At 41.0% G+C, this 72,089-nt stretch overlaps 1 long non-coding RNA gene across 2 annotated transcripts; it reads left to right on the top strand.

Moving 5' to 3' along the window:
• The first annotated feature begins 28,964 nt into the window (after positions 1–28,964).
• LOC118656991 lies at positions 28,965–55,506 on the top strand. 2 transcript variants are annotated; one of them, XR_004967790.1, is made up of 3 exons: positions 28,965–29,123; positions 39,659–39,833; positions 55,375–55,506. It is a non-coding gene; the product is annotated as an uncharacterized LOC118656991 (long non-coding RNA). The 2 variants fall into 2 exon arrangements; XR_004967791.1 differs by lacking the exon at positions 28,965–29,123 and adding an exon at positions 39,201–39,237.
• The last annotated feature ends 16,583 nt before the right edge of the window (positions 55,507–72,089 follow it).

The raw sequence follows: 72,089 nt of genomic DNA, 5'->3' as shown, positions 1-72,089 counted from the left end.
AACAAAGAAAAATCAACCAAAAAAATGAGTTCGCCTGTCACCTCTGACATGCGCGTCATAGGTTCGCCGTCACTGTACTAGGCTAAGCTTTCTGTATATGATGATTAATAGCAACAGAAACTGCCATGGAGCCCATCAATGTCTTCACCAAATCCTTTGGCAAAGAAAGAAAGGGTAAGTGAATGCTTTACCCAGAATTCTGTAATTATCCAGTGGAGAGCTGACATTGAGGTCAGAATTACAATCAATCTATCAGACTACGGGAAGGATGAGGATGGGATCCCTACCAAGATCCACATTGCACTCCTCCTGCACTATTTCTGACTGTCACATTCAAGGGTACATGTCAGTGCTTTTAAGCACATATTTCAGCTAGAGACTGGACTGTAAGTAAAAGTCTTATCTTAAACTGGAACTTCAGGGAAAATGAGTATGCAGTCAGCTGACAGCAGAGATATGGGTGATTCCAATTCAAAGGTAAATGTGAACATGGGAATGCAGAGAATTGGCATTCAACATCGATAACAGAACAGTCCATTTTCAAGAAGAGGTAGATATATGTACACTAACAAAGATGAAGAACTTCCAGGAATGCATTTTGGTAGCGTGCCATGAGAGTTAGCAATGGTAAGTTGGTCATTTTTCCCTGGGACCTACAGTAACCCCCATATACATGTGCCCTTGCAAAAGCCCCCTTCATTTAAAATGTTAGCTCCTACTACATAGCAAATATTGAGTTGAAAATTTAATTACCTACATCTTCTTTTAAGTGAACGAATATCATAATAAATTATTCCAATAGCAGGTGCAGCATGACTGAATAGCTGATTTTCCCAGAATGTCGTCCTGACTAAAAGTTCAATGTTCCTTCTTTAATCAGAAACCTAACCCTCCAGATAACTGTGAGCTTTCAATATGACCCTTCATTGATGAAATTTACCCAAACTCAGGGGATTAAATGGAAAGAAAAGGGAGAAAAAGATTGGTTTTACTTTGTTCTCAGCTGAAATGTCTTATTTGTTAGATTGTTTTGAATAAAAATTTATGTGTCATAGTTTAGAGTTTACCTGAAATACAGAAAGTTTATTTATAGTAAAAATGGATTTTAGTTCTTGGATTGCCATTGACTTACATTAATTAGATTGGTAATTGTTCTTTGCTGTGCACTTTATCAGGTAATGATTGCTAAACAAGATAATGTAGATGAAATAGAATTGACTATTCAATCATTGAAACTTTAAATCATTAAATGTAGGAATTAAATTCATTTGTACATTGTATTCTAAGAAAGCTGTACCAGAAGTAGCTAGTGGGAGAAAAGGGTACATATTTCTAACAATAGAAATAGCCCTCAATGTTAAATATGTATAAGTTGAGCCATATACAGATGTAGTGGGTCTTTTAGTCATAGCACTATTAATAACCCAGGCAGCATTAGAACCTAGCCTTCTAGGTACTAGACTAGCTCAAGGGGTTTATCCAAGCATTGTACATTCAATAAATACTATTCTAATGAATGAATGACCCAAATGTGTTTCAAATAAACCCTTGTCCTGCCATTTAAGATTTAAATCTTAATCTCCTAAAAAAAAGACAGGAAGAAATTATCAACCATGCTAAAGATTAGATAGGTAAGTAGGTGTAGATAGACATACAGATAGATGAATGATAAGAAGAGAGGTGCGGGGGAGACAGCAAAAGAGATTCTTCAATCCCTAAATTTGGTAATTACGTTGTTTTCCTCATTAGGGAATACTTTTTCTATCTCTGAATATTTCTAAGTGTTCAGAAGCAAATGTCTCATAGGAGTCAATATGAGTGGTTACTGGCTGCACGTCTGTGTCAAATGATTCCCACTATCCAGTCCTGCTTTCCCACTGACAGTGATTTTCAAAGAAAAAATCCTGTGTGGATCTCCTTGCATCCTTGTGGAAACTCCAGAGACCTAGCCTCTCATGGTGCCTTTAGATACCAAGGAAGGAGAGTAATGGGCATAGACAGTACACCCGAGCTTTTCAGTGTTCACTCTATGATGAAAGGATTAGAAGAGAGGCCATCTAGCCCAGGGCTTTTTGATCTTTCCTTCCTTCTTTACCCCCTTTTTCCTCCTTTCCTTCCTAATTTTCCTTTTTTAAGCAGCAGATCACATTTTGAAAGCATGTTGAAACTGTAACTATTAATCCTGAAACCCATTATTCATTGAATCACTGGCATTATGTCATTAGGGAGGCCAGACACTGCTGGATTACAAAGAAGTCAATTCTTATATTTAGGGTTTTGGAATTAATGGCTCAGTTATTAGCTTTAAAAAAAACCACAACAAAGTTTTTCTATTTTAAGAGCAAGGATTTTGAAAGAAGAAAGCATTTCTTGAAATGGCAGTTTTGATAAAAATAAGAGCATTAATTTTATACTACATACAATAAGGTTAGGAAAAAAATGCCAGATTATAGAGAAGTCATTTCCCACTCTAAATTTCAGCCAGGTTGGAGGAGGAAAGGATCGTGAAGAGAATAATACTAGAATAAGCTGCTGGTGAGAGTCTCTGCAAAGGAAACCTAGATAAGACTGGGAGCCTGAGAGTTGAGAGAAATATGCCCCACTTTTCTGAGCCTCTTCAGTGATGCCAGGGAGCCTCACTGAGAAGACCCCCTCTCCAGCATGAAGCCACAGCTGCGAACAGAAATGGGAGCAGGTCAGGTAAAGGGAGAGAGGGAGTCTGAGAGAGCTCTACTCTGATGGTTCTCAACCTTAGGGCTTACAGGGCAAATTTTAAAAATTGTAGTGACCCCCAAATGGGAACACAAGTAACAGAGGGAGTGAACCAGAGGGTCATTACAGGTATGATTAGAGCGTGCTACTGCAGATGCTACGAGGCCCAGGAGCTGGTGCTTATGGCAGGTCAGGGACAAGAGCAGCAGACAAAAACTGATGACTGGAGTTGAAAACTTGTATCCACACAGACACCTGCACATAAGTGTTTGTATCAGTTTTATTCATAATTCTAGAACTTGGAAGAAACCATCATGTCCTTAAGTAGGTGAAGGGTAAATTGGGTACATCCAGACAATGAAATATCATTCAGCACTAAAAGAAATGAATTGTCAACCTGTGAAAAGACAAGGAAGGAACTAAGTGCATATTACTAAGTGGAAAAGGCCAATGTGGAAATAGGATTCTGTTGCCGGAGGGAAACATGCCTCATCTCCCCCGGTGAAGTTCTGGGGGTGAAGTTCTTGCGATATTCTGAGAAGAGGAATTTTCTGAAACTCACACAGGAGAATGCAATATAGTAGAACGTTTTATTTCCTTGGAATTACACCCCTGGGTTTCTAGAGTCCCATTTCCCTTAGTCCACTCATAAAAAAAGTGTACCTGGGATTTCAGGAGAGCTGAAATCAGAGCCAATGTCCAGAGTTTGCTTTCCATGGTGAAGCTGGGACCAGTTCAGCATTAAGGCTAACTGCAACCCATTAGTCCATTGCATGTGGGGTCCACATGGCCATGGGTCATCCTAGCGAATGCAGAGAGCCAAAAGCCGAGAGTCACACAAATAACAAGAGTCCCAAGAGTCCACAAGGAACCGAGAGTGAATTCCTTTGTGTAGGGGATTATGTATTCCCAAATTTTTGTGTGCTTGCGGTGGTTGCACCCATTCTGACCAATGACGTGTTCTCAGGTATGACTGATAGCAAGCACCTTCCCTAGTCCCTGAAACTTTTCTGGGTATGTATCTATCTCCCTTAGTGGGATCCCTGGGGAGTGTGAAACTGAAGCTTCCTGGCAAAGCTGCCCAAATGACATGCCTATAATGTTTGACTTCCCCCTTTGCTCCTTTTCTGTTATCAATAACTAGCTAATTACCACAGCATCAATTCCAGCTATATGACATTCTTAAAAAGGCAAAACTATGGAGGCAGCAAAAAAAAAAAAAAAAAAGCAGTGGTTGCCAGAGATTGGGTGGAGGCATTGTTTAGAAAGAATGAACAAGCAGAGGAAGAGGATTTTAGGACAGTGAAAATACCCTTGTGATAAATATGTCCTTATCTATTTGTCCAAACCCATAGAATACACAACACCAAGCGTGAGCCTGAAGGTAAGGCTATGATGTGTCAATGTAGGTTCATCAACTGTAACAAATTACCACTCTGGAGGGGGATGTTGGTAAGGGGGAAGGCTATACATGTGTGGAACCGTAGGGCAAAAGGGAAATCTCTGTACCTCCCCTTCAATGTTGCTGTGAACCTGACACTATTCTAAACAAATTAAATCTTAAAACAAAACAAAACAAAAACTATGCTGACCAAAGACTAGACTGCCACTTTCCCCAACAGCAAGACGGTTTTTAAGCCCCAGAGGTAGAATCAGAGCTGGAGAGAAGAAAAGAGCAGAATCTTGAAATACCCTAGTGTAAATTGTAAATCAATTAAGAGCCAAAGTTAGGAATTAAGATATCATTAAGCTCAATTAGAGAAAATCAACTTAAAGTTTGCACATTTGTTTACTGCCTGTCAAATTCATGCCTGCTACACCCACCAAATAAAAGCGGATGTACTTCGGTGATAGTGGCTTAGGGGCCTGGAGTCCCACCAGCTTGGCTCACACACATTTCCACAGTGGGGATTCTCAACCTGGATGCTGTTGGCATGTGGGCCACATGATTCTTAGTTGTAGGGGCTGTCTTGTCTATTGTAGGCAACATCTGTGGCCTCTATCCTAAAAACCAATAGCAAACACATTCCCAGGCATTATCAAAGTGTCCTCTCATAGTCAGAAGGTAAAAATTGGTGCTGGTTGAGAACCACTGTTCTAGAATGTCCCCAGGTAACCCTGCAAAGCAAACCACAGAACTCCATGGAGTGCAATTTATAAACAGACATAGCCAATTTCTCATTCACAAATGTGGAGTCAAAGCCAAGTTAGATAAATTGGCTATCATCCTACATGACTATAAATTAAGGAGAGAGCAGGAATATAACCCAAGTCTCCTGACACTAAATTCTGTGCTTCATCTTCCTAGAATTTGAAATATCTCAGAAAGCTAGCAGAGAACCTGGAACATGCTAACTTCTGATTAGACACTGAATGAATGAAGGGCTTACCCTTTGGGCTATGCCATTTTCTCGGACATTCCAGGACAGATGAAGAACAATGACTGAAGCCTTCTAGCAAGTTGCAAAGACACTTCTAGAGGTCACATTATACCATGCAGTGCTGATTCTAACACTTACCTACATATCTATGAATCCCAAGTCAATGTGGAAAAATATTACTGCCCGATAGTTGACTCAATGCTGATAATTGTGAAGTATTTCAAGGCTTAGAAGATGGTAAACATGGAATTATATTTTATATTTCCCAGGGCTTGAGGATGATGGTGTTGTTGAAGCAGCCACATGGACCACCTGTGTTAGGTACAGTCTCCATTATGCAACACAAAGCTCCTCTAACGCTCATGATCTGAACTGCACTTCTTGAGCCTTACTCAAATGTGCCCATATGCTATTCATTACTTATTCACAGTGTGTTGTCATGCTTCCCTACAAAACTGCAGGTGGCTCTAAAACTAATGACTATTATTCTGCTTCTTGTATGGTTTTTATTATATCTACCTATCACAGTGCTGGGCACAAAAGAGCAGACTATCAGATTTGAACACTGCTAGCATAATTCTATAGAAATTTCTTTAATTTGTTCAGAAACAGGTATCCTAAGATAGTCTGTCTGCCACAGGTAGGCCAAAAGCTGTGATTCTATTTCCTGTCCTTATTTATTAATGTGTAGTTGGATGCCACATTATCTGACATTGGAAGCCAGTGGCAACTTTCCAATCTGTGTTTCTAATAGAGATAAATGTCAAGCAGAGGTGGCAATCTGGCTGACAGCCCACCAAAGGCAGCTCTAGGCAAGATCCCTTTGGCCATTTATTAAAGGCCACATAGTGAGACACAGGTTGTACTCGGCCAGTACAAGCAAATTGGCACCAAGCCCACTTCACCAGTTTCATGACTTCTCTGTGCCTCTATATCCTTACATGAAAAATGGGAATAATAGAAGTTTCTACCAAATGAGGATGTTATGAAGATTAAATGAATTAATACATGTAATGTTCTTGGACACACCTTGCACAAATTAAGCTCTCCACAAATAGCAGGTATTTATATGATGTTCATCATCATTACCATCTTCATTATCACCACAAAAGCTATTGGAAGGGGTCAAACCACACATCCTATGCCTATCAGTCTTTTCAAGGACTCTTCAGTCCTTGAAACCATTTAGTTACCAAATAACCAAATATCCAGGCTTAAAGTATAAATTAGTTTGAATGTTAAACTCTTACATATAAAGAAAGTCATAAAGCTGTTCATCAATCAAAACATAAAAATTATATTTTAGTATTAAATGACAGTATTAGATGATATAAAGATGCTATATTCTTCCCAAGTCTCTTACTAACTCCAATTCAAGTGTTTTTTTTTTTTTTTTGCACAAATTCAAGTCTTAAGGGTCTCAGTAGATACATTTCATCATTATAAAATACATGAAACTAACCCCAGGCCTCATCCACCCCTGCTGTCCCTTAGCTCCTCTGAAAGGCAGAGAACAGTATGATTTTCTTATGTATTTTTAGAAGAAGATCATGTGTGCCCAGGGTCAAGACTGTAGCCTTTAAAAATTATTAGAATATGAATATTCTCAGCCTTCCTTCTCTCCTGCTAGAGAAAATTCTGGCTTTGCCCATATGGCTCCTCCCACCCCTCTGCCCTCTAAGCAGAGGAGCAAGGATGGCTCCTGGGATTCAGTGTTGCAGAGCTCTGGCAATAGAAAGAGGCAGAACTGGAGAAAATCAAGGGAAAGAGGGTTTGCATTAAAAAAAAAGAGATATATTCCTGATTTTTTAAAAAAAAAAAAAAAACAAGAATGGTAGAACAAAAAAGGAGAAGAAAAGAAAATTTGGTGGCTCATGTCTGCTGGTTGTGATGGGAGATGAGACTTGATGATGAAGAGGTTTGGGGGACAACAGCCATGAGTGCAGAGGTTATTAGAATAGCAAAGATTGGGAGAGATTTTTGGTATCTTTATATGTGCAGTAACTTACATCTCCCTCTCCTTCCACTTCACATCTGATGTTTTCTTAGAAGGGTAACTAAATTTTGAACTTCTTTCAAGTGCACTTTTCTTTCAGACCTTTTGTCTTTAAATAAAAACCTAGCAAAAACCTAGCCCACCTAAGACTTTTATATACAGTTACACAGAACAGCAAACATAAAAGAGGGATGGGGAGAAGTTACATTTGAATTGTTCAGGAGTTCATATTTCATCAAATGTCAAAGAAGATGTCATTGTGCCTAATTTTTTTTAAGTTACCTATTGTTGAAAGTATTACAGATGTTCCCTTTGTTTTGTTGTTGCTTTTTTCCACTGATGCCCACCTCTCCGCACCCACCCCTCCCAAGCCTTCACCACACTACTGTCTGTGTCCACGGGCTATGCATATATGCATGTAAGTTCCCAGGCTAATCTCTCCCCTCACCTTCCCTCTAAAATTCATCAGCCTGTTTCACAGTTCTATGTCTCTGGATCTAATTTGTTCATCAGTTTATTGTGTTCATTAGATTCCACAGAAGAGTGATTAAATTGTAGAGGATAATTTTTGGCAATGGTTGCATTGAAGTGACTGACCTAGTACAGCAGGAGCTCTTAAAACACTAGAAAAAGACTGACATGGTTTCCACCAAAACCCTGGAGGGAAAAAAGCAAAGAATTTCTTGTGTCTTGTGGTTCTATGTGTGTTTTCATGGGAGGCAGCAGCAGCAGCAGCAGCAGCAGCAACTTTATTAGCAGATACAGCTAGTGCAGCTCCATGGGCTAGCGCCCAGCTGCTCTCTCCCTTCTCTGAAGTGCAATACAAATTAATTTGTCATAGCATCCAAGAATCATCTTTGTTTTAAATGATGCATGATTAAAAAGCACACACACTGGCTATGTCTGCCCTGGCTACATTCATTACCAGCATTTGCTAAACATTGATGAGACCACCACTATTTTTGGGTGGCAACAGCCAAGAGGACCCTGGAAATGCACCGTGCTGCTGCTTCTGGAAGGCAGAGCTTCAGATTTATTTGTTGCTATTTTCAAGCAAAATATTTCAAAGCCATCCTAAGGCTGGAAAGAGCAGGCTTCCCTAATAACCCTATCAATCCTAAACCCCACAGTATTCCATGATCTCAAGTGATTTAAACAATAATAATCGTATAGAAAGTAGCAGCTAAATATCAGCAAATACAAAATATTCTGAACAGTACGAAAAAGAGTAGAGGAGAGAGGGAGAGAGGAGGGAGAGAGGGAGGGGGGGAGGGAGGGAGGGGGAGAGAGAGGGAGAGGAGAGAGAGAGAGAGAGAGAGAGAGAGAGAGAGAGAGAGAGAGAGAGAGAGAGACTATGTTGGTGATTAGTCACAGTTTATAAAACATTGATGGCTTTTGGCTACTGTGCTTTTTACTTGTGCAAATGAGAGAAATTCATGCATAACCTATAAAGTAGAATGTCTTTAAAGTGAATGAAAGCAGCTGAATAATACAGTTTCACTAGAATTTGAAACTCCTTTCATTTTACATAGGTACCAGGCAAGCATTGCTGCTCATATCCCTTGGATTGATTAAGTTGTGAAACGAGGCTTGTCCAGGCTCTGCGTTTCCCTCAGAAATTCTCAAATCTCTGCCCATCCCCCAAAGGCTAACGTCTGGGGTAGGGACGTTAGGGACTGACTTTGCTCACCCAGTTCCTCCATGTAAGCATCTCAGGCTCCTATTTTCAGAGCTGTCCTTGGTTCCTGTCTACATCTTGCCTGCTTTCTGGCAGGACAGACAGCAGCTGGCTTATACTCAGGAGGCCATGGAAGTCTCTGCTGTAATTAAAAAGTACACTATCCAAGTTAGCTCTGCCTCTAGCAGTCAGAGGCCGTGTCAGTCAGAGGTCTTTGTTCCTTCTTTAGAGATCATCAAATTCCATTTTTTTTAATGCAAAGAAGAAAAACCCCTACAAGGCAGAACAAGAACTATGTTGAAGAAAAGTCAATAAAACAATTTGCTCTTCAAGGGACCAGCAGAGGTAATTTCCACTTTGATCTCCCATATCTGCATTCTGGTTTGTACCTGATTTATTCAACTACTGAGGGGGAATATCCACACTGCACTTTTTTTTTTTATCAAAGCCTGTTTTGTTGGGTGAGGGCAAAGGCTTTTAATTATCCTCATGAAGAAGCCCATATGGATTCCAAAACAGAAGACGTCCCTAAGCCCAGAAACAGAACAGTGTGAAGGTGTATTAATACCAGGGACAGCAACAACAAGGAACTCCAGGTAAATCACTTGAATCTGTGAGTCAGGGAGTCATTAGAAGGGAAAATGAAAACAGCACAGAAGCCCAAATGCATGCTTGACGCAAAGTTATTCACAGATTCCTGAGGATTTTCCTTGCCAATTAGACAGCTTCATATTTACACACTTTTATAACCAATTCAACTTGCATTTCACAAAAGAGGGAACTGAGGTCCACACAAAGTAATTTACTCAAGATTATCCAATTTACCCCAAATTTACCTGCATAGGGGTAGAGCCATCATCTCCTAATCCATGGCCATTCACCAATTCACCATGAGGCGGCAGTAAAGAGCTCTCTTAATAAGTGCTGCATGCTGAGGGTGCCAGCGAAATGCCAAAACATCAGGGTGATGTAGTCAAGTGATTTAAAAATGAAATCAATCATCTGTATGTTTAAGGGGCACAACGCCAAATAATGAGCTGGTTAAATGTTTACCGCTCAGCAGCTGTGTAAGTCTTTCTAAACTACTAGGGTAGTTTTAAGTAAATTGCAGTTTCCTTATATTAAATGGTGCCCTTCTTATCCATTTGGACATTCTTTCTTCTCAATAGTTCAAGAGTTTACATCTCCAAAGAGTGAAAATCACTTCCATTTTCATGACTGCTAATAAGAGAAAATTAATTACAGACATCTTACTGGTTAAATCTAGAAAAATGTAATTATATGTTTGAGGGTTTCCTGAGGAAGGGGGAAACTGCTGACCTATAGTACATGTTCTACATCAGTGATTACCTCTAGGTGACTCTATTATTCTAACTGCATATACATAGTAAAAGCATGCCTGTGTGTATGGCTGTAACAGGGACGTATCTTGAAGAGAAAGTTGGTGATCAGAGAACTGGTGAGAGAAAGAAATCCCCAGAGGCTTCCTGAGGGTGGGGTTGTGGTCACAAAGCAAGTCAGAATGAGCCCTAATCAGCAAAGGAAAAGCACCTTGGGAAAATTAGAAAGATGATGGTGATCACAAGCAAAAGGAAGTTAGCTAGCCACTACTTATGACCCCATGTGTAGTGGTGTAAACCCATCTACTGTCAGCAAAAGATATGGACTCGAGAACTTTGAATAACCCAGCCCAGGTATTAGAAAGGCATGCCTTTGGTTGGGGAGGTAGAAGAGAAAGCACCTTTTCTTATTCAGCCATTGAAAACTAGAAGTAGCCAGCAGAAGTTCTAGGATTTTGCAGAATACAGAAAGTTTAGCTAGCTTAAGTTTAATGTTCATAGCAGGTTCTCAGTAAATCTTGGCTGATTTGATGAATAGCTGCATTGTCTAAAGACGGAACAGGCTGTCCATAAAGGAAGGGATGAGTGTCATTCCACGATGAGCAATTCCTCTACAGATTCCCCCAGATTATTGTAGAGGAATTGCTCATCGTGGTATGACACTCATCCCTTCCTTTATGGACAGCCTGTTCCGTCTTTAGACAATGCAGCTATTCATCAAATCAGCCAAGATTTACTGAGAACCTACTATGTCCTGATTTACAAGGTGCTGAGGTAAAAAAGTAATATTATCAAGTTACAGTGTGATTATGATCACCATCCATTGTTTCATAGTCCTCAAGACCAAAGTTCAAGAACACTTTCCAATTTCTATTCCTGGTTTGTCTACATAACTAATTTTTAGATTTTAATCATTTCAGTCAAATGAATTGTCACTGCATCTTCCCCCCAGCTTCTTGAAGATAGGGAGTGCTGGTATTTCTGTGTAATGAAATGTACCATGAAATTAGAGGACAAAAAGAGACTAAGAAAATACATGTGCAGGGTATGAAACATAAACATTACCCTTAATGTGAGTAAGCACTCCCAAATCAATAAAAAATAAATCAACTGCAGTACAGTCTTCCTAAGTTGAAATATTTTTGACCTTTGGAATTCTTAAATTAGTTTATCTGTGTATGAACAAATAAAAATTCAAAATAAAAGTCTTTAATTCTCCTTGTTGAAAGTAAGAAAAGAGATTAACTTCTCCTTTTTCTTAGACCAGTCACTTCAAAAAATTTGTAACTACTTTCTCTTCCCTTTGAAATATAATTAAAAAAACAACTTTTGAAAACTAGATAGAACTTTTGTCATCTTGATAACCCAAGAATATCTTTCACAAGAACTTAGGCATCACCAATGAAACATAATCATCTAGGGCAGTGGTCAGCAAACTGTGGCTCGCGAGCCACATGTGGCTCTTTGGCGCCTTGAGTGTGGCTCTTCCACAAAATACAGACTTCTGCGCATGGGCCACAAAGTTTCAATCGCACTGTATGTGCGCGCCCGCATGTGGTATTCTGTGGAAGAGCCACACTCAAGGGGCCAAAGAGCCACGTGTGGCTCGCGAGCCACAGTTTGCCGACCACTGATGTAGGGTGAGAGAACCCCTATTTCCCAGTTTCTATGAGAGAACAGGAGCCTAACTTGGGTGGGCTCTTTGCTCCAAGTTACAAAACTGCTTCTTGTCATGAAGATATGAGAAATGTGTTTTTCTTCTGGATAAAACCAATTAGCTAACACATATGGTCACTCCAATTACTAAGTAAAGTTAGGGTGAACTATATGTAACAAGTCATACTGCCAAATCCTCTTATTTGAAGACTAGTTACTGCTTTTCTTGAAAACATGTGTGCAACGGGTTGTATCTACATTGCTATATAAAAGGGTGAGTGAGATTTCTTTTGGTCTTTACAATTTCTTAGGAGGTTGCCTGTGGTGAGTATCCCATTCTGGTTTAATGTTTATTTGATAATAAAACTGATTTCTTCCTTTCCTACCTTTATGGAGAGGTTTTCTAGGTTGGGAGATTTTGTTTTTAATTATATTTCCCCAACATCTATAATTGTTTGCTATTCATTTTCTCCACTAAAATATAAACTGTGAAAACCCAAAGACCTTGTCTGTGTTAGTCACCATTGTATTTTTCTTCTGTCTGGCACATTGAAGATACTCAATAAATATTTGTTAATATACAGACCGTCAAAACTTTTCTGAGAGGAAATCTTGAGATGATGGGTGACTGAGGAAAACTGCGACTTTCCAACAGGTTTGGGCTTGTCCACAAAATGAAACCAAGTGAAATCAAGCTATGAGAAGGCTTCTGGTTTCTGCATTCCTCTCACCTCCCTTCCCTTCTCTTCCCTGACTTCTCAACAAGGAACAAAACCCCGCAACAAGAGTTACTCACACTAGGTGCAGCACAAATAATTATTCTCTGGGGAGTTGAGATGGTGGGAAGAGATTAAGCAAATAATTTATATGTATCTTTGCATAATCCATGGATGCAGACAATAGTGTGGTGAAAGCCTGGGGCAGGAGGCGGGTGCAGGCCAGAAGGGGTCAATGGGTGGGGGGCGGGCGGAAAGGGGTAGTGCTGGGACTGACCAGCAGCCCCTGAACAAAGAATAAACAGGCCGAAACCGGTTTGGCTTAGTGGATAGAGCGTCGGCCTGCGGACTGAAGGGTCCCGGGTTCGATTCTGGTCAAGGGCATGTACCTTGGTTGCAGGCACATCCCCAGTGGGGGGTGTGCAGGAGGCAGCTGATTGATGTTTCTCTCTCATGGATGTTTCTAACTTTCTATCTCTCTCTCCCTTCCTCTCTGTAAGAAATCAATAAAATATATTTTAAAAAAAAGAATAAACACATTACTATAGGGGAGAGAGCTAAGGGATGGCCTGGCTGAAGGAGCCAGGCCACCTCGATTGCCTGCCCCCTTAGCCTTTATTGGAATTTTTTTAAAAATATATTTTATTGATTTTTTTACAGAGAGGAAGGGAGAGGGATAGAGAGTCAGAAACATCGATGAGAGAGAAACATTGATCAGCTGCCTCCAGCACACTCCCTACTGGGGATGTGCCCGCAATCAAGGTACATGCCCTTCATTGGAATCGAACCAGGGACCCTTGAGTCAGCAGGCTGATGCTCTATCCACTGAGCAAAACCAGTTAGAACCTCTACTGGATTTTTTATCTTTAGATACAATCAGTAGGGTGAGTAATCTTGGGAGGATACATATGTTTACATTGTCTTCTAGGCAAAAGCATCCAAGGATTAAGCATAAGGATTCCAGTAAACACCTGGGGGTCTGAACATGCACAGACTTGTTTGGAAAGGTCAAGGAATAATTAGGGGCGCCACCTTCGGCACTCCCCTATGTCTCCCCTAAGTTGGAATTCCGATAAACAAGGCAGGCGGCCTTCCACACACTTCCCCTTTCTCAGAATGCCCTCCTTACAACTTTCCAACTAAGTCACCTGTGCTCCCCAGCAGGGCAGGTGGAAGAGACAACTGTAATACTTTCAACAATAAAGATAATTTTTTAAAAAAATACTGTTTTCCAAAGAGAAAAGTTAACTGGTAGTACCAATCTCTCATAATAGGATACAGTTATGTAAAAATTAAAGTTTAAGTTTTTAAAAAGTAGGCAGTCTACATGTTACCTCTATAAATCCAGAAACTAGTAAGGATATCATCATCTTCATAAAAAATAATAACCTCTCACATTTGTAAACTTATTGCGGTGGATTTTACCTCATTTGAGGCTAGAAACAGTTCTATGGGATAAGGAGGATAAATATGATTATCCCATATCAGAAATACAGAAACCAAGGCTCACCGAACTTATGACTTGATAAACATCTGACAAGTAAGCAGAAAAAAATATTACCCTGCCGAAACTGGTTTGGCTCAGTGGATAGAGCGTCGGCCTGCGGACTGAGAGGTCCCGGGTTCGATTCCGGTCAAGGGCATGTGCCTGGGTTGCGGGCACATCCCCAGTAGGAGGTGTGCAGGAGGCGGCTGGTCGATGTTTCTCTCTCATCGATGTTTCTTACTCTCTATCTCTCTCCCTTCCTCTCTGTAAAAGATCAATAAAATATATTAAAAAAAAAAATATTACCCTAAGACCTTTTGATTCTTATTCAGCTCCCCTTCATTTGCTGACCTCTAACAATGGAAGAAGTACTCGCTAGCCACAAAGGCTTTTCCAAAAATGACCCTCCTGCCCACAGTGTCAAGCTAAGAACTGACTTAACCCTATCCTGGCGTTCAGAGGTTCTTATGCTGTGTCCTCAAACCCGCCTAGTCTTCCCTTGTATCTGACTGACATGAAGAAGACATGAAATTGCCACCTGGAATTCCTGATGCCTCCTCTCATTCAGCTGCCCCTGCCCTCCAGTTACAATCCATAGGTGGTGGATGCATTGTAAGTAAATAGCATATGCTTATCCTGGTGTCTACTTTTCCTAGTGAAAGAAGAGGGGATAATTGTAAAAGCAGGGTTCTTAGAAGATACACAAAGGTAGTGAATCTCTTCCCACCCCTCTTCCCTGAGAATCCTCAGTCTGTTGCATGCTTCCATGTCTCTGGATCTATTTTGTTTGTCACTTTATTTTGTTCATTAGATTCCACATGTAAGTGAGATTAAATAACATTTGTCTTTCTCTTATTTCATTTAGCATAATATTCTCCAGGTCCATCCATGGAGGGGGTGGGAGTGGGGAAGAGGGAGTTAATCGGGTTAAAGAAGGGACATTTGTAATACTTTCAACAATAAAGATAAATTTTTTAAAAAGATACACAAAGGTGGGATCCAACAGTGTAGAAAAAGGAGAGCCGATTTATCACCAGTGAGAGGTTAGTTGGAAAAAGAAGGTATGTATTTGTATTCATTCAATTAACATTCACTGAGCACTGTTTATGTGCCAAGCATTGGAGGTACTATATATATATATATATATATAATTATATATATAATTGTTATGCCCAGATTTCAAGATCCCCAATAGACCAACAGGGAGCCAGCCGAGTCCGATGCAAAAGCAGAGAGTCTTTATTATTATTACAGACCCAGGTCTGGCTCCCAGCCTCTACTGACGCAACGGCGAGACGAGAGTGCCAGCCCCATGGGATAAAAGGGGTTTTAATAGGGGGGTGGAGTGAGGGGAGGAGAGATGACTGTGGGCCCTGCCGATTGGCCAGGTGCAAGTTGGGTCTTGTTACACAGGATGTGGTCATATCTATGGCATGCACGTCCCTTGATTGTCATTGGTTAGTTTAAAGAAGTCCTGGGTGTGGCTAGCAGAGGCTTGGGCTTCTGGGAAGAAGCCTTGCCGAGCACATGGCCAAGGTAAGATGGAGGGCATAGCCCTTACCCTGGGGCAAGATGGAGGATACGGGGCAAGATGGAGGGCGTAGCCCTCGCCCTTTCATATATATATATAGCTAATATGCAAAGTGTCCCCTCAGGAGTTGGACTGGGAGACCCGGAGTTTGATCACTTGCTATGATGTGCGCTGACCACCACGGGGCAGCGCAGAATGAAGGAAGGCCCTGGCTGGCAGCTGGAAGGCCCTGATTGGCCCTGATCGTTGGCCAGGCCTAGGGACCCTACCCATGCATGAATTTTGTGCACTGGGCCTCTAGTAATAAATAATAAGATGTGGATCCTACCTCAGGGGCTTCACAATAGAATGAAGTAGATAGAAAAGCAAATAATTAATGTAACTCAATTTTATAAGTGCTTTGATAGCAGCATCGACATTAATAATCATCCAACTAGAAATAAAATATATATCTAAATAAAAAGTTTAACAAAATTCTAGAATCAAATAAAAATTTATCCAATATAAACACTTCTGAAAGTGAAGAAGGTAAATAAGTAAAGCAATTATTTATTTTGAATTTCATGGAGGGACCTGAAAAGTATTGGGATGTAATCCTTTAAAGCTACCATGTTCCTACTGTAAACCAGACCCTAGGCTGTGGTGTGGCTTCAAGAATTGAATAAAACAAAAGAGCACCCAGTAAATGGAAGCAGACATGTAAACTCACCATTACGGATGGACGGTGTGATGAGTGCTATGACAGAGCACTCACATAATGCTAGAACAGAGAGGAGATACTTAAACAAAATAGGGAAGTCAAAAGAGATTCTCAGGATTCATGATCCTTAAACTGAGTTTAAAAGGTAAAAAGGAATTTGCTAGTTGTTATGGACTGAATGCCTGTGTCCCCTTGAAATTGATATGTTGAAGCCCTAATCCCCAGTGTGATGGTTTTAGGAGGTAATTAGGTTTAGATGAGGTCATGAGGGAGGAGACCCTATAATTGGGGATTAGAGTTGCTATAAGGAGAGCAACAGATCTCTCTCTAGTTCCCTAAATGCACACCAAGAACAGGTCAAGTGAGTATACAGTTAGGTGGCAACTACCTGCAAGCCCAGAAGAGAGTTCTCACCAAGAACTAAATTTGTTGGCACCTTGATCTTGCATTCCGGAATGGTGAGAAATAAATAGCTGTTGCTTAAGCCTCCCAGTCGATGATATTTGTTATAGGAGCCCAAGCTAAGATACTAGTTTATAATAAAGAAACCATTTTAAAAAAAAAAAAAAAAGGAAGTGAAGAAATCACAGATGCTTAAGACATCATGCCAGGTTTGAGAACTAAAAGAAGGTTGGCATGATTAAAGAGTGGGCATGCATGTGGCTTAGTGCAAGAAGATGATACTTCAGAAACAGGAAGCTCAGAAAAGTCTTGTATACTAAAGTGGGCACTTGAACTTCATGCTGAAAGCTATTAAAGAATTTTAAACAAAATAGGACTTCTTCAGAATTGCAATTTAGCCTACTCTAGAGAACTACAGAAGGGATTAAGAGGGACAGATTTGGGGGCAAGAAATAAGTTAACATGTTTTTTGGTTTAGAGACTACCCTTGTCCTATTTTATAATCCTAGTCAGGCCATATGGTTCAGGTGGGCTGTTGGGTCTCCCCCTTGCCACATGGATGAACAAGTGGCTTCATTCTGGGCCACTTAGAATATTCCTTGCCCACCAGTTATGACAGGGTCAATACACAAGATATGCTAAAAATAATATTAAATATTATTAAAAATAGTATTGTGGAAGTGATCCATGGAGTCCCTGGAATTCTTGAGATTTTGGAGTTGTAGTTTATGGCACAATGACAAGTAGCACTATAATGGGAAATGATAAGGAAGCAGGTTTCATCATTCTGTTTTCAAATTAACATTTATTGAGTGCATTCTGCATGCCAGACGCAAAATAAGGTGCTGAAATAGGGTTGGCAAAAATATAAATGTGACTAAAACACATTTCTTGTCCTTAAATACCATACTTTTAATAAGGGGAAACGTTTAAGAATTATTCAAGATCAAAATTTTTTAAATGCATAAAAGAGTATAAATAAAGGAATATGGTAATCCAGAAAAAAATAGGTAATTTGTACTTGCTTCTGAAGGATCAGGAAAAGCGGTGAAGAAGGGATAGGTGTTGAGCTGAGCCTGGGATGGGTAAAATGTAGAAAGATGGAGGTGGGGACAAAATTAGTATTCAATGTAGTCAAGGAGGATGAGATGAAAAGGTCATTAACTTGAATCCCAAGATGGCAGAAGAGAAAGAATTGCAAGAGGCATTAAATTTACTTAAGAAAAGGAAACATGCAGAGGCAGTGGGAGACAATAGTGTAATCTTTTGAAGTATTCAAATGATAAGAATCAGAATGAGCCAATGTTTCAGAAGTGACTCTGAAAAGAAAGTAGACTCATACCTACTGAGGTAGGGCAGAGCTTTCACTAAGAGAGGGAAGGGAGGAGGGAGATACCAGATGAAAGACTGCCTCTCTTGCCCTAACCGGTTTGGCTCAGTGGACGGAGCATCAGCCTGCGGACTGAGGGGTCCCGGGTTCGATTCCAGTCAAGGGCATGTACCTTGGTTGAGGGCACATCCCCAGTGGGGAGTGTGCAGGAGGCAGCTGATCAATGTTTCTCTCTCATCGATGTTTCTAATTCTCTATACCTCTCCCTTCCTCTCTGTAAAAAATCAATAAAATATATTTAAAAAAAATCAGAAAGACTGCCTCTCCACATATATCTATATATATATAAGGCTAATATGCAAAATGTCTCCTGGAGAGTTTGATCAGGAGACCAGGAGTTCAATAGCTCGCTATGACATGCTCTGACCACAAGGGGGCAGTGTGAAACGAAGGGAGGCCCCAGTGGCAGCCAGTAGCTGGGGAAGGAAGGCCCCGACTGGCCCTGATCACCGGCCAGGCCTAGGGACCCTACCCATGCACGTATTTCGTGCACCAGGCCTCTAGTTATGATGAAGGTCCCATAGGCCATGGCATAAGAGGGGGTGCAGGAAAGAGTAAGGGGAGGAGCCTGAGTGCTGGCCACATACAGGATCCATGTGATCCTCAGATTGGCAATAACAGGAGTGAGCAAATTGTTGGCAGACTGGGAAAGACATCAGTAGAGACCTGGAGAGAGACAACAAAGACACCTAACCAATGGGAAGAGTTTGACTTAGAGAAATATAAGCTTCTGTTTTCTCATTAAAGCTCAATCACCCATCAGACTTGTTGCTTACTTTATAATTCCTCTTAAAGCAAAGTTTCACACTGGAAAGCAATCATATGCACAATGGGATAGGATTTAGACTTTTTCCGCTGCTTTTTTTTCAACTCAGATTTTAGCTTTAATGTATTAGATTGAAATGGAAGTTAAGCTTACTGCCAGGTTATAATTCTTGATGAGAAAGGGTCCTTGCCATAACGTGATTCTGCAGGCAGCAGTTGTCTGCTCTTTGCTTCCCTAGCTCCTAACTCACTCTGGAGCTGCCCCACCCTAGCAGACCTCATCATTCTCAGATTGAACCGTTTCCATCTCTCAGGAAGCACAACCCTTGACATGCCATTCTAAAACTCCCAGCTTAACAGCCCACCTGGTTGGTATTTTGCAACACTGACAAACACCTGCTGAATATGAGAAATGAGAAACCAAAGGAAGGATATAGCATTATGGTATTCCTGCTAAGCTCATTGATTCACATTCTACTTCTCACAAAAACTCAGGCAAGCTAGGCTTTGCTATTACTATTTTATCTGGATATTACTAAATGCTGTAACAGGAATTACAGAATGAAACTAATGGAAAAAAACTGAGTATTGAAAGAAATGGAAATTATAAGGTCAAATTTGATCCAGTTTTAGGATAGTAAAATAAAAAGAGGGAAAAGAGAGAAGTGAATCTTAAAACCTACACAGCTTCCCTCCTTCTTGGGAAGTGTTGTGTGTGATGCCTGAAGCATAATTTGAAAATGAAGCCTCATGAAGTTGCATGAGAAAGAATGATCAAGTCAGTCCAAGCCATAGAGCCTCTAAGAGCATCTCTAATGGTGTGTTGTTTTTTTCTCAAAGGGCATAAGGACAGGCAGTTGTCTTAGTAACAAAGAGGTAGCCAAGGAGGTACCAATAGCAGTTGTGTAAAGAGACCTGAAGGAAGTAATGCATAAAAAGCAGAGGGGCAGAGTGGGAGAAAAGGCATCATGCTACTGCTGTTTTCAGGGTCACTCATGGCTGGACACTTTAGATATTCTTACTCTTTTACATGACACCCTGAATGCTGAAAGCAGGGTGGAAAGGAAATGTGCTCCCATATTGCCATGCAGTTATAATTGAATTCAAAATGAGAAGTTAGGTCATCGTAGCTTTATGAAAGGTGGTGTTATTTGTGATCACATTTGTAATTACTAAAAGGGACAGTTGAGTGAATCAGTGTTCTTTGTAAGACATATTTATGAATTCAATAGTACTACATTAACAGTCCCAGCAAAAAATTTCTAAATGTCACGATAATTGATTTGTTAACATTTTTCTTCTGATGTTAGTCATCTGTAGTGGTTTTTTAACATTCTTGGTAAATTTCCTCATAACTGTGCCCCAAAAATATAACTTTGGAATTATTCCCAATAATCTGTACTGGGATATTGGTAAACAGGGCAGGATGAAAAGTTTTTATCTATTTTCTCACATAAATGAAGACAGAAACAAAAAAGAGAAGTTCAAGGCAAGCAATTGCCTAGGGAGCCAATCCAATTTCTTTTATCATTTTTAATTATACAAGTAATTCAAGAATATTTTCCTCATAAAAATTTCAATAATACAAAGCAAAAGTCTCCAGTTACTATAATACACAATCCTAATCCCCTCTTTGGAAATATCTTCTCTTATGAGTTTAGTGTTTACTCTCCAGAACTTTTTCCACGTGTTTATACACATATATAGGTAATCTGAGTGTTAATGTACATGATATTATATACTTTCTTCACTTAATATATCTATGAGATATAATTAAGCCAAAGCATACTAATCTACTTCCTCCCTTTTAACTGCTACATATCATTTGAATTAGGGTAACACTAACTACTATCTTACCTAATAATAGGCAAACATGCAAATTGACCATACCTTCGCTATGCCCACCAGCCAACTGGATGAGTATGCAAATTAACCAAACAAAGATGGCGGTTAATTTGCATACGTAGGTGCCAAGTGGCGATTGGAGCCTGCAATCAGATCTGAGGGGTCCCCTGCCCAGGCCTAACACCTCGTTCAGAAGCGTTAGGCCTGGGCAGGGGCGGAGCCGGCGATGGTGGGGAGCAGGGGGGGAGCCAGCAACCGGGGGGAGCTGGGGGTCCCCTGCCCAGGCCTAACGCCTCAGGCACAGGCATTAGGCCTAACGCCTCGGCCACAGGCATTAGGCCTGGGCAGGGGCAGAGCTGTCGATCACAGGGAGCAGGGGTGGAGCTGGCAATCGCGGGAGGCTGGGGGTCCCCTGCCCAGGCCTAATGACTTGGTCAGAGGCATTAGGCCTGGACAGTGGCAGAGCCAGCGATGGTGGGGAGCAGGGAGGGAGCCAGCGATGGCGGGGAGCAGGGGCAGAGCCAGCGATCATGTGAAGATTGCGGGAACTGGGGGTCCCCTGCCCAGGCCTAATGCCTCTGCCACAGGTGTTAGGCCTGGGCAGGGGTGGAGCCAGCAATTGGTGTAACTACAGAGGAAACACCTTTTCTGACTGCTCATTGGCTAAGCTCCCTGTATGCTACTGGTAATATTCTTAATAACTTGCGTAATGAGAATCCAATAAGGTGATCTAAAGGTTTTTTACCACACTCCTGGAGAAAAAAAGAAAGGTCTGCTGCTGGAGGGCTAAGCAATGTCATATCCTGCCCTAGCTGGTTTTGCTCAGCGGATAATGCCTCGGCCTGCCCACCACAGGGTCTGGGTTCAATTCTGACTAAGGGCATGTACCTAGGTTGCAGACTCCTCCCTGGCCAGGGCCCAGGTCAGGGCTCATACAGGAAGCAACCAATCAAAGTGTTCCTCTCACTTTGATGTTTCTCTCTGTCTTTCCCTTTCTCTTCCACATTCTCTAAAAATCAATGGAAACATATCCTCAGGTGAGGATAAAAAAAGGAAGAAAGAAAGAAATGTCATATCCTGTGAAAGACACATCTTGAAAATGCCTAAAGAAAGTTGTCATTTTTTCATGGTGAAGGGACTGGAGTCTGTGTTGATGAAAACACCTTGGTGACTGCGGTGACTGGCAGTGGCTGCAACAGCGGGGTGATGGGGCTGGTTCCTTCCCCTGATCAGCCTGGTCGCCTCCCACAAAAGGAGGCCAGACTGTGGCTTATCCCACTCCCCAAGGAGCGGGCCTAAGCTGTCAGTAGGACATCCCCTGAGGGCTCCCAGTATGTGATAGGGGGCAGGCTGGGCTGAGGGACACCCCCCTCCAGTGCACAAATTTTTGTGCACTGGGCCTCTAGTAATGAATAAGTCCCAAAATGTCAATGGCTTAAGACAGTTGAAATTTATGTCTTATTCACCTACCAGTCCAATGAGAGTGATGCAAGTCAACAGGTAGCTTTCTTCCATTTAGGAACCCAAGTTCCTTTCATCTAATTGTTGGCTATCCTCTAGGGTCTTGCAATTATCTACATCCAGTTAGTGGAAGAGCATGGAGAAGTTTCATTTACTTTTTAAAATAAATAGCCCAGAAGTGACCCACATTACCTCCACTAATATTACCTAATAACTTTAAGGGAGACTTAAACATTGCTAATGTAACTATTCTGCCATTGATGGATGGCCTGTCTCTTGTTTTCGTTCTTAAAAAATAACACTGCAATGAATATCTTTGTGCCTGCCTTTGTAAGTACATGGACAGGTATATATCCAGGGTAGAAAAGGAGGTATATAAATGATGGTTCAAAGCATGTGCACATTTCTTATCTTAATGAAGACTGACAGATTGTTCTCCAAAAAAAAAAAGACTATACCAATGCATACCCTGCCAACAATGCATCTACATGCCACTGATACTAGCTGTTATCAACCCTTTACATTTCACCAATATGATAAACAAACATGATTTCCATTTGCTCTAATTGTATTTCCAAGATTTCATAATTATGTTGAACATATTTTAAGAAGTATGTTGGCTATTTATATGAGTGCATCTGTGAATTGATGTCATAACTCTGCCAATATTCCGTTTGGTTATAGGTAAAACAAAATGTTCAAATGGAACTATGGCAGCACAGTTTGACTGGGGCCATATGACATGGGATCAACTCCAACTATCTTATAAAATGAATTGTAAGAAAGCAAAGGCAGGACTTTCAAAGTAGGTGGCTGAGAACCAGTTTGGGGGTACTTAGCTGAATACCCATCTCTAATCCATAAACGAATTTGGAAAGGCTGAGAGTGGAACAACTGGAAATGTTTCTTGCTGAAAACCAGAGAAATGGCTTTAGAGATGCCCTCCCCTACTCTAAAACGAAGTGTGTCTCCTGGTGTTTGGAGACAAAGGGGCCTGATGTCTCCATCCCTCCTGAGAAAAAGGTAGCCAGCCTCTCTGCAGGCAGAAAAAAAGGAGGTCTCTCTGCATAGTTTCATGGAACAGAGAATATATGTAATTTCCCTGGACCAAAAGTGGTCCATGAAAAAAGAAGAGCTGGCTTGAGGCTGTCTTAATTCCTGTTCCAAAGGCCACTTGGAGGGGTAAAGTGATCCTAGGAGAGAAAAGCTGGAAGTGCTTTGCTACATGCCAAGTGGCAAAGGGAGGAATAAGAAGTAACTTGCCCGAAGAATCTGTTTACCATTATCAAGGTGGATTTCAGGAGAGCATATCTCAGTGATAGGGTGAGATAGGGCTCCAAAATCTCAACAAATGTGCCACCCTTGTGCTGGTGATGACATGACAACATTGGTCAGAAAGAACATATATCCATACCTCTTACCTCCCATCCTTTCCCTAATTTCAACCCTGGAGGAGCCCCAAGCATCCCAGTGAGTGAAAGAAGAGGAGCAAAGCACAGGTTGAGAATAAGGGATTGAACAGGAAGGACTGTCCACACATTAACTCCTGTGTAGGCTGACTCAGAAGTTGAAGCCTTTTACATCATCTTCCCAGATTAAATACCTCAAGAATAGTAGCAAGGAGACCAACTGGAGAAAGAAGGGGCGTTTTCCGTAATTTGCACCAAACTTTGCAGTGTGCTGAATTTCATGAACATAGAATGGTACTAAGGAGAAGAGACATACATGTCAGTTTGCAGCTGTAATGAAAAGAACAAATGGCAGCTGGCTCCTGGCAAAGAGGAGCCACATGCTGTGGAGGTTCCTCAGGGAGGCCTGGTCTACCCCTAGGTTCTGTGAAAGCCGAGAAAAATATTTACTTTAAACAACCTAAGAGATAAAAGTTTCCCCAAAAGTATAGTGTTGATGATGGTCTGAATTCAATGGGCATACAGTGCCTACCCACATTAGATATTCTATCAGCTTGATTTAGTCTGTCTTAATGAGTTAATACATTTAAACTTCTTAGAAATGTGTCTAACGTAGAGTGAATGCTCAATAAATGAGGTGTGATGCAGCGTCTATTTTGTTAAACAAAAATTGCCGTTGTTGTTGTGTCCTGGGTGGAGGGAGGGACATACTGTGTGTGTGTGTGTGTGTGTGTGTGTGTGTGTGTGTAAAAATTTTCAAGTGATGACCTAAATAAACCAGATGAAACTATATACCTAACAGAACCCATAATTCTGCAAGGTAGATACTGTCACATTACTGTGAGAGCCAGGAGTTGATGTTTTATAACTCAAAGCCACCTATTCTTCCCTAGTAATTGTGTGTTTAAAACAGCCATAAAAGAGTGGATATAAAGTAAAGTACGCTGAAAAGAGCTTTACTCTGGGTAATGAGTAGCCAGGGCATGATAACCTCGGGCAGGGAGAAGTGATCCAGAACAAGAACACTGTGGTGGCTCTGAAATAGACGTGGGGGTGGATGATTGACAGTCTCCAGCTAATCACCAGTTTTCAGCAATTGATGGCATAAAAGTCAACTCTATTTGGAGTCACCCTTCCCCAGGGAGAAGGATCTGGACAGAGAGGCACTGGGGGCTGTCTGCACCTGAGGGAGCTGCTTAGAGCTGATGGGCAGTGCCAGGGACAAAAAGCCTGACAGATGTGCAGCCCTGGACTTGTCCTGTGGATTTGCTTTTCACTGTTTGCCAAAACTCCTAAGAAGAATCCTTGGAATTTTCAAAGCCTTCCTGGTAATTAAGGTCTGTTTATCTAAATTGGGTTTTAAAAAAATGACTGATTTATTTAATACTATCCATTTTAGGAAAAGTAGTAATAATCAGCATAGTCACCTCCCTTGGCAGTTTAAACAAATCCCTAAGATTCCAGAAACTCAAGTTCTTAGAAACAGGACTTCCTAGAAAGCTCATGTACTAGAAACTAAATATTTCCCACGTGTGTCTGGGAGGTGAGTATTGTGGGAGGAGAGAAGGAACTATGACACTAGTGACTAGCCACTACTAGATTTAACTCTAGCAGACCTCACTAGCAGGCACATATGGTGCACCCTTAATATGTATGCCCCTTTTGCACCATTTGACCCAGAAGGGCTCCGTTTTCTCAATAGTTTATATTTCTCAGCATAAACTTGTTATCAGATAATAATTAAGTGGTAGTCACTTCTTACAGTTTGCAGGTGGGGAAACTGAATATTCTTTTTTTAAAATATATTTTATTGATTTTTTACAGAGAGGAAGGGAGAGGGATAGAGAGTTAGAAACATCGATGAGAGAGAAACATCCATCAGCCGCCTCCTGTACACGCCCTACTGGGGATGTGCCTGCAACCAAGGTACATGCCCATGACCAGAATCGAACCTGGGACCCCTCAGTCCGCAGGCCAACGCTCTATCCACTGAGCCAAACCGGTCAGGGCAAAACTGAATATTCTTACTCAGTGAACATGCAGGCAATCATAGAGACCCTGTGCCTCCAATTTACAAACTCAATTTGTACAGAAAGACTTTCCTGTCCTCTTCTTTATGGGCTAGACTAGAATTCTATCCAGAAAGAGGCCTCGCAAAGGAAAACCTGAGAGATAGAAGGTGTGGAAGAAATGGGCCTGGTGACTTTGGCACAAGGACTAGAGGTGATCAGATAAGGTGTGGCACAACTTATGTACCCCTTCTACAAGCTCACCTGTGCTGTTTTGTGTCATCAGGTTATAGACAACAAGTTTTGCATGGTAGTGCTATCACAATACCTAGCACATAATATCTAGTACACTTTTTGTGAGTATTCAACAGATATTTTTTGAGGGAGGGAGGGAGGGAGGGAGGGAGGGAGGGAGGGAGGGAGGGAGGGAAGGAAGGAAGGAAGGAAGGAAGGAAGGAAGGAAGGAAGGAAGGAAGGAAGGAAGGAAGGAGAAGGAAGGGAAGGGAAGAAGGGAAGGGAAGGGAAGGGAAGGGAAGGGAAGGGAAGGGAAGGGAAGGGAAGGGAAGGGAAGGGAAGGGAAGGGAAGAAAAGAGGTAATTAGAGTTAGATGAGGTCATGAGAGAGGGGTCCTGGTCTGATGGGATTAGTGTCCTTATAAGAGAAGACACCCGATCTCTCCCCTTCCCTCTCCCCCCGTTCTCTGCCAAGTGGGGACATAGCAGTGAGAAGGTGGCCATCTACAAGCCAGGAAGAAAGTTCCACCAGACACCACTGAGCTGGCACTCTGATTTATTTATTTTTAATAATTCTTTATTGTATTACACATGTCCACTTTTTTCCTCCATTGACCCCCTCTAGCCCCCCACCCCGCACTCCCCCCTACTTCACCCCAGGCCCTCAGCACCCTATTGTCTGTATCCATGGGTTATGCATATATGCATACAAGGTCTTTGGTTGATTTCCTCCCACCCACTCACCCTCCCCAGCCTTTCCTCTGAGATTCTGCACTCTGTTCCATGCTTCCATGTCTCTGGATCCACTCCATTCATCAGTTTATTCTGTTACTTAGATTACGCATATGAGTGTGATCATGTGATACTTGTCTTTCTCTGACTGACTTATTTCACTCAGCATGATACTCTCCAGGTCCCTCCATGCTGTCTCAAAGGGTAAGAGATTCTTCTTTTTTTACAGCTGCATAGTATTCCATGGCATAAATGTACCACAGCTTTTTTATCCACTCATCTATTAATGGGCACTTGGGCTATTTCCAGATCTTAGGTATTGTAAATTGTGCTGCTATGAACATAGGGGTGCATACATTCTTTCTGATTGGTGCTTCCAGTTTCTTAGGATATAATCCTAGAAGTGGGATTACTGGGTCAAATGGCAATTCCATGTTTAATTTTTTGAGGACACTCCATACTGTTTTCCACAGTGGCTGCACCAGTCTGCATTCCCACCAGCAGTGTACTAGGAATCCCTTTTCTCCACATCCTCATCAGCACTTGTCATTTGTTGATTTGTTGATGATAGCTATTCTGACAGGTGTGAGATGATACCTCATTGTTGTTTTGATTTGCATCTCTCAGATGATTAGTGACTTTGAGCATCCTATATAATAAAGAGCTAATATGCTAATTAGACCAAACAACAGAATGGCTGTCCGGACAACCTTCCGGATGGAGCCAGGACTGAGAGGGCTGAGGCAGCAACTGGGGCTGCGAGGGACAAGGCAGCTGGGGCTGCGAGAGCCTACCCTTGCATCGGGCCTCTAGCTTTTTCACATGTCTCTTGGCCATCTGTATGTCCTCTTTGGAGAAGTGCCTATTTAGGTCCTTTGCCCATTTTTAAATTGGACTGTTTGTCTTTCTCTTGGCACCCTGATCCCGAACTTCTAGCCTCCAGAACTGAAACATAATACATTTCTGTTGTTTAAGCCCCCCTGTGTGTGGCATTTTGTTACAATAACCAGAGCTGACTAAGACATATACACATGTGGGATTCAATCCTAGACAAACCGTCTTGTTTCTTCATTTCCCATTCGGAATATTCCCTACTCCATGCTCATATACACACACTCCCATTTAAATCATACACATTTTTCATTTCACCCCCTTCTAAAACTCGTCAGACCCTGTCGCAGTCAGAATGAATCTGCCATATCCTGGCCTACCCAAAGCCCAAGGTATTAGAGAATCGTTGCCTCTTTTAGATCTTACAGGCTATTCCTGAATGCATCTCACTGTAACCCTCACCAGGCTTTGAGCTCCCGAAAGGCAAGAATCTGAGTCCCATTCATCTTTTGTGCCTTGCCCTGCCTAATGTCACATCTGACTCCAAGCAACGTCTCAATAAATATCTGCTGAACTAAATGGAGTTGACTATTGAGAACTTTTCAGTCCCTCAGTGAGCCTCTTTCCAGCCAGAAAAGGGACTGGCGGGTCCCAGCAGGGTTAGTATGCAGCCTTTTCTCCTCTAAGATTTAAGAAACTGCCTGCAGACTCCACCAGCCTTCTGAGCATCAAGAAATCAATGACAACAAATGGTATTGTCAAAAGGCCAGGCTATAGGGGAGCGCACACACAGGAAGCATCCGCGGAATGCAAACTGAAGCAGTGCCCAAAGAGCTTATCAAAGCCGCCTCCCGCTGGCCCCCCACCCAGAGTCAGGTCAGGCTTGGGCAGAGGGCAGCTTGCTGATTTCTGTCCTCCCTCCTAGAGTGATGTCTGTGTTTGTAAATAAGGGGAAGAAGGGTGAATTATCTCAGTGCTGGGCTGCAAGGCATAGAGAAGAACAAATAGCCACTTGTACTCCTATAAGATAAGGGAGGAAGAGGAACGGCAGAGCAGGAATAAAAGACTGGCAGGCCAGCCAGGGGTGCACAAATGAGCTGTGCTCCCACCATGCAAAGAAGGAAGATGGAGAAATTCGCTGCATGTGGAATGCATCATTCATTTTAATCCCCAGAGGCAGGTAGGGCTATCCAGTATTAAACTGTGAGGTGGGCATAACATCCTTAGCCTTGCAATATAGACTTTAAAAGGCTGGCTAAGAATTGGAAGCCTGAACTGAATTATAACCTCAGAAACACTCTAATTGGTGCTTATGGTGAGGTGCTATGATACATGATCACACTCTTCCCCTCAGGACCCAGCGGCTTTTCCTTCGTACCCCTCCCTCTCCCTCCAGCCCCCACCACCAACCCCTCTTCTCTCCTCTCCTGTGAGGGCCACTATTCCTTCCAGAACAACTGGCTCGGGTAATGTAGCAAAACAGATGAAAGTCTTGAGAAAGATGCTGGGAACCCTGGGATAGAAAGATTGAATGGAAAAGGAGAGAAAGAGAAACAAGCAGCTAATTGAAGGCCTGCAAAGCTACTCTGACAATCTCATCCTGCATTATCTTTCGCCTGGCAGCTGCAGCTGTTCTCCCACTTTCATCCCTGACACACACAGTCCATATCTGCAATTGCAAGAGCCCGGGGAGCATGCATTAGTATGCTGCATACAGCCTGGGAAAAGTGTACTGCTGGGCTTCTTTCCGCCTTAGAAGTCCCTCGCAGACATGCCTAACAACAAAGGGAAAACAGATACAGAAAAGCTGAGTGTGTGTTGGATGCCAGAACGCATGTCTGCAACACCAGGTCAGTTGGTTGTGTCAGAATCAGAGGAGAGGTGGGGAGCAGAGGAGACAAAATGCAGTGAGCGGCTGAGGCTGGTTTTTCAAAATCCTTTTTAGAGAATTAACCACCTACTAAGACCTCTGTACTAATTTAAGGAAAATGATAATAGTGGGAAAGGGCAACTCAGTCCAAAGCTGAGCATATAAAGACAGAAAAAGGAAAATAAGTATTGCATGCACTGTTCCACTTTACTCTCATATTATCTATCAGTTGGTATTTTGTCATCTCGTCCTTGCAAACTACCTGAGGCTGCATAGTTTAAATATGTGGGAAGAGAGATGTCTAAGTTATAGCTGGAAAGCCAAGGAGCAGAAAATGTCCTATTAAAGGAATGCCAAAGAGGGAAAGCAGGTCAGTGAGGGAGAGAGCGATGAGGTATGAAGAATGAGGCTGAATGAGATTTTTCTGCAGGTAGACGATGGAGAAGACATCAGGATCAGACTTGCTTAGACTACTCAGCCCTGCAGAAATTCTGGGTCACAGCCTCCTGAGACACATTAGGCCTTACCCATCCTTTCTGTGTGTGTGTTTGGGGGTGGGAGGACTTCTGTTCTCTTTGACGGATTACGTTATGTTCATCACCTTCATTTGCATGGAGGAATAAACTGAGGCCTGAGGAGTCAGTGGAAGGGCCACAACCAGACCCAAGCTTCCCTGATGTGCAGTGTGGTGACCTCCCACCTTTTCAGTTCGCCTCTTCCTGGTGCCTTTGTTTGAAGAACGGAGGTATGATGACTGGCAGCTGAAGTGGAGTTCTCATGCGGAGGAAAGTCTGGAGATGTCAGGTCTCTTACAGATAATAAAGATTGCTCCCAGAGTAATTAAAGGCTTGAGAATAAAAGTTGGCTCAATGTGAAGAAAATACAGAAAATATAACTCAGTTTAGGCAAAAAGGTTGAGGTAATAAATGCCTTTGCTCTCCTACATTTAACATATTCTTTTGGCAATATAAGCTCACTTAACGAAGACCTAGAAGCGATCGCGTGTAACCTTAAATATTAATGAAGGTCATATGTAGCACCAAAGGCCAAAAACAAAAACAGAATATGGAAGAGAAGCAATTAACATCAACAATTCCAGATGGTCAAACTAAAGGGCTCTTTTTACAAGTCAAACTATAAACTATGTAAATTAATCAGTAAAACACATCACTAAAGATTGAGACTAGAGACTATACCCAGTGTAAACCTTCAAATAATTCAGAAGCAAGTTCTTACCTGGAACCACAGAGAACTATAATGACATACCCTGGCTTTCTCAGGCCTTAGCAACCTATGAATATAAAGGTGTAAAATTTCTTTAATTTTTAAACCCTCTAATCCCACTGTTATATACTCCACGTGCACAAAACAGTGTTCACAGGGCTCTGGATCTTAGTTATTTCCGCCTCGGGCTATATCATAAGAGGACATATGGTTTTTCTTCCCTCTAGTTCCTCTATTGTGAATGGCTCCCCCTCAAAAAGCCACTTGAGAGTGTGCTTGGCTGTTGACACTGTGCCTGATGTCAAAGAGAAAATATTCAAGTTCACGCTAAGGGTTCCCTGGGTTCTACCCTGTCCCATTGAGTCACTCTGCACTCAAAGCGCCGCACTGGATTGTGCAGGGGCAGGGAGATTTCCTCCCCAACCTCAACTGGAGTGGCTTTGTCAACTGGGCCACAAAGTACAGTACATCTCATACATCTGAGTTTCTTTCCCTTGTGGGAAGGACTTGTTTACCCTCTGCCTGTAAACCTTCTCTCTTTTAGTCTCAGAAGTCAGACATAGGCCAAGAAAGGAGAAGAGTACCTGAAACAGCATGATGCTATAGTCCCCCTCCTCATCTATCCTGCAGGTGCCCACAGCAACCTTCCTTGAATAAGCCATGTCTTCCTGGCACATACTCTCAGGTAACAGAGTGGGCTGTGCATCTCCAACCTGTCCATCAGACATGCTCCTTATGTCCTGAATATCAGCAATGCTCACAGTTCATTCATTCAGTCAGTCAGTCCATCAGCCAGCAAATACTTACTGGAAGTCTACTCTATACCTGTGGTCAGCAAACCACGGCTCGCGAGCCACATGTGGCTCTTTGGCCCCTTGAGTGTGGCTCTTCCACAAAATACCACATGCAGGCGTGCACGTACTATTGAAACTTCATGGCCCATGTGCAGAAGTCAGTATTTTGTGGAAGAGCCGATATTTTGTGGAAGAGCCACACTCAAGGGGCCAACGAGCCACATGTGGCTCGCGAGCCACGGTTTGCTGAGCCGTAGTTTGCCAACCACTGCAAGTGCAATAGTGAACAAAAGCAGACCTGGTCTCTACACCCATGAGCAAATTATGCATAAGGGATTAAGGGAGCCCCAGACGAAAGGGTCAGGTAAGACTTCCTAATGGGAGGTCAGTGAGGGAAAGGAGAAAAGGATGGGATTTCCAGGAAGAGCAAATAGCCTGGGAAAAGGCACAAAGGCAGAAACAGCAGGACCTGCTCAGAGATCCACGGAAAGTTGAGTTTGGCTTATGAGAAGGGTTTGAGCAGACAGAGGCCAGGAATATGACAGGAGATGAAGTGGGACAGGCAGAAACTCTGAAGACTGTAAGAGGAGCCTTGTGGGTAAAGCTAAGGCATTGGAACCTGGTCCAAAAAGGAGAGGGGGATAATGGAGCATTAAAAAGAGAGACAGTGAATGATTTGCAATTTTATTTTATTTTACTTTCACCCTCCCACCATCTGCAACAGTGAAATGTACTGAGATTTCAAAAGAAAACAACAAAAAACCTATAGTGATGACTCTATTTTGTCATTTTCACAGGTTTATTTCTTCAAAAAGTTTATTCTCTGTCATTACACTGCTTTGTGTTTTGGTGGGCAATAAGCCATTCCAGAACTAAGCTAAAACTAATATTTTTAGAGATTTTTGTGGCAATACATGTGATACAGATAGAAGACTGATAGAGAGCAGGTTTTTGTGAAATACCATATTTATTGAACATCAAAAATAAAATAGATAATATAAAAAGATAGCTTTACTCTTAAAACAAGCTGATCATCTTAGAATATAGATCATTTTTATTAATATTTTAATGTTATGTCTGATACATGCAAAAGATTTTATCATATATTCATGTTATAAAGCATAATATGTTCAACTCTCATGAACATACTATCCAATGAATACATTATGAATAAGTTTCATCTACCTATGTATTTCAGCTCTATCCCATCTCATCCCCTCACCACGAAACAGAGTAAAGCACTATACAGAATTTTATCTTTACTGTGCTTTTTAAAAATACCCATAATAACTGTATATGTACATCTACACGTATTAATTTTTGTGTTTGAACATTATTTTAATTGTGACATACTGTTTATGGTTTTTAAAATATATTTTTATTGATTTTAGAGAGGAAGGGAGAGGGATAGAAAAATAGAAACATCAATGATAAGAATCATTGATCAGCTGCCTCCTGCATGCCTCCTACTGGGGGTCAAGCCCACAACCCAGGCATGTGCCCTTGGCCGGAATCAAACCTGGGACCCTTCAGTCCGCAGGCTGATGTTCTATCCACTGAGTCAAACCAGCTAGAGCTGTTTACGATCTTTTATGACATTTTTTTTACTCTACATTAGATTCCTAAGATTCATTTGTTACGGAGTAGAGCTATGGATCATTCATTTTCAGAGCTGTATAATATTCTGTTCTAGAAATGTAAATCAACTTATACATCCATTTTCTTGATAATGGATTATAAAAATTCTAATTGTTGGCTCTTTTCTATGAGCTTACTGCCTGGGTATATATACAAGAATTTCTCTGGGGTAGATATTAGGTATGAATTACTTACTTATACAGCATTTCCATGTTCATCTTTCCAAGATAATCCCAGTTATTTTCCAAAGTGATTTTCTAATTTACTTTTCCAAGACCATTGTATAAGAATTCCTATTGATCCCTATTTTCTTTAATATTTTGTGATCTAAAGCAATGACAATGGAAATGAAAAGGAAGATAAAAAAGATTTAGGCTGTATTTAGGAAAGAAGTATACAAAGATGTGCTGGGTAAGGAGACATCAGTATGACTCTTAATATTAACTTATAATATTTACCAATATGACAAGTATATTTCAATTTGATCATGATTTTATTTCTATAACTACTGAAACATTTAAATACTTTTTTATGCTTATTGGCGATACACTTACATATCTTTGTCCATTTTTCTATTTTGTTTGTATGTGTGTTTCCTACTGAATGGCAGCTTTTGTTATATACATATATATATTTTCTGAGTATTAAACTTTTGTTGGTTATATGTATAACAAATATATTCTAGTGTTTTATTGTCTTTTCACTTTCTTTATGATGTTTTTTGGTAAACGGTAGTTATTAATTTTAACATAGTTGAATTAATATTTCTTTTATGGTTAGAATCTTTTATACTTTAACAAAACCTTCCCTACCCCAAAAAATAAAAAGTTCTCCTGTATTTTCTTCCTAAACTTTTTCCTCAAAAGTCCAACCCTAGCTGGTTTGGCTCAGTGGATAGAGTGTCAGCCTGCGGACTGAAGAGTTCCAGGTTCGATTCTGGCCAAGGGCATATGCCTGGGTTGCAGGCTTGATTCCTAGTAGGGGGAGTGCAGGAGGCAGCCAATTAATGATTCTCTCTCATCATTGATGTTTCTCTCTCTCTTTCTCTCTCTCTCTTTTCCTCTCTAAAATCAATGAAAATATTTTTAAGAAGTCCTTATCTATGTAAGTTGACTCTTGAGTATAGCCTGAGACAGAAATCCAATTTCTGTTTTCAACTGATATCTAGTTATCCCAGCACTTTTTATTGAATAGTTCTTTCTTTCTCTATTGATCTTCTGTGTTCCCTGTGCTAGATGCTTTCTGTGGCCCTTGGCACCCACTAATTTCCCTTCTTGCTTTTCCCCTGTATTACAAGGACTAACAACCTAAAAATTGAATTTTCCAAACTTCTTTGCCAGGAAGGTTAAGGCTTAGATGCTGTTAGAGAAATGCACCTACACAAATTAAGGAAAAAAAAGGTAGAGACCATTTATTCCCATCAACAATAGCAGAGGAGCTACAGACTTTGGAAGGTAGGTTTTTCAGGAGCCAGATGGACTCAGAATTCCTATGCCAGTCACCAGTCTCAGGGCTGTGATTGAAGAAGGCTGTGACCTCAGGAGGAGTGTCCTAAACTTTGCTGACTTCTGGATGGTGCTAGCAGTGCATTCATTATAAAGTCAAAGGCATGCCTGGGTCCCAAACCTGTGCCCTTCCAGCCCTTCTGTAGTTTTTATATCTCTCTTTTCCCATTTTAAATCCCTCCTATTTAAATACCGAGTTTTTGTTTTCCCTATTTCAACTGAAGAGATAGACCTCTGTCAAAGGTCACAGTTCCTTTTATGAATGGGTCTATTTCTAGGCTTAGCATTACCTGTCACTGGTTGCTTTGTCTGTCCATAAGGCAATCACATACTGCTTTAATAATAGCATCAGAAAAATCTTGATATCAATAAAGCAAGTCTTTTCACCTTAATCTTCTTCACAGATGTCTTGGTTGTTCTTGCTTTTTGATATTATAAACAGGGTAGGGCAAAAGTAGGTGTACAGTTGTTCATATGGGAAGTAATATAATAATTAATAAATAATACAAGAATAAACTCTGTTTTGCTTCCTCACAACTGTACACCTACTTTTTCCATTCTCTTATATACTCTAGAGAAGGGGTGGGGAATGTCTGGCCCTTATGGTCCAAGAAATCATTTTGTCTGGCCCTGTGAGGGCATTAGGGGTGAGCTAATTAAATGTTTGACCAAATAAAGCAGGCTAATTTTTAAGTTGATAATTTTGTATGGCCCACAAATGATTTGATGAATATCCAAATGGCCCTTGGCAGAAAGAAGGTTCCACACCCCTGCTTTAAAGTCATAATTTTTTTGGACTTGCAACAAATCTATAAAGTTTTGGCAAAATTAATACAGATCCACATTTTATTTTTTATTTTATTTTTTTAATATATTTTATTGATTTTTACAGAGAGGAAGGGAGAGAGATAGAGAGTTAGAAACATCGATGAGAGAGAAACATTGATCAGCTGCCTCCTGCACATCTCCTACTGGGGATATGCCTGCAACCCAGGTACATGCCCTTGACTGGAATCGAACCTGGGACCCTTCAGTCCGCAGGCCGACGCTCTATCCACTGAGCCAAACCCGTTTCGGCTATAGATCCACATTTTAGAAGCATTGTTCTAATAGTGGTAAGTCTATTATTAAGTTTGTTATTATTATTAGGGATCAGACTGAAGGGGGAAAAAAGACCAGTTAGAGAGCTACATAAGCAATTGGGTGAAATAAAGCAATGACAATGAAAATGAAGAGATATGTGCTATGTTTAGGAAATAAAGCATAGAAGGATGTACTGATTGAGAAGGGAAATTAATGAGTGACTCAGGTTTCCTTCTGGGCCTCTGGGTGCTATTCTTTAAGATAAATATAGAAACAGCCTGCTTAGGAACAAGGACAATGAGACTAGTTTGGGAGATGTCAGTTCTGGTGACTAAGGAATACTTAAGTGAATGTGAGTGTGAAATCCTGCAGAGAGGAATGAGCTGTATATTTAGAGTTATGAGTCAGCCATATGTACATGGCTGCGGAAGTCAGTGTGGGGAAATGTACTTACACCTGGAAAGAAACCTTTGAGAACACTGTCACTTTTGAGGGATCACAAGAAAAGGAGTCAATGAGGGAGACTGTGAGGAGTGTGAGAAACACAACAGCAAAATTAGTGGAGAAAAATTTTATGAAACATAAAAAAAGAGAGGTTTAAGAAAGAGGAAATTGATAACATTGTCAAATGAAGGAAAAGAAATATATCCACTGGATTTAATAATGAAGTTAATTGGTGGAAATCATTTCATTGCTGTTCTAGGGACAGAAGATAAATCACCATCAGTTGAGGATGAGAAATATATATATATAGTTCTTCAAGAAGTCTGGCTACAAAGGAAAAGAGATATACAACAGTAGCTAAAGGGTGATGGTCAGCAGATATATTTTTAAAGGCATGTTTATACCTTGAATGGAGTAAACAGAATACAAACTGGATGGCTAATGGCCCTGGGTCTCTGTCAAGTCAGAGACAAACTTCAATGCAGGTGGTTGGTTGGGTAGATGAATTAGACTTTGGCAGCAGGGGACAGTCTTTTGCAGAAGATAGGAAACACTGTGAAAGCATGTGTCCTATTGGAAATACGTTTTTTTGTTTGGGACTGTGAAGGTGGGGGAGTTATTTCTTGTTTTTCCAAAAGGATAAGAAGGCAAAGCCATATGCTGAGAGCAGGAGAGGATGGGGCAGAGGAAGGAATCTGAAGAATATTGAAAGTTTGGAATAGCTGCTGAGACAAAAGGGAGAAGTAGCTGACTAGCTTCATGGAGAATGACTCCAGGCAGCACTGAGAGTCTGGTTAAGGATGAAGGGTTTGTCCAAGCTGCTGGATGCTCTTTTCCAGCACAGCCCAGTACTTTGTGACAGCCAGCTGCAGTTTATCCCAAGCCTCATGTACATGACTGGCCATATGCAAATGAAATTAGATACATGTCATGTGATCTCACTTGACTTTTATTGCAAATTGGTGCTGGCTCAGTGGCAGCTAAAGTTGTCAAAACTGGACCCATAGGACGAAACAGAAGAGAAATTGAACAGTAGTATATGACAGGCTAAAAAGCAAAAGAATGTGTGTGTAAGAAAATATTCTTTACCTTTTTGGCTGCTTTTGGCTGCATCAAAAGGCATTAGGAGCAAAAATTATCCTTTGAGTAAGGTTATCAAGTCAGACAACACTATTATTAATAACAACTGGAAAAAAAAAAACATGCAGGAAAAACCACCATCCAAAGATTAATTTGTACAGGATAGTGATTAACCAACTCCAGCAACAGATCAGATATCCTGCTCTTTAAGAAACTTAATAAAACTGTAGGACTTATTGATTTTGCTCTTCCTCTAGGCAGAAATATGCCAAGAATATACACAGAGAAAATAAATAATCTCAAGCTTTCATAAGAAAGCTAAAGCAAATGTGGAGTTACAGGCTCTCAAAGCAAAACCAGGAATGGGGCTGGTTCAGCATGCAGCTAATAATTTAAAGATTCATTACCAAGTGCTTGTGTTAACAAGGATAAAACACCTATCACATGACCTGGAGATTTTTTTCCCCTCTAAAATGTACCCAGGAGAACGGAGACAAAAGAGCAAGTTATTACCTGATGTACTGATAAACCATCTCTGAAGCAGAGATCCATCAGGTACCCCAGGAGAGGCAATTCTAGAGGATTCCAGGGGAATAATTTGATACTTTGTTAATCACTGAGCCTCCAGCAGCACAGCTGTTACTAGGAGATGTGAGGGGTTGGGGCAGAAAGTTCCAGAGGGAGCTGTGAAGCACCAGAGCTTATCTTACTGCCCTGGATGTGAGGTTAACAGGCGTCCGCTGCAAACAGCCTCTGGGACAGCACTAGCTGAGCTGGTCACCCACACTGTAAATTAAAAGTTGTTTCCCAGTTGTTTAACAGGGACAGCGATGTGGCTGGAAGAATGCCTCTCTGTTCATTTCATCAAGAGCACATGTAAACTGCAATCTACAGTAGAAATTAAGGAGAAAAAAATACAAGAATGTTGAGAGGAGTCAGACCACTTGAGAGGCTGATGGTAGAAGAAATGTGACTCAGAGAGCAGAGAAAGGAAATAAATTATTTTGTCTATCCCTGCTTAGCCCTCTCTCCTCTTCTTCTTCTTTGCTATGGGAAAATTCCCTGATCCCCCATGTGCCACAGTCCAGAAGGGAGCCATACTGGAATAGCATTTCCAGAACTTCTTGCCAACTTTCACCTGCTCCTCTTAATAAAAAATACTAGAAGGGACCATCTTTAACCTGAATATCCTATATAATAAAGAGGTAATATGCAAATTGACCATCACACCCTTGCACAAGATGGCCACCCTCATGCAGTCACAAGATGGCCACATGCCATGTCATCACAAGATGGCCACACCCATGTGGTCACAAGATGGCCACGCCCATGTGGTCATGAGATGGCTGTGCCCAGGTCATCACAAGGTGGCCACCACAAGATGGCCGACAGGGGAGGGCAGTTGTGGGCAATCAGGTCAGCAGGGAAGGGCAGTTAGGGGTGACCAGGCTGGCAGGGGAGGGCAGTTAGGGGTGACCAGGCCGGCAGGGGAGGGCAGTTAGGGGTGACCAGGCCGGCAGGGGAGGGCAGTTAGGGGTGACCAGGCCGGCAGGGGAGGGCAGTTTGGGGTGATCAGGCCAGCAGGGGAGTGGTTAGGGGGTGATCAGGCTGGTAGGCAGAAGCGGTTAGGAGCAATCAGGCAGGCAGGCAGGTGAGCGGTTGGGAGCCAACAGTCCCGGATTGTGAGAGGGATGTCCAACTGCTGGTTTAGGCCCGATCCCACAGGGGTCCCAGATTGGAGAGGGTGCAGGCTGGGCTGAGGGACATGTCCCCGCAGTGAACAAATTTCATGCACTGGGCCTCTAGTATATGTTATGGAAAACTCCTATAAAAAAGTCATATTTAATTAGTGACATATTAAAAACTTTCTTCCTACCTAAGATTAGGAACAAAACAAGAATGTTAGTTCCCAGCCAGTGTGGCCCAGTTGGTTGAGCATCTTCCCATGCACCAAGAGGTCACCAGTTCAATTCCCCTTCAGGGCACATGCCCAAGTTGCTATCTTAATCCCCAGTAGGAGGCATGCAGGAGGCAGCCAATTGATGTTTCTCATCCATGTTTCTATCTCTCCCTCTTGCTTCCTTCCTCTCTAAAATAAAAACATCAATAAAAGCATATTTTAAAAAAGGATGTGAATTATCACTGTCATTTACTGGAGGTGCTAAGCAGTGCAATAGAAAATAAAAATAAAATATATGTCTTGAAAGTGTCTTAGTCCATTCAGACTGCTTTAAGAGAAAGCCAAAGACTGGGTGGCTTATAAACAACAGAAATTTATTTCTTATAGTTCTGGAGACTGAGAAGTCCAAGATCAAGGTGCTGGCAGGTTGGTATCTAGTTCCTGGTTCATACACAGTCATCTTATTATTGTGTCCTCACAAGGCAGAAAGGGCAAGAAATCTGCTTTATGAAAGCACTAATCTCATTAATAAGGGCTCTACTCTCATGACCTAATCATTTGGAACCTAGCCTAATGCCTGACATATCAGTGCTTAATAAATATATGAATGAACGAGTGAATGAATAAAGTCTGCCTTAACTATCTAACCAAGTACTGTAACAATCTTATGAATAGATATGCATGAAAAGTAAACCCTATACAGATGTAAATGATTGTAGTTCAATGCATAGGAAAAGCCACAGAATTGTTTTTCCAGTTTGTCTTATTCACTCATAAAGGAATATAGAACACACCACTTGATTTTTGAAGAGCCATAATAACTAAAGGGTTTAAAAAATATTTTCAGAACCTTTGCTGAAACTCATGAACTCTGTGAAGACAGACAACTGACTGAACAAAATATAAATCCAGTCAGAAGTGACAATAAAACACTTGTCATGGAGACAGAAGCAATGTTTAAGAGAAGCAGCCTTCAGGATTGAAAAGCAGTCTCACTGCCTCCTCCAAAACTCAGCGGGTGGGTAAGTAATGTGAAAGGAAACTGCATGTCCTACTACTATAAATGAGGCAATTAGACTATCTGTTGAACACACATTTATGAATAGTGGTGCTGGCAAGCCTCTTTAAAAAAATGTATCTGTTTCTTTTGTGCAGAAATGTATAATCAAACTGTCCCCTCTTTGTACAGATCATGGCTTTCTGTTTATACTATTAAAGCTAATTTTCACTCTATTTTAATAAAATAGAAGAGCTCTAGTCAATCTACAGTGTGTCAATATGGCCATCAATGCCTACAGAAACATCATGTTTTTCCTCAGGAACATTTAGCATCCATCTCAGACACCAGCACAGAGGAAACTGTATACAGAAGGAGCATGATTGACTCCAAGGATTGGATCTGGGCTGTAGAGCTCCAAGTTAGCAGTTCAAATCCAGCCTGGAGTAAAAAGGATAAAAATACTTCCAGGTGTTATGTACTTAAATCAAGTTTAAGCCTTGATGCATCTCCCTGAGGCCAGGGATAACAATACCTATATTTTAGTATCTTGTTGGCAGCCCTGAAGCAAGAACAAGGTCTATAGAGCCAGGAGACTCAACCAGCTCTTTATCCCACATCCACCAGCATTTCTTAGACCTCACTCAGTGTCCTAAGATGCCAAGAAGATTTTTCCACTTAAGATCTCTTCCAAATGCTTAATCATTACCTCCCACCACCGGGTACTGGAAAACAAAACTGGAAATTTAAAAAGAAAAGCTATTTAATGTTTTACTTTTCAAATAGTGAGATGATTTAAAAAAAAAGGGGGGGGGAGAGAAAAAAAAAGAAATTTAAATTCAGAATGATAAACTTTCATGTACTTGGCCATGAATACATAATTTCTCTGATAAACTTTAAGATTTTGCCCAGGGTAAAAATTCACCCTATTATGAATGTAACGGAGTTCCTATAAATATGATACATGACCTACTAACTTGCATACTGAATTAGATGCTGAGACACTGCTGAATCACAAACACCTGCTCCTGAATTTCTGTAAATACATTAGGTATGAAATCACAGTGAACACCAGCAATGTAAATCATACCAAACTCAAACCGGAAAACACCTTATGGGTGAACAGATACATCACCAAGCAAATTAAAATCTTGATATATTACCACTGTTAAAATTTGCTAAACACAATTACACAGACCCTTACATTTTCAATATCACCTCATATAATTCCTGATGTTTTATTCAGTTCCATTTTCTGAGATGACCTTATGACTTGAACAAAGAGTTATAAAGGAATGGTGGGCCAGGTATGTGGTTTGATCAAAGAGAATGCCTTTGGGCTGCCAATCAGCAGATACTCAGAACCTTGTCCTGACTCTGCTAGTTTATCTCATCTGCATAACAATGGTGAGAAAGCAGGGTAAATGAGGCATTATGAATGGTTCCTTAGGGCTCTGCATTCTAGAAAATGTGAAATAGGCTTTTAAAATAATTTAGTTATTGTAAATTAGCTTTATATGGCCTTCTTAAGAAATATTAAAATGCTATATTTCTATGCATTAAAATTTTATTTTAAAATAGTGGTTAGTAGGTATTAATTGCCAGGTGATTTCTAGGAATATTTATGCTTCCCTTTATAAATCTACCTTTATTCCAGATTTAAGATTGTAAATTACAGTATATTGGAGTCCAAGAATGTCACTTAGTCACACTCTAAACACATTATTATGCCACTCCAAAAATTTCTACCAAGAGAAATAGACAAGCATAGAGTATTGGGATCCTTTTTACAAAGTTGGATTTTCCTAAATGTAATTTTTCAATCTGAGTTGCACCAAGACTATGTTTTTATTTTCTACATGGAGAAAGTACAGGAAAGGTGCTCAAAAAGTCCTAAGGCATAAAAAAAACCACAAACAATAAAAATTAGTTCCACTTGATTCTCTTGACACATTTCTGGGAGTAGTAACTTTTCTGGAACTTCTGAATTAAAACTCATTTCACTCAGGCAAGGATAAGGGAAGCTGGTGGACATTTCAATTCATATTTAAGAGATAATCCTTTATTTTGTCATTTTTTTTACACAATCCAAAAGACTTTTAGTGTGGGGCTTACACAAGTGTTCTTACAGTCTGATGGAGCCAATGTGATAGTTCATTTTACACAACAACTTAATTCATCAAACATTTTTGTGGATGTTTCTGTGAGGGTTTTTTTGTTTGTTTGTTTGCTTGTTTGTTTGTTTATGAGATTACTATTTAATCAGTGGACTTTGAGTAAAGCAGATTGCCCCCCATAATTTGGATGGGCCTCATCCAATGAATTGAAAGTCTGAATGGAACAAAACATTGACTTCAATTGAAGAGAATGAATTCTGCCAGCAGACAGCTTTCAGTCTTGAACTGCAGTTTTGGCTCCTTCCTGGTTCTCCAGACTTTGGCACACCCTCTGCAGATTTTACTATTGCCCGTCTCCATAATCACATGAGCCAATTTTTTAAAATATATTTTTTATTGATTTCAGATAGGAAAGGAGAGGGAGAGAGAGATAGAAACATCAATGATGAGAGAAAGAATCACTGATTGGCTACTTCCAGTATGCCCCACACTGAAAATCAAGCCGGCGACCTGGGCATTTGCCCTTGACCAGAATCAAACCCAGGATCCTTCAGTCAGCAGGCTGACACTCTATCCACTGAGCCAAACCAGCTAGGGCACATGAACCAATTCTTTAAAATCTCTATCTGTTGTAGGTGGCAGGAATGGCACCAGATGTCTGACCCATGGGGTCAGATCAAACCTGGGTTTACCAACCTTGGTACTTGAGTTCCGCCTAAGAAAAGAATTCAGAGCCAAGACTCAAACTCGCTAGAGAAAATTTATTTGGGCAAGCAAAGAGAAATTTCAAGTGGGAGGCTCAAAGAGCTGTCCTTGGGAGTTGGCTAGGGCTCCTTTTGAACCCTTGGAGGGCAGTTAACTGCTTTCTTCTTCAAACTGACCTATCAGGGCCTGTCCTGTCATATTCTGTCCTTGCATGGAAGTTAGATGGGGCTTTCCTCCTTGTTCTCCTCTAAGGGTGGGGATCTAGCACATGACTAACCACATGCCAGGGGAGAAAAGATCAGAAGAATCTGACCTGCATGACTAAAGGCATTCTAGGGTGAAGAGGGGGTTTTAGGGATAAGGTCTCAAATATCTCAAATATCTGCTCTATCAGTTCTTTCTCATTGCTAGGTGCCTAGAATGTTCCACCCTGGTGACCTGGTGAATTCTGTAACTGGCCCATTGTCCTAGTTGTATCTATCTATCTATCTATCTATCTATCTATCTATCTATCTATCTATCTATCTATCTAGCTATCTATACACACACACACACACACACTATTGGTTCCAGGTTCAAACTCCAACTTGGCCATATACTTGTTTTCTAATGTTGACTGAGTTACTTCAATTTGCTGAGCCTACTTCCCCTCCTTTATAAACTGAGGAAAGTTGCCCTGGCCGGCTTGGCTCAGTGGATAGAGCGTCAGCCTGTGGACTGAAGGGTCCCGGGTTCGATTCTGGCCAAGGGCACATGCCTGGGTTGCGGGCTCAATCCCCAGTAGGGGGCCGGCAGGAGGCAGCCGATCAATGATTCTCTCTCCCCATTGATGTTTCTGTCTCTCTCTCCTTCTCCCTTCCTCTCTGAAATCAATAAAGAAATATATTAAAAAAAAAAAAAAAACTGAGGAAAGCAATGTGCCTGCATCCTAGGAGTGCTGCGAAGATTAAATGTGATAATGCACTCAGAGTATTTAATAGAGTTCACAATGGAGGATGGCAATCTTTCTCTGTAGAGACAAATAGTATATATTTTAGATGATGTAGACCAAGTCGCAATGTCCTCAACTCTTGAACAGCTGTTTTCATGAAAAGGCTTATGATCTTTTCAACATTTAAAAATTTAAAAATCATTCTTAATTCCTGAGTCATACAAAAATAGACAACAGGTTAGATTTGGCCCACAGGCCATAGTTTACTAGCCATTGTTTCTAATATATACTAGAAGACTGGTGCATGAAATTCGTGCACCAGGAGGAGGGGGTCCCCCAGCCCTGCCAGTGCCCTCTCACAGTCTGGGAGCCTTGTGATCAATCATCCCAAAGAGGTAGGCCCTACCCACCTGCCACAGTGCTGCTGTGGGAGAGCCTGGGCCTCCCTCTTTGGGGCGATTGTGGAGCCCCCCGATTGATCAATCCCCCTGCCAGCTGGTGGCCTGGGCCTCCCTCTGCTGGGTGATCATGGGGCGATGGCCAGGCCCCTGACCAATTGCATCGCACCCGCCTTGTCTGGCCTGGTGCCAGTGGGTGTCATAGTGTGATTTTTCAGAAGGTCGTCCGGATGGTTGCTCTGCTGTTCGTTCGTTAGGTTGATTTGCATATTATGCTTTTATTATTATAGATCAAACATATAATAAAGATTAACTTTCTTCTATCTTAAACTTCAAAATTATGAAATAATATATGTCTCCTCGTCCCAGAATGTCATTTCTACAGTGTTTCCCTCTCAAAGACATCTTTTCTCTATTTCTTAAAGGGGATCTTGTAACCCTACATTCTCTTTTGCTATGTCCTTCTCAAAATCTGCTATGAGGAAAGAAGCTGACATCTTTTATGATTTGTCCATTATTTTTCCCTTGGGGAGTTCTGTCATATTTTGTCCAGATTCTGTACAGAAGTAACAGTAGAGGCATGTGGCCTGCCTCTGGTCACTCTGAAAGGAGGAGACATTCGTCCCTCCTTTATGTAGAAAAAATTCTTTACCTGACAAAAGGCAGTTACCATGTGCCATGCTACCTGGGACCCCAGGTTATATGGGACCCCAGGTACATGAAGCACTTGAAGTTAAGGAAGCTTTTGATGAAAAAAGCTCACTCCACTCTCCCAGAGAGTTTGCAGTTTCACTAAGTCTCCCTAGTATAGCTTCAAAGCCAATGTTTAATTACGCATAAGTTTTTACAATATCTAGTAGCAGGATATTTGGACACAGATTGATACCTAAATGAAGTTTCCATTCCCCTCATCCCAATGTGTTCTGCTCACTAATAATTTGATTTCTCCTGACTACATAGCTTTTTGCCAACTGTTTATTATGAAAATTTTCAATATACAAAAAAGTTAAGAGAATATTATAATGAATATTAATGCATCCTCCACCTAAGTCATTAACTCTTAACATTTTGCCCTATTTGCTTTATCTATAAGGCATACTTTCTCAATGAAGGGCAGTCTGAAGCATCCTAACATGCACCATCATCAAACTATGCTGGCTGTGTGTCCAAAGGAGAGGGCTGTGGCCCTAACAGGTTTGACTCAGTGGATAGAGTGTCGGCCCAAGGACTGAAGGGTCCCTGCTTCGATTACGCTCAAGGGCATGTACCTTGGTCACAGGCTCGATACCCAGTAGGGGGCGTGCAGGAGCAGCTGACCAATGTTTCTTATCGATGTTTCTATCCCTTCTCCTTCCTCTCTGTAAAATCAAATATATATATATATATATATATAATTTTTTTAAGGAGAGGGCTGCCAATCAGAACACATTGTATGAAAAATCTTAGTGAAAGGAAGGGCAGTTCTGCAAAGACCGAGTCAGCTGTCTTCAGCTCCACAATGAGTGTAGAGGACTATATATGATCACTAATGTTCCCAGGAGCTAAAGAAATTACATAGTTGCCAGAAAAACTATGTAGATTTTTTTCTAGATTTATTTTGATGATTTGTAGATTTTTTATTTTGTAGATTTTTTATTTTGATGAATATAGTAGGATTCTAGATTGTAGATTTTTTATTTTGATGAATATAGTAGGATAAAAGGAAATTCTACACCATCCCTGGAGTCAGAGGGCAATCTGCTTATTAGTAAGAAGAACTATTTGTCAGTTAATGGAGAAATATTTGAATTGAACTCAGAGCAGAGAGGAAGTGAATTTTTCTTAGCATAAGTCAACACAATTAGGTTGCAAAGGGTACATTTATGTCAACAGAAGAGATAGGAATTGCTCAGTAGACCAGTTAGAAGTCTTTGGAAGAAATTCAGTTGTGGAGACAAGAACTAAACAAGTGCTTTTTTTCTTGATACAATGGGGGTAAAAATCAGCTGCAATCCAGAGTGAAAGTCCAGGTCACTTTCACACACAAACACATCACCACCACCACCACCACCACCGGTACCACCATCATAATTCTTGACACCAGGGCTCCTCTTCCTTCCTCCCCAGGAGGTTGGCTTACATAAACACTAGGACAGATGTACCCACTGCTGTGCAGCAGAATTTAAAAGCAGAAAAATAGTCCAGTAACATTTAATGTCTAGGGGATATTTTGTCATATTTTGTCGTGTTGTCATATGTACCTTGCAAGGGAAAATTTAAAAAGAGAGATACTAGAAATTAATACTGGAACATTTCTATATAAAAAAAAAAATGTTTATTCTAAGGATCAGAGGGATAGACCAGGACTCTGGAAGGGGTAAGTCTTCCTATGGGGAGAAAGATCTAGAAAGTGAGAGAATACGGGGGATCAGAAAAAGCTGGAGCCCTGCATGAAACACCCTTCAGAGGCCCCTTGTGTACAACCTCTGCCCTACTGTGGTACAAGGAAATAAAGTGGACAGTGTTAGGATGTGCTACCTCTGGCCTCTCCTGTTTGGACACGTTTTCTGAAATACAAGTGTTTTTTTTTTCTTCCATAACTTGAAGCACACAGCCTGAACCTGCATAAGCAAGATAAGATACACTCCCCAACTTACTAGGGCACTCCCCTCTGCCTGACCAACTTGTACGCCCACCAGATATCCTGCTATCTTCCAAGGGTGTCCTGTTGCTCAGGCAGCTACCCCAGTTGGCTGATGCAACCCTAACCCAGTCCCTATATAAGAGAATATAAACACTCCCTTGATGCTGCCTCTGATATACTGGTCTCAGCCCACTGTGAGACAATGTAATAAAATTTCTTAAACTCTCAAAAGTGTCTCTTGGCTTAGCTCCTATTGGCGCAGATCTAACAGTCAGTTGAAGCACAGAGGTGATTCCCTCCTTCCTAGTCATTTGTCTAAATGCTGAATAGTAACCTTTGAACCTCTCATATCAGTCCAGGAGATGAAAGGTGAGATGATACCCAAGTATCTACCTCATCTTCCGTCATAGGGCTGATCTGAAAATACTAGTATAACTGGTAAGTGAATTCTCAGGCTTTCCTTGGCCCCAGGGTAGCTAAAGACACTAAGGACTTTAATTTTACTACATGGACTACAACATACCTCTGAAAAAAATATATATATATATATTTTCATCTCTTTCATTTCATTTCATGAAAAATATATATATATTTTCATATATATCTCCATCATCAACTCTCTTTCTTGCTAATTCTCTTATAGCAGTTATGCAAAGACTTCTGACACTTCACAGCAGCCTCCCAGGATTCAGGGAGGTTTAACCCCAGCCTAGATTTGGCAGATCCCTTGATTCACACTACTTAATTCCCTCATTTACTCAGTCAGTCAACCAGTGTATATTCAGCACCCACTATGTGCTAGGCACTTTATCTGATGCTACAGTTATAATGAAAAACAAGCTGCTGCCCCGAGAAGCTTGCAATCTCTTAAACAGTTGGACAGAAAACAGAAGATAATCTGTCAATTCAGTTACACCTGAGAAGCATCAACCCACACAATTCAATTCAGTAAGTCAGGAGGATAAAGTAATTACACAGAAGTGGGGGGGGGGGCGTTTTCCCTAAGGCAATTATCATGTAGTCTGTGCTAACCTGGTATCAGGAAGTGTGGGCTACCTATCATAGGTGTGTGGTGGTCTCCATAGTGGGTGTGTCTTTAGGCTTAGTCCAAAATCACTTTGTGTTTTCCCTGTTCTTATTTCTTCTTTTCTCCAACTTTAACCCAAGGGCATTTCATGTAGCATTTTAGCCTGTTTGAAATCACTTCTAGAAAATAGCAGAGTATAAATAAATAAATCCAGACACTGCTAAACTTGCACAAATATTTAATTCCAGAAGACCTTGCACAACTTGAATTTTTCATAAGTCAGAAAAAGGACTTCCTTTCTTTAATATTTTAATTTTCTATTTTTAATCAGCCTTCTTATGCCAAGAAATGGTCCCTGTACTCTGACTGTACTTATTCCTTTCTCTGTCATGATTAAAATGAGAAAATAAGGGTGTGTGGGGAAAACAATAACCTAGATAACACTGTGGTAACTAGAGTTAATTCAGGAGAATCTACACTGAAACTGAAGCAACAGAAGACTTAAAGCAAAAGCCAAAAAAAAAAGCTGCTGCCAACTTCATGCATTCACTTTGATACATTCCTCAATATCTTGTTTTCCAATCATAAACCAATATTTTCTTCATCTCTAAAATGGCATATGTCCTTTATAGTAACCCAGGGAGGTTGTGTCAGGAACTCTCAGACCCTTGCCATATATGACCTCATTTTACATTCCCATGACCTGGGCTCACACGAGGATTACCCTAAATGCCTTTGGTAGACTACATGCAATGAACTCCAGGGACGAGAACTGTGCCTATACAGTTTTAGCCTTCCAAACCTAGGATAGCACCTGGCACGCAATCTATGCTGAATAAATGCTCAGGACTAAGAGACTCTATGGGCTCCAGATGACAGCTCATTCTATCAGAAGTCTCCTAAGTTTATTAAGAGAGCCTTTGTTTTTCTTGGTATCTTTGCAGCTGTTGTTTTGACCTTCAATAACTGCAACCAAGTCAGGAAAATATGAGGGCATAAGAAATTTTTGTGTAATGTTTTATGGTGCGTAGATGGGTTTAATTCCTAGGAAATGTTTTGCTGACCAAGTAATAGTTGTCTGAGATTATATTTTCTTAGACTTTCATTAAAAGATTCTAACTTCTCTGAGCAACTTCAATAAATATTGCAGGGATGATGAAGTTATAGTAAATTGACTCCAGACCTCACCTTTCCTGTAGAAGTTATTAATATCAGGATAAGCTCAAATGTGTAAGAAGGGGAAATGGGTAGGGATGAAAAGAAAGGTTTCCCACTTCAATAAGATTTTGTATTATCCATGGATAATGCTTATCCTTTATTTGATCAAAGCATCATTTCCTCTGTATATTCTCAAAGGTATAACTTTTCCTTAAGAAATGTTATTTGATTCAGTGTGACCACCACCTGTAGAGATTTAAGGTTATGTATAGATTACTCAGGACTCAGAGGCTTCAAAAACATTTTAGCAGCTAAAAAGTTGATAATATAATTTTTAAATGCTGATTAGAATTTGAACAACTTAATGATCCCAAATAAAACTGCATTAATATTGAAAAGTTCTGATGGAGCTAAGAGTATGCAGCAAAGACTTAACTAAGCAAAAGGTTGACTAAAGAGCAAACTGAATCCTTTCACAGCTGAGATGGCTCATCATCCAGCAAAAGGGAAGTCCAGGACCCTGACCTGATTCCATAGGACTGGGGGGGGGGGGGGGGAGGAAGGGGGAGGGAGGGAGAGGGAGAGAGGGAGAGAGAGAGAGAGAGAGAGAGAGAGAGAGAGAGAGAGAGAGCGCGAGAGAGAGCGCGCTATTATGGGAAAGACCAGAATAAAGACCCAGGCCTGGTGGGCCCTAATATTAGGCATTAAATACTCAGTGCAAGCCAGCCTTCCTGTGGCCTCAGAGTTTGATGCATAGGGTTTACTAAAATTGGACTAGCCTATATGCTGGACCTCATTGAGATTTGCAGTGTCACTATAATCAAATCAAGGGGACTAAGAATTCTTTACTCAGTCTAAGTGTCACTTTCAAGTCAGTCAAAACTTCTGGGCTGCCCAGCCAGTGTGGCTCAGCAGTTGGTGGTCGACCCAGGAACCATCTCTGATTTGATTCCTGGTCAGGGCAGCTGCCTGGGTTTCAGGTTCCATCCCCAGTGGGCGGTGTGCAGAAGGGAGCTGATCAAAGATTCTCTCTCATTATTGATGTTTCTCTCTCTCCTCCTTTCTCTCTAGAAAACAATTTTAAAAAATATTTAAAAACACACAAAAAAAGTTCTGGGCCATTCTATTCAGACCTAACTGAATATCCTAAAGGTTGGGGGAGAGAAGAGGGTAAAATCAGTGTTTCTGACCAAAAAAAAAAATGTTACCGCCCCTCCTCTCCCTACTCAGAAACACAGAGGTAGTTGATTTTATCTCCCTTCTAACTGACTGCTGAAACTACCAACCAAAATGTGGAGTTGATCAAGGTTTGACCCATATAGGACCTTCCTAGGATGGGCAGCAATGAACAGTCTCTTATCTTGCCCCCAAGGCACAGGTACAAACATAGTCACCAGGCAACACAGCTGGAAAAGAAAGTCTTCTGACCCTGAAATGGAAAATGAGGCAAGCCAGCTTTTTTCAAAAAGCCCTTCTTTTTTGCACAAGCCCACTTTTTCCCTGTCTTATAAAAGCAGGCAAACAGAGCCGGCCCCCAAGTCAGTTCATAGCACCTTACTTTCCTCTGTGCTGCTTCCCTTTTGCTTGAGCATAAGCTTATAAAATCTGTCTGGAAATTTCTCTAGGGTTTCCTCTCAATTTCTATCTTGGGAATCCCAAGAACCCCAATGCCCATAACATTAAGAAGCTAATATTCTAATGACAAAGCAAGATATTAAAAAATAATTATAAATATGGGAAGCAGGTCAAAAGTTGGACAAAATATTAAAGGCATAAATAACAAGGGAACCAACTCTTTCTGGGGTCCAGGAGAAGACATAATGTTTAAACTGAAAAGTGAGCAGAGGGTTATCAGTGAACAGTGGGGGAGAGTGTTTTAAGCTAAGGAAACAGTACACATGGGCCCCCAAAAGCAAGAATAAGTGAGGTGGACTCAGGTGCTGAAAGAAGTCCATGGTAACTAGAATGTAAGAACAAAGCAGAGGTTAAGAGTTAGGCAGTACCCAATACTGAAGTTGGTAAGCCATGATAAATTATTCCAGATTTATTCTAAGTGCCTCAAACACTGCCAGTTTGGAAAGAAAGTTTATTGACTCCTATTATCATTTCCAGAGGAAAGATAATTACTACTGATGTTACTCTGCATTTCAACCCATGTTTTAGATATAATTTGATTTAAAATTTTGCAATAGAGTCACATATTTGAGAAAAATAGTAACAAAGGAATTTGGTCTTCTAGAAATCACATTCCAGTGCAAATGTTCCCACTGGTTGCTTTTCCTCTATAATGCCCATGATCTGTATAATATTAGCCTGCATTAGGAAACTGTGGTAATGAGTAAAAACCCCCATGCTAATAGAATCAGGTGTATTTCAGTTACTGTGATGCTGAAATAGGACTGGAGTATCAAGGATCTTTATTGCTCAGCTTCCTTCATGCTTGAGGGACAAATCAGGAAGTGAAGAGAAAACAACTCCTCCCTCAGGGTCCTCATTAAGTCTGGTGCAAAGTGAGGTGTTTTAAGTCCTAACCCCCAGAGCTATGGTCAGAAAGCACTGGGGCAGTTACTTGGAAATCCCAGCTTTCACCAGTGGTATTTATTATGCTTTTGTTATTCTTCTAGTTCCCCTCCCACAGGAAAAGATTCCCAAAACACAAATAGCTTCCCATCCCGTTCACAGAGGGATCCCTTTCACTGGGGACAAAAAAGCTTTATTTCATAGACAAAGCTTAAAAGACAACTCCAGGAGGTTCCAGCTTAGACCTTCCAAGGATCTTTTTTATAAGCATTCCCAGGTGCCTCTAAGTCCACCCTAATATAATCCTTCCCTTGAGCAGAAAGGGATTGAAGACACGGAAGGAGAAATTCAAGGGTCTTGAGGATGCAGAGGAAGGGGAAGACAGAAATGTTTGTGTGAAGGTTGGCTGAGGAAGGAATCCTACCTTTCTAGGGGTAGACCTTTTTGCAGACCACCAGTTTGGTTATTTCTAAGACTCTCCTCCAAAGAACAAGAAATACAAGAGAGGAGGTTTTCACCATAATAGTTTTTTTGACAAAATTTAGACCAAAACTATTATGGTCATTGAAGGGAGAACAAAGGCATAAAATAATGTCTTGCTAGGAAATCAAAGCAAGAGGGGGAAAAGACATCACTATAATTAGGTATTTGGCTTCACTCTATTTTAAACTGAGGTTTCCAATATGGTTTTGTTCTCTTCTTGAAAGGGCTAATTATGCTGATGTTCAAAAAAAAAAAACACCTGATTGTTACAGTGGTTTTATTAAAATGTTCTTCTTCAGAAAGCTGGTATAGATGAAAAGCAAGACCAATTTCATTCAACAAAATATTTGATTGTTTTATTTTCAGACTCTAAAAGTAGGAGCATTCATATTTATAGATCCCTGTGTACATATATAGAGAGAGATGTGCACAGAAGCAGCCAATGTCTGCCGTTGGCTTCACTTCCAAGGAAACTGGAAGAATTACTCATGCAAAAATAAGAACAAATAGCCGTCTTCAAAATCATACAGGACAAACAGGAAAATAAGAGATTCCAAGTGGCATCAATGTGCAAAGGCATGTATTTGTTCAGTTGTTTATTAGATTTATGAAACTATGCTTTTTTGTGTGAGACAGACTCTGCAGGGAACCAGGGCAAAATAATGTTTAATTTAAATAGATTGCAAACAACATTGGCTGCCATATATTAGCATCAGCAACTCGCCATAATAAAAAGAAGGTTTTTCTCACTGGGGTTTTGCAATCAGGGCAGGCAGAGAAAATTCTACAAATGAGGACCTTCCACGGGAAAGTTCTGCTTCTCTTTCCCTGAAGGCTGAATTTCCAAACTGTAGCTAGAGCGCTTGGAGTCATGCTAATTGTGATGGTGGCTCCTGGGGAGAAGTACAATTTCCAAGACTGAGGTTGAGTTATTTAGGGACTTAGAGATCAGTGTCTTAGTTAGAATTGCACTAGGAATGAAAAGGGCAGCCTGAGCACACTGGGGCCTCAAATCCCCATAGCTCACTCCACTCTACTTAGCAGTCACAGGGGGACATGCATTATTCCCAGAGGATCTTAAAGGTACAACACTCAGACTCAAATTACAGCTAAATACTGACAGGCTTGGTGAAAACTGCTGACAATATAAAATCACCTAAAATGTTACATAGCATACCTTCCCAGTCCATTTTGCAGCTTAGGTGATTTTTTAGAAAAGTGCCCTCCAGATAATCTTCATTTTGGGTTAAAAGAAAAAAGACAAGAAATCAGCAGCCATGTTGGCAAGAAAGACATGGCAGCCGCTGAGGGGGAGGAAAGGAAGAGGTTAACTTGGATTTAACCAGCAGTGAACTGTTTGATAATATAAACTGAAATGGCCCAGCTCTTCTCAATTATAGGACTGATTACTTTGAGGTATTCCGTTCTTTGGGGATTAAGTCAATTTTTAGAAATAACATTTATTGTTTTTGCCTTCCCAAGAATCATTCTTCTTTTCTCAGTTTTCCTTTAGGGAGCATCCTCTTTTGCATTCCACACCACTGTAGTATATGTCAAGGACTAACCCATTCATCTCCAGCTCCAAGACTGAGCACTTCACCCATTCCTGGCCAGTCAGAACATTTGGTCCCCTTGGCCACAAGAATTAATTCAGTCATGTACACACACACCCACACTGGACCAAGAAGAGCATGAGAGTGAGTCATTGAATTGTTGCTCTAATTAAGTGAGAAGAGCTTTCTCTGGAAAGGGGGTCAGAGGTGACCAAGGCTAGATAATTCTTATTCTGTCTACGCCAACTTGAATTATTTACCCTCACTTGTAACCCAAGGAATGATGATTAATACAGGAAGGAAGCTAAGATGTCTGAAGTATCTGATTTGGGAGGAGGGTGGGGAGCAGAGCACTGTGTTGAGACTAAGGGGTCCCAAGACCTTATTATCACTCTACTACTAACTGCATGATTATAGATGAGTCACAGCCTCCCATCCATGAAATTATGGAAAGAACTAAAAAGTAGAAATTCTAAACATTTTTTAAAAACTCTTTCTCAAATCAAATCTTGCCCCAGTATCATTATCTGAAATAAATAATAACAGGAACAATAAGAGTGCTCACTGAGCATGGATTCTGTAGGAGTCTTGGTTCTAAATGCTTCATGTTCTAAATGCTTCATTATAATCTTCATAAAATCCTATGAGGTGAGTCTGGTTATAAATTCTATTTTACAGAGAAAAAAAAAAGCACAGAGAGCTTAAGAATCTTCCCAGGGTCACATAGCCATACATGGTGGGTCTGGTATAGGATCCAATTCCTTGGTCCGTGCTCTCACCACTTCACTCTTAACCACAGCTCCTTTAGTTGAGGTGAGGTGGGCAGGCTTCACTAGGAAAGCATTAGGCTCGGAAGAGTTTGATAACCACAACATTCTATGACAGCTAATATTTATTCAAACTTCAAATGTTTATGCATATGTGTTCAAGCCTATAATACCAAACATGCAATAAACCAGTTCTAAGACAATCTGCAATAATACTCTGAGGACATTGCTACAGAGCCCCCAAAGACATATCTCCAGCAGTTCATCCTTTAACTCCATAACAATCAACAGGAAGTCTCAAAACTAATTGTTTTTCAAAACAGAGAAAGTTTGAAGTGGGAGTATTGCACCTCCCTCTCTCTCACATGGTTTCATCTGCAGGTACTGCGTTTGAGGCAACAGTCAACTCTAGGAGATGGGAAACCACCATTTGGCCACCATTCCTATAGACCATGAACTATGGGAGACCCAGGAGCTCAGAAGTGTGCTTGGTGCATTTAGGGATATAGTGTAGAGAAATCTAGTCAACAGTTGGAATTACAGACCAGAGATGAGGAAACAGGAGGAAGCTTATGCTTAGTGGGCAACAGATTATTGTTGATGTCGTAGGTATGGTGAAATTACTCACCAAGCAACAAGAGAAAAGAGTCAATGATTTAGAACATCAATATTTCAGGGATGGTAAGAGGAAAAGGAACCAGGGCAGAAATCTAAAAAGGCTTGGTTGCAGAGGTAAGAGAAATATGTTTTGTTTCAAGGTACATAGTTGAGTTCCCCTCTTTTCAATGTTTTACCTTCTTTCCTGAGCCCTCACTTACATACGCACCAACGGCCCAATAGTCACTGTGTGTGATATATGACTTTATATATATTTATATTATTATAAAACATATACTCTTATTTTATGACTATGTGGGCTTTTAGTTTAGATAGATATTATATTGAAATCTCACTTTATTTTTCACTTTTGCCACTTAATTCTTTTCTTGTAAGAATAAAATGGGGTTTTACATCAAATTTGTGGCTTTCTACTTTGATATGGCATTCTGTAGTTACATCTATCATGTTTAAATTTTTCATTCCCAGGATCCTTCCACAAGCAGACATGCTTATCCCTGCTTCATATTATAGTACCATTTATTATCTTCTTGAAGATAATTATTGCATATATTTTAAATTCTTGATCTATTCATTCAGGTTCTGTATAGGAGGCTCACTATTTACCTTTTTTCTTGGTTGTGCTATTAATCACTTGATTGCTTCACCTGTACTTTCCTCCCTTAGCGATATCAGCCATCTTGATTGGTGATGTGTTCACAGTCTGGATTTGATCACCCCGATTGCTTTCTGCATATCAGGTAATCCTGCACCTGAGGAAACTACTCCAAGCACTGCTCTTCTCTAAAAGCTTTTATCATTCAGCTATAACTGCCTAGAACTGAAGGTGTGGGAGGTAAAATAAGAAAATGCCTGAAAGTGGGCCAATCAGCCTACATAGGTGTTTCTCTGCTCCCAGCCCTACCCGTCTCCCTGGCTGGTGTTATCCCATAATCCCCTTCACTCTGCAAACTGGGGTGGTGTTGAAATGTTTTCCTATCCTACTAAGTTGAACAAAAAGTACCCACTAGCCATTCCAGGAAGTGCGATAGGGAGAAAAGTTCACAACTAGGGCTCTCCCTGACTATGGCACCTGGCCTGTCTTTACCTTTATTGGTCATTTCCTATACTTTGTGTCAAAATCATACTCCCTCTTTCACTGTTTCTCACACTCTTTGCTTTCATTATTTAGACCCACAACATGTTCTTTTACTTCTGGGGAATCTCCAGGGTTGGGCTGTGAAACCATCAAGTATGTTATATTAAGTCACCATATTGTGCAGCCCAAGCTCAAAAACTGGGTTTGTCTCCAAAATAGGCCCTGAATTCCCCTAAAGATAGGTGCTGGATCTTTCTATACCCAAACTCCTAACTCCTTGCTCAATATCAGGCAAATCACAGACAACCAAAACAAGTTTGTTGAATACTATGGGTTGAATTGTTTTATTCCCCACCAAAAATATGCTGTAGGCCTAACCTCTATGCTTTAGAGCAGCCGTGGGCAAACTACGGCCCGCGGGCTGGATCCGGCCCGTTTGAAATGAATAAAACTAAAAAAAAAAAAAAAAAAAAAAGACCGTACCCTTTTATGTAATGATGTTTACTTTGAATTTATATTAGTTCACACAAACACTCCATCCATGCTTTTGTTCCGGCCCTCCAGTCCAGTTTAAGAACCCATTGTGGCCCTTGAGTCAAAAAGTTTGCCCACCCCTGCTTTAGAGGGAGGACAATGTGAAGGCAAAAGAGTTCATCATCACCAAACCAGTATTATATAAAAGTAGTGGCCTGGTGCACGAAATTCATGCACATTGAAAGGGAATTAATTAGAGAAAATATTTTAATATTGCTATTTGCCCTTTTTCTATAATAGAAGTGTCAGAGATGAAAGAAAAATTAGTAAAATGTATATGAAAATCTTCCTCCTGTCAGAGTCTGGGGCACGCCTCGGGACCCAGAGTCAAGTCCCTGCCCACCCGCATGCACCTCAAAAATCACGCGAGACCCAAACCCAGCTGGCCCCACCCCCATTGGGCGATATCCAGTCCTGGCCAGCCCCACCCCTGTCAAGCCCCACCAGGTGGGGGACACAGCCTCAGGTTCCCCAGCCCGGCGCCGGGCAGGGGACACAGCCTCAGGTCCCCCATCAAGCCCCGCTGGGTGGGGGGCTCAGCCTCAGGTCCCCTGGCACACCCTCAGGTCACCCAGCCCAGTGCCGGGGCGGGAGGCATGGCCTGATGTGCCCCGGCCCGATGTCGGGGTGTGTGACCTGAGGTCCCCAAGCCCAGAACTGGGGCGGGGATGCAGCCTCAGGTCCCCCACTCTGGCCCAATGTCATGCAGCCTCAGGTCCCTGCTGATCGCTCATTATGGCTCGTTACAGGAACTCTGTCTCCGCTGTGGGTGCAGCCATCTTGTGACTGCATGATGGAGTGAGGGTCAATTTGCATATTACCTCTTCATTATATAGGATGGTAAATGGTCTTCTTTAAGAAGAAAAAAAGATAAAAAATATGAACAATAAAATGGCAATAAATACATAGCAACAAATGAATCTTCAAAACCAAAGAAGCAGAACAGAAATAGACTCATAGATGGAGAGAACATTTTTAAGGTTGCCAGATGGGAGGGGCTTTGGGGGGGATGGGTGAAAAAGGTGAAGGGATTAAGAAGTACAAAATAGATGTTACAGAATAGTCATGGAGGTCTAAAATTCAGCACAGGGAATACAGTCAATAATCCTATATAATAAAAGCCTAATATGCTAAGTGTCCAGTTGCCCATTCAACCAATCAAAGTGTAATATGCTAATAAATGCTAAGGCCACTCAACTGCTCTCTATGATGTTTACTGACACCAGGAGGCAGACAGTCAGCCGGTCGACCAGTTGCTATGACATGCACTGACCACCAGGGGGCAGACACTCTGACCGGTAGGTTAGCTTGCTGCTGGAATCCGCCGATAGGTCCGGCCAATCGGGACTGAGCAAGATGGGCCAGACACGCCCTAGAGCCCTTCCGCAGTCCCTTCCCATCTGGCCAACCTCCTTCATCTCTCCCCACCCCCGATCATGCACCAGTGGGGTCCCTCGGCCTGGTCTCCGCCCTCTCCCAATCTGGGACCCCTTGGGAGATGTCAGAGAGCCTGTTTTGGCCTGACCCCACAGGCCAAGCCAATGGACTCCACTGGTGCATGAATTCGTGCACCGGGCCTCTAGTATTATAATAACTATGTATGCTGTCAGATGGGACTAACTAGATTTATCAGGATAACCACTTAGTAAGCTATATAATGTCTAATCACTGGGCATACACCTGAAACTAATATAATATATGGCAACTATAATTGAAAATTGAAAATGATTTAAATTAGAAAATTTTTAAATAAAAAAAAGACTTCCAGCCTCCAGAACTATAAGACAATAAATTTCTGTTCTTAAGCCACCCATTTTGCAGTACTTTGTAATGGCAACCTAGGAAACTAATACATAGAATGAATAAATATATAAATGTGTTGCACAAAAGAGAACAAAAAGAGTAATACAACAGCCTATGAGATACAAAAGAATTTCATAAGGAGGATATGATTCTCAGCCAGATGATGCAGATGGTGTGGTGGTACGAGGCACAAAAATGTCCTTGGGATATGACCACTGGGAGTCTTGTGCTTTGTTTCTAAATGTTTTCAGTGAAATCCGTCTTAATGGAATGGTGAAAGTAGAAACATGATTATAAGGGGATAAGAAGTTCAAAGAAAAGTAAGACAGTAGGAGGAGGATGTGAACTCTTAGAGACTATAAAATTATAGAAAAGGGGGATAAATTTATAGCTTATGAAGGAATTTTCTGTACAATGGAGATGAACTGAGTCTGTCTGCAGGATCAAAAGAATAAGTCAAAACTAGGAAAGGTTGACAATACAATAATATGTAATTAGATTGCCTTTCCCCAAATTATCTCTCTGCTTAGGCATAAACCACAGCACTAATGACAGATTCCACTTTCATCACTGCAAGGCAAGCAACTCCTCTCTGACACATCTACAGAATTATCCTATTTCTGTCAACCCTCAGACTCTCCTTGCAACTGTCTCTATCAATAGACAAGTTAATAGGGGAGACGGCAGCCTCTGTAGAGTGCACTTCACCCTGGTCCTTCTGCTCCCTTTGCCCTCCACCTCCTCTTTCCCCAGAAGGTGAGGCTACCTGCATTCCATTCACTGGGCACTGGCTCATAATGTAATCCCTGCTAACATGGCAACAAGCTGCTGGCAATGACTAAAGGCATGGTGGTCTCTAATATAAACACACATAAACACACAGGCACATGGGAATCCAAACTCTTAGAATCCAACTTCTAAACTCAAAGAACATAATCTTAAATGATTTGGGAGGAAGGTAAGAGTTTAGGGCTGGTGATATTTTAAGATGGGACATTGTTTTAGTCAGCGTAGGCCACTACAACAAAATGACATAAACTGGATGACTTAAACAACTGACAGTTATTTCTAACAGTTCTGGAGGCTGGGAAGTTAAAGATGAGGGTCTGGCAGATTTGGTTCTTGGAGAGGGTTCACTTCCTGTTTTGCAGATAGATGCCTTTTTCCTATATCCTCACAAAGAGAAGACAGAAAGCTCTGGTGTCTCTTCCTCTTCTTTTAAGGCAACCTGTGGGTAGCGACCCCTTTGGGGGTCAAACGACCCTTTCCCAGGGGTCGCCTAAAGCCATCGGAAAACACATATATAATTACATATTGTTTTTGTGATCAATCACTATGCTTTAATTATGTTCAATTTGTAACAATGAAATTGGGGGTCACCACAACATGAGGAACTGTATTAAAGGGTCGCGGCATTAGGAAGGTCGAGAACCACTGTTTTAAGGGCACTAATCACATCACAGGGGTTTTACCCTCATGAAATCATATAAACCTAATCACCTCACAAAGGCCCCACCTCCTAGTATCACAATGGGGATTAGGACTTGAAATTTGGGAAGACAAAACATTTAGTCCATAATAGGCACTTATATAACCTCCTCTAAAATTCCTCCACACCTCTTTTACCTGATCCACAATCACTCTCTGTCTTTACTAGGAATTCACTAACATTCAGACATAGTACTCTGACCTGTCTTTGAGGTTTCCAAGATAAGCATGAAAGGAGTCAATAGCCAACTACAGAGGACTTTCGAAGCCAGAAACTCCTAGGTCAAATTTCTAGCCTCACCACTTATTAACCAAATAACTGGGAGGAAGTCCTGTAGCATTGCTAAGCCTCAATGTCCCCACCTGTAAAACAGTATATAATTCCTATATCTAAGGGCTTTCATTATGATTATTAAATGAGATAATACATATAAAGCATTTTTTTTTTCCTGGCATGGAATTAAGCTTTTGTAAATGTTAGCATTTACTGTTATCTATCCCTAGCATAAATCCCACTTTTAGAAAATCAACCTATAGCTTATCTGCTCCACTAAAGTTAAAATTTTGTCAATGAATAAAAGTATTTTTTCCCATGATTCCAGGTAAAGCATATTAAAATAGAAATAAAATCCTGGGAAAGTCAGGTGAATTGATGGGAAGGAGTGAATGACTTACAGTGGTATTTTGAGGAGCACATTTTGATGAGGGAGGAAACAGAGGCAGAGTGGGGCTTATAGGACTGCATGAAATAAAATATTAGAAGAAAAGGCATCAGGTGCAAAAGGTAACTTTACCTGCTTGCCAATATTACCTGGCCTCCTTAAGGGTAAGGAAAACACTAAGGAGAGGGTGTGGCTTCTCAGCCACGTGTGGTGGGACAGAGCCCACCTAGCCACAGCTACTCGGAGGACAAAAACAGGTAAATGTCTCAGAAAAGTCTCCCATCCCAAAATCCAGTAACCAGAACAGCCATTCTCCTCAAATGGACAGTGGTGTCCCTGCCACACTCAATCCTTCCTCCTAATATTGGAACATTGGGTCCAACTCAGCCTTCTGCAAATCAAGGAATGTTTGCTCTTAGAAGTCAACATGTACAGACTTCATGCCTTTTGAACATGTACAGTTGCAGTTTTCCTGACTTGAAGCAGTACACAAGAGGTTCATGTTTATAGTACAATTGATCACCTTTGTTTCAGTACAAAAAGGAATAAATAATAATACTCTCTGGGAAATTCAGTGATAAAACTCATTATTGGACTGCAAGCAGTCATTTGGAGCCAAGCTCTCAAGTAAGTTTAAATTTCAAATAGTGAGGCATATGGGAGAGCTTGAGTTTTATAATGCAATTCCCAGTTTTATCATTTAACTGCATAATCCCAGGTAAGTTCAATTAATTCAACCAATATATATAATTTGTCTATTATGCTGCTTAATTTCTCAGAGCCTCAGTCCCCATTTGAAAATCCTACTCCTAAGATTGAAAAAAATCAGTTATAAAATGCATTTGTGATTAGATAACATTCGAAGATAGGGATTTTAGTTGTCTACTTACCTTCTTGTAGGGGTTAGATAACTGCCTGTGTAGTACCATTTAAAAGAGGCTGAATAAGGCCCTATTCTACCCTAAAATGTTTAGTTTTCCTCGAACAAGCAGGAAGAAGGTTCTTCGCTTACCGCCTAGGAGAAATTATATAGCATAGCAGAATTTTTTTTTCCTTTTTTGACTTGTAAAATAGTTGCTTCCATGGCTTTTTTTTCTACAGTCTTAAACTCCAGAGTTGAGAGGTGGAGAAAGATTCATTTTGGTGGGTAAAACATGAAGGGAAAACAATTTCCATTAAGCTAGATTCCCTTGTGATTAAAGGAGAAATAGTGAGATCTTAGGGTAGTGGAGGATGTGAACTCAGGCCCAACCAATCACACACTAAGGTCACAGCAGAACAAAGAAACACATGACTGCATGATGCCCCTATGCAGATGGAACCCTAAGCCACCTCACTAAAGTTCTGTGTGTCCTAAGAGGGGTAGAGATAACTATGTGCACATATTGACCATGTAGACCAAGCTGATGGGTGACTTAGGAGTTATCTGTGTGGATAATTCAGTGATCAGACAGCTTAGTTCCTGACCTGCCAATATCCAGGTATGTGTAAGTCTCCCAGGATCTTGATGTGACCTCCAGAAACAAATACTAAAAAAATCACTTACTGTAAGCCAGGTAGGATAGAAGCTTATAATAGAAAGTCAGTTGATTTGTAGACAATGAGAGATAATATAACCACAGTGAAATACCATTTCACACCCACTAGGATGGTTATAATAAAAAAGACAGATAATAATGTGTTGGCGAGGATGTGGAGAAATTGGAACCCTCATATATTGCTGATGGGAATGAAAATGGTGCAGCTGCTTTGGGAAACAGTTTGGCAGTTCCCTGAATAGTTAAACAGAGTTACCATATGGCCCAGAAATTCCTTTTCACCCAATAGAAATAAAAACATATGTACATGAATGTTCAGAAACTTGTACACAAATGTTCATAGCAGCATTGTTCCTACTAGCCAAAATGTAGAAAAACAATACAAATGTCCATCAACTGTTGAATGTGAAATGTGTGGTTTATCTATACAATGGAATATTATTTGGCCATAAAAAGGAATGAAGTACTGATTCATGCTACAACATGGATGAACATTATGCTAAATGAAGGAACCCAGAAAATAAGCATTCATCTATTATATAATCAAATTATACAAAATGCCTAAAATGGGCAAATCCACAGAAACAGAAAGTAAACTAGTGGGTGCCAGGGACTAAGGAGAAGGGAGAGTAGGGATAACCACTAATGGGCATGGGATTTTGGGGGTTATGAAAATTATCTGGAATTAGGTAGTAGCGTTGATTGCACAACTTAGTGACTATACTAGAAGCCACCAAAGTGTACCCTTTGAAAGGGTAAATTTTGTGGTATGTAAATAAAAAAGAGACAGATTTGCATATTTGAGATCTAGTCTCAAATTCACAACTGCTACATATATAAAGCCCTTTTAAATAGACTTCATAGTAGTTCAAAATATGGGAGCTATTATTAAAAACCAACTGAGGGCAAGATCTAATTACAAAAAATGTCAACAATGCAATTTCCCTCGGAAAGATGACCCTCTGGTGGTCTTCTTGAGGCAAATTAATATTATGTTGATCTCTACTCTCAAAAGCTAAAGAAACATATTTCAACAGATTTGGACTCCTGATCTACAAAAGAAAGTTGCTTTTCCCTTCCAACCCAACCCCCTGCTTATTGATTTTTGAAGTGCCAGCCCAAACAGCAGTGGTAAAGGTAATTTAATCCAACTCATCCCAACTTTACACATTTTCATGACTGAAACCCTTTCTGTGCAGATACCCAAAGACTGTCTTAGAAAGGAAAATATTTCCACTATCATCTGAGCAAGAGAGTAGGAGGCTTAGAGCAGAACTATGTGATTTAAAGGATTTAGAAGTGCTAAAGGGACTAAGAGAGCAAGAGCAGACAAATGAAAGCTAAGAGTCAGAATAGCACAGCTGACATATGCAGCTCAAGCAGGGATTAGGGGGGGGGGGGAAGAAATGCCCTTGAAAATATCTTTCCAAGTTCAAAAACAAACTTCAGTTCTTCTAAACAGTGGGAAAAGCTTAAAATAAAAGGACTATTGCATAACTCTGAGATGAGGTCTGAGTTCTTTTCTTATGACTGTTAAATGTACAGTCCCCTTTTTATAGGAATAATGTTATTACCCTAGAGGGTGTTCCATTATGATGCATACTGGCTCATATTTTAGTTTAGAGCAAAGTTCTTAAAAGTGTGACTTATTTCTGAGAAAATAAAAAGGACTTTGCAAAGAATAGAAGTAGGGAACATTATTATAGTACATTGACATTGCAATTTGCTTGCAAATGACTTTAAAAACTACTCCTAATAATATACTTATTGTATATGGTACTCTCAACAAAGCCACCTTTAGTAATCAAATTAACACAAGGCAATGGAAAGGGAACAGGAGAACCTATAGCATTACCAGCAATGACTACAATTAATACAAGTACATAAAATAATCCAATGGGACCATTGGACAGCCCTGGGAAATGAAACAGTCATTGAGTCATTTAGTGTGGTTGTGTAATAGGGTAATGTAACGTGGGACAATAGTATTTTCTAACATAAGAAACTAGTACAGAGACTATAAACTCAAAAATGGAGGTTTGTATGTGTGCCTGACTTGGAGTAATGTTCTTTTCTTTGTCTCTGATCAAATCAAAGCACATTCACACAACAAACTACATGTCCAGAATGACCAGCTACTGGAACACCAATGTCACTGTTGTCAGAACTACTGTAAATCTTTACCTGAATAAGGAAGTCAAAGTTATTGCTATCCAAGAGCTCAGTGATTATATAGAAAAATTTCTGTGATAAATTGAAACAATCATGACTGACACACCCACACACACACACACACACACACCCACACACACAAATCACTCACATTTAAAGGCTGCCCATGCACTGTTGGACATAGAGGGTATTCTGCTCAGTGAAATAAGTCAGTCACAGAAAGACAAATACCATCTGATTTCACTTATATGTGGAATCTAAAGAACAAAGTAAATGAACAAAAACTAAAAAAGATTCATAGATACAGGGAGTGAACTGGTGGTTGTTAGAGGGGAGGAGCTTGGGTGAAAGAAGTGAAGGGATTAAGAAGTACAAATTGGCAGTTACAAAATAGTCAGAGGTATGTAAAGTTCAGCATAGGGAATCCCATCTAATAAAGAAGGAATATGCTAATTGACCCTCACACTATCTCAAAAATGGTGGTGCCCACAGGCAATAAGAAGGGAATATGCTAATTGCATGCCCTGCCCTCAAAGATGGCAGCTCCCACAGCCAATAAGGAGGGAATATGCTAATTGACTGTCCCGCCCTCAAAGATGGCGGCGCCCACAGTCACAAGATGGTGGTGCCCAGTCCCCTCAGCCCCGCCAGGGCAGCAGGTGTGCGGCATGGCCAGGCTCGCCCCTAGGAGGGCCTGGCCGCTTCGTGTGCCTGCCTCCAGAGTCCCCCAGTCTCCTCAGCTCCCCAGCCCCCTAACCCCCCAAGGCCAGCTCGAGGTGCAGGCAAGCCTCAGATGTCAGCTGCCCAGCTGCCCAGGGCTGGCCCAAGGCGCAGGCAAGCCTCGGATGACAGCTTCCCAGCCACCCAGGGCCACCCAAGGCTCAGGTAACCAAGGCTGGCCAAAGCTTGTGCTGCCAGCAATGGCAGCAGCAGAGGTGTGATGGGGCGTTGCCTCCCACCCGTGAGGGTTCCCAGACTGTGAGAGGGGGCAGGCTGGGCTGAGGGACCCCCCCCCCCCCCAGTGCATGAATTTTCATGCACCAGGCCTCTAGTATAGTCAATAATATTGCAATAATGTATGTTGCCAGGTAAGTACTGGAAATATGAGGGGGAAGACTTTGTCAAGTATATGGTTATCGAACTACTATGCTGTACACCTGAAATCAGTAAAAAATAATATTTAAAGTAAATTTTAATTGAGAAAAATTTTTAAGATGTTAACAAAATAAATAAATGCTGCCTATGGGTAAAGAGTGAAACAATCGGGTACCAATTAGTGTATCCTAGTTCTAACAATGAGCTAGAGGCCAGATTTTAAATATCTATGGAATGAGTGAATCAGGCCCCCACCTCTAGTTACATGCCTTGAGAAACCAAAAATATAAGGAAATGTTGCAGAACAAAACCTCCAACTGAGCCCATTAGCCACCTGATTCAATCCCTTCAGTTCTCCTGCCACTTCCCAGATCAGTAAAGAATAACAACCTTCCCTGGTGAGTCTCCCTTATTCACAGTGTCCTCAAATGACTTGCTAATGGAAAGAACCCTCTTAACTAGTCATATCTATCACAAACTATCTGCCATTTACCCTTAACCTAATCCACAGGCTCTCCTGGTTGTCTTTTAAAAAACTGATAGACCCACATTCTACCAGAGTACAGAGCCAGATTAGGCAGTGATAGAAATGATTGACGCAATTAATATGGTAGGAGCTAAAGGACTTATCTGGGAACCAGAGTCTTATTTTAAGATTGCACTAGAACACATCAAGAAATTCCACTGGGAAAACATTCCAATCCTGCCTGAGATAGAGTGAGGTAGATTTATCTATGGCCTTCAATCCAGACTAGTGTTCCCAGGCATCAGATTCCTGCCAGCTCACAAGGGGAATCCTTAAACATGAGCTAACATATAAGCTCTCACTCAGGACTCCCTCCCACCACCCCACACTCACTGCTCAGTTCCAGCCCTTTTGCTGTGGTCAAGTCTTCCCAGTTCTAAACTATTGGCTCTGTAATTCCTATTATGGTCCTTCTGAAACAGAAATTTTTAGGAGTGAAAAAGACAAGTTTAGGAAATTTTAGAAATTAATGGGACCATGGAAGAAGCACAGGGCTGCAGAACAGCAGAAGGTATATTTCCATAGAATAGGGGAGCTGAAAAGCTGCAACAGGTATATTTCCATAGAATGGGGGAGCTGGAAACAGCACAATGTCTATATTTACAAAATAAAGGGAAGGAAGCCCCTCATCTAGAAGGAGAAGAAGAAAGCCCAAAGGGAATAGGAAAACAATAAGGAAGGAGGGGAGGAAAACCTCACATGTCCCATGTGAGGTTCGACCTTTGAGCCCAGGAGTTTCTATAGTAACCAGTCTAAGAGAATAGTGACCAATTAGAAGGGATATCAAGACACAAAGATCTACAGCCTTTATAAACCATAGGGAAAAGGAACTCGGTGGCACTCTTTCCCCTTCCCCACATGGGAATCTGTACTTTTTCTTCAATAAATTTACACCTTTGCTATACCATCTTCCATCTGTGGAGTCATTCTTCGACTCCCATGGACAAAGAGCCCGGGAACCATTTTGCCCAGGGGAACACCGTGTGTTCCAGTTCAAAAGTTACGCTTCACTTCCTTTATGCCCTCCATTTTTGATATTTACCTTAATGGGTCATCTTCCAGACTATATGAGAGCCTGAACTTAACCTCACTGGCAATTACAAAAATGAAAATTAAAACTACAATGAGATATTGCCTTATACCAGTTAGAGTGGTCATTATCAACAAGACAAGCAACAACAAGTGTTGAAGAGGTTGTAGAAAAAAGGGAACCCTCATTCACTACTGGTGGGAATGTAGACTGGTACAACCACCATGGAAAGCAGTCTGATGATTCCTCAAAAAATTAAAAATAGAGCTACCAAGCCGAAACCGGTTTGGCTCAGTGGATAGAGCGTTGGCCTGCAGACTGAGAGGTCCCAGGTTCGATTCCGGTCAAGGGCATGTACCTGGGTTGCGGGCATATCCCCAGTGGGAGATGTGCAGGAGGCAGCTGATCGATGATTCTCTCTCATCGATGTTTCTAACTCTCTATCTCTCTCCCTTCCTCTCTGTAAAAAATCAATAAAATATATATAAAAAAAACAAACAAACAAAAAAAATAGAGCTACCAAACGACCCAACAAACTCACTCCTGGGTATATACCCAAAAAACTCGAAATCATTTATATGCAAAGATATATGCACCCCTATGTTCATTGCAGCATTATTCATGGTGGCCAAGAGTTGGAAACAGCCAAAGTGCCCTATGATGGAGGACTGGATAAAGATGTGGTATATATACACAATGGAGTACTACACGGCCATAAGAAAGGATCAAATAGCATCATTTACAAAAATATGGATGGACCTTGAGAACATTATACGAAGTGAAATAGCAACCCGAAAAAGCTAAGAACTATATGATTTCACTCATATGTGGAATATAAAACTGAAACTTATGAACACAAACAGCAGTGTGGTAGTTGCCAGAAGGAGGAAGGTGGGGGAAAAAAGGGGTCCTAATATGAGGTGACAAGAGAAGATTTGACTTTGGGTGGTGGGCACATGGTCCTATATAAAGATTTTGTAAATTAGTAATCCACACATGAAACCTATGTGTGCATATTGACTAATGCCACCTCAATAAAATTAAAAAAAAAAAAAAGCCTGCAACTCAACTCCTAGTCTCCACCACAATCATGAATACAATCAGCCTCTTTTGTCTTGGTCTTATCCTGGATACACTGTCAATATTCATTTTAGCCATCACTGACTCCTTCATGTGGTCAGGGAAGATTCAGGCATTTTAAAAAAGTAGAAGGGCCCTATCCAGTTTGGCTCAGTGGATAGTGTGTCGGCCTGTGGACTAAAGAGTCCTGGCTTTGATTCTGGTCAAGGGCATACCTTGGTTGCAGACTAGACACCTGGGCCTGGTCCGGGCACATGGGCAACCCATCAATGTATCTCTCTCACATTAATGTTTCTCTCTATGTGTCTCTCCCCGTCCCTTCTACTCTCTCTAAAAATCAATGGAAAATAAATAAATAGATAGATAAATAAATAAATAAATAAATTGTTTTTAAAGTAGAAGGGGAAAAAATCCAAAGGGAAAGTGAACAGGAGCAAAATGAGAAGGACAAATGGATTTAATGACTGAGATCCTACCAGGTGACCAGAGTGGGAAAGAGTAACCAGGCAGAGAGGAAGTAGCCATAGTAAGTATACACTAGGCTTTCAAGAAGCAAAGATACAGAAAGTGTTCTGAGATGGCAGCTGAATTAAAAGAGGGGGGTTTGAAGATTGCAAAGACTTGAACATTATGTAAAGGGTTTATCCTCAGAAATGAAAAGGGTCATGCCCAGTCAGTGTTGGTCACTGGTTGAGCATCAACCTATGAACCAGGAGGTCACAGCTCCATTCCCTGTGAGGGCACATGCCAGGTTTGTGGGCTCGATCCCCAGTGTGGGCTATGCAGGTGGCAGCAAATCAATGATCCTCTCTCATCATTGATGTTTTCTCATTCTCTCTCTCTCTCCCCATTCCTCTCTGAAATCAATAAAAATATATTTTAAAAAAAAGAAATGAGAAGGGCCATAATTCTCAGACATACACAAAAGAAAAAATGTAAAACAATATAGAGAAAATTTATAAGGAAAATGGGAAGTTGAGGGATTTACATTTATCTTGATATCTTTAAAGTGTGAGGTAAGTTGAATAAGGGAGCAGCAGTAGGGTCGGTATCTGAATGACATAGCCAGTCAAATAAGATGAATAAATAGGCTCCCAAACAGCTGTAAGGGCCCAGTTACAAAGAAAGAGCACAGGTCTGCAGTAGAGATTTTCCTCAGCAATATTTAGAATTCATGGTGAAACAAATTCTAGGCTCAGAAAGACTAAGTGAAAGAGGAAGAGGTGAAATAACAGGAATTGTCATCAGGGATAAATGGAGATCGAGATAACTGGAGTTATGTAGGTGAAAGGACTATAAAGTAAAAGTGATAAAAAGGCCTCAGTAGAGAAAGAGAAACAGATGCCAGAGGGCAAAGGGGAGAAAGAAAGACCAAAAAACTGATACAGAGGAAGAAGGAAACTATCCCCATGAACCCATCACCTAGCTTCAACAATTATCAACATTCTGTCAATTTAATAGGAATTTTCAATTCGGAGACTTGATGTGATAGGAAACCCTTGTCAGGGCTGCTAGAGAAAATACTGAAAAATGAAAAACATTCAGTAGCTCTAATTTAGCTGTTGACAGAGTCCTGTGAGTTAACAATGGTATTCTTCTAAATGATATAGTTGAGTACAAGTATAGTAGGGTGGTGATAGGTCTATATTGATCCAGAAAAAAACAGGCTACCACAGTGAACCATTATCTCCTCTATCTCTTCTTGAATGTTTCAGGAAATAGGTAAATTCTATCTGGATGACTAATTCAATTTATTTAATAGTATGTTTGTTTTTGTAATTGGCATGTTAACTGCAGTATGTCACATCAAATAAAAAATATATGCAAACCAGATTTTATTTTTAGTTCAATATTACTGTGATTTAGAAAGTATGATTGGCAATGCTGAAGCATGAGAAAAACATTTATGAAGAATTTTAAAAATTATCTCTAAATTCCTATTTATTCCATCTGTTCTCTGGGCTATAAGTGTATATTTTTAAAATGCTTACGGTTTTATCAATTCTTTGAGAGTTTTCTCAGGGAAATAGTGAGTACAATCGATATCCATTCTATCGTCAACAACTGGCCTTCTATTTGAAAAGTTTTGACTGTTATTCATGGAGAAAGAGTCTTTTCTATGCATCCTTTCAGATTTTGAGGCAAAGAATAATTATTAAGAATTTTGACATATTCTATCTAATAATAGACAAACATGGTAATTGACCATACCTCCGCTACACTTCCCATTGGCTAATCAGCAGGATATGCAAATTAACTGCCAACCAAGATGGCAGCTGGCAGCCAGGCAGCTGAAGTGAACATGAGGCTTGCTTGCTCCAGTGATGGAGGAAGCCAAGTTTCCCCACCTGCCACGGCCCGGCTCTAAGCTACACTCTAAGCGACAATGTTGCAATTATAGAAGCTAAACAAACCCCAGATACCTGCTTTCAGCCACCACGGCCTCAGAGCTTAGAGTGCCAGTGATGGCAACAGAGTTTCAATTATAGAAGCTAAACAAACCCAGATACCTGCTTTCAGCTGGCAAGGGCCTCAGAGCTGGAGCCGGCTCTCAGCTCCAGTGACAGCTATAGAAGGTAAATAAATCCCAGAATAAAAAACAAAAGAAAAAAAAAAGAGGCTGGGAGCTTCAGTGGCCCGCCAGCCCGAAAACGGCCCTCAGCCCCTCACCCAGACTGGCCAGGCTCCCCAGTGGGGAACCCCACCCTGAAGGGGGTGTGACCAGCTGAAAATAGCCATCAGCCCCTCACCCAGGCTGGCCAGGCACCCAAGCAGGACCCCCACCCTGATCCAGGACACCCTTCAGGGCAAACCAGCCGGCCCCCACGTGTGCACCGGGCCTCTATCCTATATAGTAAAAGGGTAATATGCAAACTGACCCTAACAGCAGAAATATTGGGAATGGCTGGTCACTATGACACACACTGACCACCAGGGGGCAGATGCTCAATGCAGGAGCTGCCCTCTGGTGGTCAGTGCGCTTTCACATAGGGGAGCTCTGCTCAGCCACAAGCCAGGCTGATGGCTGCCAGTACAGCGTTGGTGGTGGGAGCCTCTCCTGCCTCCTCAGCAGCGCTAAGGATGTCTGACTGCAGCTTAGGTCTGCTCCCTGCTGGCAAGTGGGTGTCCCCCGAGGGCTGCTGGGCTACCAGAGGGATGTCTGATTGCCAGCTTAGGCCCAATCCCCCGGGGAGCGGGCCTAAGCCAGCAAATGGTCATCCCCTGAGGGGTCCCAGACTGTAAGAGGGCACAGGCCGGGCTGAGGGACCCCCTCCCCCTGAGTGCACACATTTTTGTGCACCAGGCCTCTAGTATATTATATTAAAGTTGATACATATTTGTTTTAGAATACATTTTAGCATTCCAGTATCCTTGGAGAATATAACAAAATTCCCCTCCCCAATTCAAGGAAAAATTAATTCTTAGTTAGCTTTTAATTATACTGGCTAATGCCTCTGCTTGCATTTATGACAGAGAAATTGACATCAGACTTGCCTCTCTTCATAAACAATTAAGAAACTGAACAAAATATATTGAAGCAATGATACACAGATATTGAAAAATAGGTAACTTCAGACTGTGATTCTTGAAAGAAAGGAAACAAATGAAGCAAGCCTTGCAATATCTTGGTTTTCTACTTAAAGGCACTTTTCAAACTGTGGTGCAGGAACAGGAAACCCAAGCAAGCATAGTGGTCTCACTGAGGAAACAGAGAAGAGTTGGTGGAGACTGATGCAGCGGTATTTCAGGGATAGAAGAAAAAGTTATGTACAGAATGATCTCCAAGTACCTGTGTAGTTGTCCTCTTGAGTTTTGACTGCATGTCAAGATGTACATGCACTGGGTGAGACTTCCAATGAGTAACCAAACTTGGGGTAAAGAACAGCTTCCAGGAATCAGTAAGTTTAATAATTCTCAGATCCCAGATCTGGAAAATGTTTGAATTAGGGCCAGTTAGAATGAAGAGACCTGGTTGATTACCCATGACATTCAGTAGAATCCTAGATGTAGGGATTAAAGTAGGACTAAAGCAGACTTGGAGTAAAAGCTCTTCTAAATAGAAACACTAAACAGAAAGGATATATGCATCCCTGTGTTCACAGCAGCACACTTTACAATAGCTAAGATTTGGAAACAGCCTAAGTCCCCATCAGCAGATGAGTGGATTAGAAAATTGTGGTACATCTACAGAATGGAATACTACACTGCTGTAAAAAAGAAGGAATTTTTACCATTTGCAACAGCATGGATGGAACTGGAAAGCATTATGCTAAGTGAAATAAGCCAGTCAGAGAAAGATAAATATTACATGATGTCACTCATTTGTGGAATATACTGAACAACATAAACTGATGAACAAAAATAGAACCAGAGT

The sequence above is a fragment of the Myotis myotis genome, unplaced genomic scaffold (genome assembly GCF_014108235.1).
Source record: "Myotis myotis isolate mMyoMyo1 unplaced genomic scaffold, mMyoMyo1.p scaffold_m19_p_5, whole genome shotgun sequence".
Classification (NCBI taxonomy): Eukaryota; Metazoa; Chordata; class Mammalia; order Chiroptera; family Vespertilionidae; genus Myotis; species Myotis myotis.
The sequence above is the reverse complement of the archived record's forward strand: the minus strand, read 5'-3'. Positions and strand labels throughout refer to the sequence as shown.